Source organism: Lathyrus oleraceus, chromosome 2, assembly GCF_024323335.1.
Source record: "Lathyrus oleraceus cultivar Zhongwan6 chromosome 2, CAAS_Psat_ZW6_1.0, whole genome shotgun sequence".
Lineage (NCBI taxonomy): Eukaryota > Viridiplantae > Streptophyta > Magnoliopsida > Fabales > Fabaceae > Lathyrus > Lathyrus oleraceus.
The window spans coordinates 116,531,983-116,604,071 of NC_066580.1; the positions used below are offsets into that span (position 1 = coordinate 116,531,983).

The 72,089-nt window shown below is 39.2% G+C and overlaps 2 protein-coding genes and 2 pseudogenes across 3 annotated transcripts; 2 read left to right on the plus strand and 2 right to left on the minus strand.

Moving 5' to 3' along the window:
* The first annotated feature begins 9,960 nt into the window (after positions 1–9,960).
* Positions 9,961–15,023, plus strand: LOC127118396 (probable metal-nicotianamine transporter YSL11). 2 transcript variants are annotated; one of them, XM_051048585.1, is made up of 6 exons: positions 9,961–10,293; positions 11,276–11,439; positions 11,545–11,684; positions 11,834–11,966; positions 12,072–14,391; positions 14,511–15,023. In XM_051048585.1, the coding sequence occupies exons 2-5, from the start codon at positions 11,302–11,304 to the stop codon at positions 12,093–12,095; spliced, it is 435 nt and encodes a 144-aa protein (XP_050904542.1). In that variant the 5' UTR covers positions 9,961–10,293; positions 11,276–11,301; the 3' UTR covers positions 12,096–14,391; positions 14,511–15,023. The 2 variants fall into 2 exon arrangements, with proteins under 2 accessions (XP_050904542.1, XP_050904543.1); XM_051048586.1 differs by having other exon boundaries at positions 12,072–14,366.
* On the minus strand, positions 13,094–47,857 carry LOC127122169 (probable metal-nicotianamine transporter YSL7; annotated as a pseudogene).
* Positions 16,787–18,205, minus strand: LOC127118395 (dolichyl-diphosphooligosaccharide--protein glycosyltransferase subunit 2-like; annotated as a pseudogene).
* Positions 47,858–63,885: 16,028 nt separating the features above from the next.
* LOC127122170 (uncharacterized) lies at positions 63,886–65,787 on the plus strand. The gene is made up of 2 exons (XM_051052552.1): positions 63,886–64,584; positions 64,651–65,787. Exons 1-2 carry the CDS (start codon positions 63,886–63,888, stop codon positions 65,785–65,787), a joined length of 1,836 nt encoding a protein of 611 aa, XP_050908509.1.
* Positions 65,788–72,089: the final 6,302 nt, after the last annotated feature.

The following is a 72,089-nucleotide window of genomic DNA, read 5'->3' on the forward strand; positions in this document are numbered from 1 at the left end:
GGACTTTGGGGATCTAACGAGTGTTGTTTTGCCCACAAGTTTACGAAATTATTTTGTGTGTGTGGAAGGATCATGGGGAAATAATAATCTGGATGTGTTGATCATCTATGTGTATGGCCCATGGGAAGCGAATAAAAATAAAGACTTATGGGAGAAGTTGATGATTAATTTGGGACAACAAAGAGTTAAAAGATAGTGTATTATCGGTAACTTTAACTCTATTAGAAAGGAGCAAGAAAGACAATGAGATTTTCTATTTCACCACCATGGAGAAACAAGGGAGTTTGATGAATTTATAGTAGATTATGAAGCAATAGACTTGCCACTAATAGGGAGAAGATTTACTTGGTACAAAGCAGAAGGAAAATCCATGAGCCATATTGAAGACGCTTGTAAGAAAAAAGGCAAGATTTTTTTCCCAAGAAAGCCATCATGAGTTGCATTAAATGCTAGTCACGCTCTTTCTCCACTAAAATACTCAAGCTTTCACAATAGATTGACGTTTTGACATCTTGAATGTCAATCAAATGAAGTTTGGTGTCTCCCTCTAACGCTTGGTTATCCAGGAAACATATGGTAGAGAGATAGATATTCACCACTTCAGCTGAGAGACTCGCCTCTTACTAAGAGACTCACCCTAAATTGAGAGACTAGCCTCTATTTAAAAGAGGTTGCCTTCAGTTGAGAGACTCGATTCCTATTTAAAAGAGGTCACATTCAACTGAGGGACTCAGCTCAAGCTGAGGGATTTGCCTCCCATTTAAAAGAGGTTTCCTTTAGCTGAGGGACTCATCTCAAGCTGAGGGACTTTTCAGCTATTTAAGGTTTCCTTCAGCTGAGGGGCTCACCTCAATCTAAGAAAATTTCCTCCCATTCAAAAGGGTCACGCCGCAAAACAAGGACTTGTCTCATATCAAAGGACACGGTCATACCAGAGGACAAAACTGAATAAGCCTTAAAACACTTTGCCCTTTTACAAGTCCTCGTGCTTGAGGGACTATGTAGTGTTATATTGTAAAAGTCCAAAATAAAGGCGACACGGGGGTCGCCGACTCGTGAGGTTTCTCTTGGGAGATGCCTTTACGTAGCATGGGAGCTCACCCTCAAGATATACATGTTCAGAATACCACTATCTCTCCAGTAGTCATGTAGACTGAGTCATAAAAATGACTTCTTGGAAAATAGGTTTTTAACAGTCTTCAACAATCAAGGTGAAGTGGTTACTGCTTCAAGGGTTTAAACCCTAGGCCCCAAGGATCTTACAATCCATAATCAATTTATCTTTCCTCCCTTTGAATTAATTTGTTGTATTATAACAAACAATAACAACATAATGTAATGACACTACTAAGGTGAAATCAAACATAGTACAAAAAAAAAACATAAAAATAAAATAAAACTTGATAAAAGAACTAGAATTAAATATCTCTCCACCAATCGAAAGAATCACAGCCTATGAGTTTTCTCTCACCTTTTTCCTCATTCATATACCCCTACATTGTAAAAATATTCTTCAATTATCCTATTTTTGAAACATCATTAAATATTTGGTCAGAGTGAATATCAAACTCATACTATAAATTGATAGTTGGTTGTAAATCACATCATAAAAATGCATGCAGCTGGCACTATTTCTCAAAATGTGAAGTTTCTAAATAGAATCTACTATCATAAGTTGGTCAAAATAAATTGTGGTCCTATATGCACGTTACTCCCATTTGATTTGATTTGAGCCGAATAAATTATTTATTTCTATTTCATATAGTACTCATTTATCTATATACGTCGATGAGAAAATTAAATAGAATAAATTATTATGAATTTCATTTTATATCAATATGTTCACATCAATCTTTTTCAAAAATGGTATATGATTAAGAGAAAACGTGAAGATGCAGTGTTGTCCATGTGATAGATAAAATTGCAACTCTCTTTCTTCTATTTGCTACTTTATAGCACCAACAACTATAAATGTTGTTAATTATATAAACAAGTTAATGACATATTTTACTCATATTACAAAAATTTATAGTATTATAATATATTTAAAAACGAATAATAAACGTATTAACATTTTTATATACAACTAATCACATGTTAAAGAACAATCAAAATTTTCAAAATAAATACATAATTAGTAATTTAAATACTAATACAATACTAATCTGATTACTAGTACACAATAGTAACTATACGAAAAGAAATTATTATAGTTTTAAATAGTACTTTATTAAAACACAAACCAAATTTATTGTCTGATTTATTTTAGTGCTTTCATAATTAATTTAGTGAACCTATTTTACTCCGGGAATTACCTATATATATTTGATACTCTGCCAATGTAAAAATTATTGAATTGTAATTTTTTGTGTCGAAACAGGTTGCTCGATAGAACAAGAAAGTGTTGAACCACCTACTATGTTGAGTTGTGTTAGTGTCGAAGTGTCGAAGCATGTTGCTTCACATAGGATTTCGACTTATGTCTATTTTAATAGTATTAGCTATTTTGGGTTTTTATAATTTTGAGTTTTGACTTGAGGTCTAAGTTAACCTAAATCTATAAATAGAGGGAGGGAGTAACCCTTATTTTTGAAATAAAGTGAATATAACATTCATAACATTGTATTCACAGTATTTTGGAGTTGCAAAGTGAATAACAAGTTTTCCACAGTTTGTGGGCAGAGAGAAACTCTGCAGAATTTTAATTCTTCTTCTCCTTCATCGTTCTTTACACTCTTTCTTTCTCCATTGTTCTTCTCTTTTCATTACTATTGTGTGGGTAATAACAATCTTGTTCATCAAGATTTATTGAAATTCTCCATAAGTTTTGGGGGATTTCCAACAAAAATTTCAAGGAGTGAAAAATATTAATTTTCAGTTAATAAATCGATAAAAATTAGAAATAGATACTTAAAAATAATAATAATTGTATCAAAAAAATTATAAAAATGATTATATTAAAAAAGAAAACAAGTAGTTTAATTATTTTTTTAGAAATAGAGACTCAAGAGGCCTTGGAGGCCTTGCAAAGAAGAAAAGGGTTCATCATCTTATCTTGAAGTATAATCCTTATGTGTTGTGTATCCTAAAGTCTAAGATGAAATCTGTGCGTAGGACTTTGGGGGTCTAACAAGTGTTGTTTTGTTCACAAGTTCGCGATTGATCGATCTAGAGGCATAATCACCATCTTTTAAGATGATGAAATGTTGGAGAGAAATTGATGGGTATAACAAGATGGTTAAAGAATTACATGGAGGCTTAAACATTGAAGGATGGGGAGGTTATATACTTAAAGAAAAATTGAGGCCTAATCAATCATATATAGACGTGATTTCTTATTATCTTTTGTTTTGTCTTTAATGTTGAGAAGTGTTCCAATCAAGATATCACATACATTTTTTCCACATGCATCACATTAAGATAATGTCTCACACCGAGACTAAACCAATATGGAAGATCAAAGAACACTGACTATGTTTCCAAATACTTTTTTTCACGGGTCCTTTTTGTTTCTTTCCAAATATAACATTAACGTGTTGTTTTCTTTTATAAATTTCCTTCCCGGTTAAGGGCTTTAGAGCGATATCAAACTCTTGCTTCCATTAAAAGACATCTGTAATCTATGGTATGAATGATTAGGTCTTATAATTTTTTGATGTTCAAGGTAAATAACATTATTTCCATTTTGTAATTGGTGGGAGCATGTATCATCTTCACATATAGGACACACTTTATGACCTTTGACGTTGTCCCTAAACAAATTACCGTACGCAAGAAAGTCATTGATTGTGCAAAACAATATGGCAAACATCTTAAAGTTATCACTCGTATATGCATTATCAACATCAACACCTTCCCTACCACAAAAATCTCAAATCTTTAATCAATGGAGTTAAATAAACATCTATGTCGTTCCATGGTTGTTTTGGACCCCAAATCATCATTGATAACATCATATATTTGTGCTTCATGCACAACCATGGAGATAGATTGTAGATTATGAGACCATGAAGTATGGTTAGTAATGATATTACCAAACAGTTCATTTCGGCGGTTGTAAGCCCTGAGGTTCCTTGGCTAAACGGGAAAATATGGAAACAACGAATCAAATTTCTTTTATTGCAATGAATCAGATATATGGTGAATTTTTCCGTCACATAGTCTTTCATATGCATTTCATCTATTATTCTTTGTGTCATTTACATTAGCAACAATCTCTTGAACCTTTAAATTATCGGTAGGTACCACATCACCTTGGCAAGAACATCCTTTCTAGTTACATCATCATCATCTTCAACACCATTGTCCTTCTGCTTGTAGCATGACTCCCCACATCTCGGGCACTCCTTCAAATTTTCATAATATTTCCTATATAATATGAAATCATTACGACATGCATGTATTTTGATATAATTCAAACTCATTGGACACAATATCTTCTTGGCATCATAACTACTATTCGACAACGTGTTACCTTCTAGAAGCATTTCTTGCAACAATTCAAGTAATTCAGTGAAACTTATATCCGTCCACCCACCTTTTGTATTAAGATTAAATAGTTTTAACACAGTTGATCATCTTGTAAAATATTTACATCCCAGATATAACGACTCATCCATGTCTCTTTGCAAAGTATCTTCCGCATAAGCTTTCTTAAAAGTATCTACTCCAATATCACAAATCATATCTTCTAGAGTTACATTCATAAATTCATCAATTCAACTTTATGTGACACATGTCTTTTTTTTGTCACTTCACCATGCCATACCCATTTCGTGTAATTTTGAATAATTTTATCACAGCCTAAATGATTGAATATACCATCATTTGGACGTTTTTGCGTATTTCGGCATTTTTTACAAGGACAAAAAACCCCATTATTGTTAAGAAGTTTTTTTTCACGAATTCAAAAAATTGAATCACTTCATTCTCATACTTTTCACTTAATATATTACCTTTCATCCAACTATGATCCATAATCACATACAACTTCTAAAGATAAAATAAAAATCATACACAACCAACAATAATGAATATTCCATCTCAACAAAACAACAATAACAATAAACAACTATAAATACCTAAAAAACAACACAATATTATACCCTAAATCTTAAAAACCGTAATAACAACAACAACAACAATATTACTGCTACAGTCATGGAGAACATTTTATATACCAAATAACTAATGGTAGAGTCAAAGAAAAGTGTTAATTTGAGGTTAGAGTTTCCTTATTCGAGCTTCCTTCCTCCTCGGAGAAGACGAAGAATGGTGTTTTAGTTTGTTAGGTGAAGAAAATGAGGAATAATGTTGTAGTTCTTTAGGTGGAGAAAATGAAAAATGGTGTTTATTTCCTTACCTAAAATGCAAAACATTTATCAGAAATAATGAAAAGTGAATAAGACTTAACATTGTGATGTTGGAACAAAATATTATTTAGTGTTTATATCTCGGTTTTTAGAAAAAACACTATATGGAAAAGATGAGGTAAAAGTTGGGTTCCATTTAATTAAATAAAATAATAATCATCACTTCATGTCGGTTTCCTAGAATATCGGGGGATAAGATAATTTATAAAATATCATTTTGATTCTAAATAAAGAACAAAATTGCAAGAGCTGGAAATCAAAGCTTAATCTCTAAGCTACATTTTCTGTCAATTTTCTACAAAATTGAGGGATAAAATTTTATTTTTTTTAAAATAAAATAATATGGCATGTTTCAGGTCATTTGATCTCCATTTTTAATTAGATGAGGTGAAATCTTTGTCAGAAATGTATTATTTGTAGTAGTAGCATTGTTGAATATTCTTCCCCCTTTTTTTATTACTTCTCTATGTTTTACTTAATGAAAAAATTTGTTGCTCCTATTTATTTCAGTTAATGATTTGCTATCTTACCAGTGACACTATGAAAAAGCAAAAAACAGAAGGCAAGTCACCATAAAATAATGAACAAAAAGACTTTATCAACATAGAAGTTACTAAAATATTTGTGAAAAATCCGAGTCTTTTTAAGCCAACTCGTGTGTAATGTTTATATTTGTTGTTTAACCACTTTGAGCCTTAGTATTTCTTTTGGTGATGTAGCCTACTATATCACCATTTGAATTGAAATATTTAATCTCTTCACCTTCATTGGAGTTAGGTAGAATATTTGTTTTCCTTGTCTGATGCAAAAGTATAAGTTTGGTATTACTCTTGGAAGTTAGCAACATTTAAGTTTGAGGTTGGGGCACTATAAAAAGAAAATGGTCAAAATAAAGAAAAATAAAAAAGGAAAATAAGAAGTTAAAATGACTTCTTCAAAATAAACCATGAAAAATGTATGAATAAGACCAACAAGTGCATTTTTATCATCGACTGACCAAGAAAAACACTATTATGAAAGGCACATGGTAACATAAGGAACATGGTAAAATGACTTCTCCAAAGGTTTAAGCCTATTGTCCCAAAATATACTTCCCTGACATAAATCATGTTACAACCTTGAAAAGACCTCAAAAGCGTATGTTTAAATATGAATTTGAGTGACTTTGTTAGAAATTTTACAAACTTATAGTAAAGTGCTTTTGTATGATGATTGTGTGATTACCCTATCAATTCGAGTGAACAAAGGTGATATAAAAGACAGGTTCATTACTTGTGATATTTAAAGAACCATTAAAGGGAAGCAAGGATGTTATGAATCTAAAGTATCATAACTAAGCTACTAGACTCTGATGAGTCTATCCAAGTCTTCCAGATGTTGAATCTGAGCTTATCATGGAATCCAAAGATCAACAAACTCTAAAGACTAGAATCTTTTGAAGCAAGAAGTCACTGTCATAAGGAATGACCTTGCAACTTCTAAATGTGCTTTACCGACACTTCTAAAGGAGCTACTTCAAAGGACTTTGTCTATATCAAGTCATCAACTTTACAAGTGTTTATCTAGACTAGTTCTGATCAAGACTTTGATGAAGACAAGCTCAAAACCTATGAACTACTAAACTCTGAAGTCTCACTACAACCAAGTTCTAAAGACATACTTCAACTTCTGATCAAGATTTAACTAATTCTATAAAAATCCTTTGAATCAAGAAACTAAGTACAAGGATAGTAATGACTCTGAACAAGCTTCAATAAACGTCTATAAGAAGATTTCAAGTCTGAAGTTATCCAAAGAAGATCACGTGACAACAATATAATAATTTATGTCTAATCAGCATAAAGCAATGTTGTCAGGATATTCTCTCTCCAACTTCTTTTAACTCTACTATCTTCTCCTAACATATTTATGATATCTGAGTTTTGAATCACTCTATTGTCCAACAGCTAAAGACATCCAACAACTACTTGTAAGCTTTAACGACTATCTGTACTATGGTAGTTTCAATCTTCAACGGATCTATTCCAGAATCTATTTATAGATGAAGATTGAAAATATTCAAAAGTTTTATGAACTGGTGAAGTTCATGGAACAATCTCTCTGAGTTGAACCTCTACCTCTCAATAGAATGAATGCGAGTTGAAGATTCCATGACTATGTTCACATGGATGTGATACATGTTCACTAAAATGAGTTGAGAGAAACACACTTCAAAATATTTATTTAACCATAAGGGTTAAATGTGTGAGATCAGGGATGAAACATATTCACATACATTCTGAAGATAGAATATGTGAATATGTTCATCGGAACAGAAAGGCACAACAAGAAGAAAATTTGTGCAAGGAGAGAAGAAGAATGACCACTTCATTATTCACACTCAAGAAAAATCAACTCAAATGTGCTCAAGAGTGTAAACCTTTTGTGTATCTACTTATTCAAGAAGCACTCAAATGAACACGAGGTTATGTCAGATTCTTATGGTTAAGAAAATCTAAAGACTCTAGCCACTAAGCTCAGAGTAAGTCTCTTGATGGGTGCTTGAGCATTAAAGTCCTAATCTGATTAGTTAGGAAAACAAGTCTCTTACTATGTGATTGATAAAAAATCCTTAACATGAGCTTGTCGCTACGCAACAAATATAGAGTTGCCATCAGTTTTTATTTATTCCAAAGGAAAGGGAAATTATCAAGAAAACCCCAAAAGAATGGTCATCGCAACCACGAACAGGTTCGAAAGTCGGTTATGCAAGGGGAAGGTATTAACACCCTTCAAATCCATCGTACTCTATGGGAACGATCTAAGATGTTTACGCTTGAATGGTTGTCGTTATCTTAATGCTTACTTGCTAAAGATTTACGGAGTGAAAATGGATTTTTTTATTAGTGTGCTCGTCAAGGATTTGGATCCTCGTGCCTACGTATGCTCACTTGTTGAAGTAAGAAATCAGAGCCCCGTAATTCGTGGTACAACATGTTTGTCTTTTTTTTATACCTTGAAAAAGATTTTTCAGAGTGTTTCCATAAGGCTCAAACAAAAGGTTTAATGAGTTGATATTGATTTTAGGTTTTGGAGAGAGATTGTTCTTGACTTCGGATTACACTAAAGACTATGGGTAAAGGTGATTATTTCGAACTACCAAGCCAAGTGTCTTGTGTCTAAAATGTTCAGGATGAGTGTAGAAAAGCTCCATCCTCATCCCTTTTTTACCACTTAAGGCTTGTGGCATACAATCCTAATCGTATTTTATTATGTTTTGAATTTGATTTGAGAAAATACTGCTTGACGTTGGATCAAGGTTTATTTATTATTTATTTGTGAAATAGTAAGATTGAGAAAGAGATGGGAAATAATGGATGGAATGGATGAAATACTTGATGTTGGATCAATCACTCACGTTACTTTGTGTGATTTTATTTGGAAAACACTTGACGTTGGATCAAGTGTGCTTTTTGTCTTTTAAAAAGTGTTGTTTTATAGCTTCTTTTTATCTTTTTAGTTAGCATGCATGATGAACTACTAAAAAATAAACCCAAACTATTACATGTTCTGGGATATGGGGACATATGACCCACAATTGGGGGATGTAATCAATACAATGTAAGGAAATGGAAATGAAACTTATACAAGATTATAAACTATGTACCATGCCTAAAACATACAATTGGAATGGTACTCTATACAATACAAATCAATGGAATGGGTTAGAGGTATGGCTAATTAGGAGTGTGCTTGAATCTCAAAGTCACATGTGGAAATAAACAACAAACGGGGTTAGTATGAGATCAAGTCAAATGAGAATGATACAACAAATGTAAGCATATTCAAAGATTTAAATCAATTCAAATGGCAATGAATTAATCAATGACAAGTAATCAAAGATCTATCATGTGATCACAGCAAATGAAATTAAGCATACAAATCATTCATCACCTAAATTGAAATGGGATTTTCAATTTATTCAATATGATCACAAACCAAATGAATCGATTAAATGGACAATTAAAGTGAACATTAATTCTAAAGATTAAAATCTAACTAAGCATCAATTAGAATCAAAATTAATAAATGAGAAATCCACAATATGAATCACAACTTGAATTCTAATCTACATGATCATGAAAAATCATCATGCAATAGTCAAATTGAAAGAAAATCTAATAATTATAAAATCAATATCTAACTATATTATTCAATACATGACTAAAATTAACAAAGTGTATTATCAAATCCTAAGGACTAATTATTCTAATCATGGCATGGTTAAACTAATATTGAATTAATTCTAAAAAATCCTAAGATCAAACTAAATGTGATTAATCCTAATTTCTAATAAGATTACATTAACTTCTAACTATTCCTAATTAATCAAAAAAGTAATCTAACTAATCAATAAAACTAATGACAATCCTAATATTTCTAAAAATAAAACTATGAATTAACCTAATTCCTATCAAGATTAACTACCAGCATTAAGATTAATCACCAAACTAGAATTATAATTAAATTAACTAAAGATTAATCAAAATATTAATGGGGTTAAGAAACTAAATTATGAACAATGGGATAGGGGTGAGAATAAGGGATTGAGGGTGTGTGAAGCCATGGAAATCGCTTGGGCCTGGGACCAAGCTCCAATTAGCTGGATCCGGGTCTTGAACAAGCGACCAAAATTAATTAAGACTTCACTTTTCACATTCTAACCAAACACTGCTCACGTGGAAGAAACAGGTTACCGTTAGGTCAATACTTGTGAGCTTGGTTTTATCAATCTAGTTTATGTTCGGAGTTATGAAGCTTACGCTTACAACTGGCCTTACCCCTTCTCTAAATGGACCGCATTGCTCACAAAAGCTGGAATAGTTAATCAACCATTTCCGAGACAGGAGCATATCTGCGTCAACCGGCATTGCTATAACCGGTAATAAATTTATTGTATTGATGCAGAGACTCTGTGAAATGAATTTATTTGAACATTCTAGTTTACTGTAGTTGATTTTAAATTAAAATAAAATTAAGTTGATCACTTTTAAAAAAAAAATATTTTATTGTTACTTTTTGTGTAAAAAAAGGTGAAATGTTCTTAAAACTTATAGGTTGAAGATGATGTTGTTAGTTTAAGGTTGAAGATGATGACGTTAAATGTGATGTTGCTAGTTTAAGGTAGAAAATGATGTTGTTAAATGTTTAAAACTTTTTTAAAATATCCAGATTTTTAATTAAAATAAAATTAAGGTTATTACTTTTTCATAATTTGTTGTTAATTTTTGTGTCAAAAAAGTGAAATATTTTTAAGTTGTATAGGGTGAAGATGATGTTGTTTGTTTAAGTGAAATAGTCAGCTCGGTGCTTCAACCACATGAAGTTTGTAGGTTAGGGAGAATGTGTCATAACTGATTCAATCTCATATGGTGTATGTTACTGAGAATCCTGAATTATGATTCTGTTTTTGCTATAAAGTTTTAGTTCACTAGTTTTGGTGGAAATAGGTTGAAGGTGTATTGTTGATCCAATGCAGTCATTTGAAAATCCATAGGTTCAAAACATAAATACTTATAGGTGAAGCTTTCAAACAGTTCCATAACATGATATTACCACAGTTTCATATGTACTTTTTAAAGTTTATAAGTGCAACTGATTTGGAAACACCATGTCATAACATGAATGTTGTGCCCATTTTCACCATGGGATAAAGATAACTTTGTGTCAAACTGAAAATGTGTTAAAGGCTTTAAATTATGAATACTCATAAGATGGATGGTTTGTTATAAAAAAAAAGTAAGAATTTGTATTGCTTAGTTAAACATAAAACTGCAGTTCCCTGTACCATAGTGTTCACCACCTTTGTTTACTGCTTGAACTCTTAGTTTGGTAAATATTTGATATTTGATTTCCTTGTACAGGTGGATTTGGTAGTTACTTGTTTGGAATGAGTCCATCCATTGCAATACAAAATCCAGATTCAAGCCGTCCAATAGATACTAAGATTCCTGCTTTAGGATGGATGATTTCATTTCTATATGCTGTTAGTTTTCTTGGCCTCCTTTTAGCGGTTCCACTCCGAAAGGTACACTAACTAATTGCGTCAATATGAAAACTCCGTTGCTTCGATGTATGATTGATTGTTTGAATGCAGTCATTTGAAATTTTGTTTTAATGTTGCTTGTTGCAGCTTCTTATTGTTGACTTGAAATTGCCATTTTCAAGTGCTACTGCAACAACAGATCTTATCAATGGTTACCATACAACAAAGCAGCAAATACAAACACTTGGAAAATACCCAACATTTGGTCTAGAAGCATATAAAGAAATGTAAATCACTCTCTATATTTTAATATTCATAAGAAAATAACTATGTTATTAGAATAATAAACTATAGGATATGAATATTTCCTGAAACTAAAACCTCTACCTTTGCAACTTTGTTAACTTGTTTTATTTATTTATGTACATCTTAATAGGTTCTATTTTGATTTTTCTGCCACCTATGTGGGAGTTGGGATGATGAATCAATATATAATCAATATATCCCTTCTCATTGTTGGAATTCTTTCATGGGGTATCATGTGGCCTTTTATTGAAGCTAAAAGAGAAGTATAGTACCCTGCGAATCTACCTAAAAGCAGCTTAAGTGGTTTTGGAGATTACCAACTAAGTCCTCTTTCCACATTTCTAATTTATTTTTATTTTAAATTGTAGGCATATATAATTATTCAGATTTAAAGTGAAAATCAATTTTATATTATCTATCCATTAAACTTTTGTATACTATAATCTAAACTCGAATGCAATTGAATTAGAACATTAGCTATTTGGACATATTATATTATCTATCCATTTATTGATACATTCCTTTGGTTGCCTAATTGTATATTCTTTGAATCACAGATTTTCATACCCGTAGGGGTGGTTCTTGGTGATGGTTTATACCACTTTGTGAAAGTTTTAGGCCATAAAAAGGAGTACAATCTAGTGAACCAAATGCTCATCTCGCTTAGGTAGATTCCTCCGACCATAAGCAAACAACCAAAATGTTTCTCAAGTATCAAATCACCTCCTGGTTTGCAGTGTCAGGCTATGTCATCATTTCAATCATCTCAATCATCATTATCCTCCACATTTTCTATCGATTGAAGTGGTATTTATTATATAGCTGCATTTTACATCATTGCACCAACAATAGTATTTTGCAATGCATTGGTTGTGGGCTAACTGATTACTCTCTTGCATCAAACTACGGAAAATTGATTGTCTTGACTATTAGCGCTTGGGTAGGTTCTTCTAACGGTGGAGTAACTACAGGTTTAGTAGCATGTGGTGTCATGATGAGTATTGCATCCACCACTTCTGACATGATGCAAGACTTCAAAACAGGTTATATGACACTAACTTTTCCAAAATCCATGTTTATGAGTTTATAGAAATATGCTGCACCTTATTCTCAAGTTTATAGAAATATGGCAATATTAACGGTTGACGGCTTTATCCAATAACTGCCTCACTCTTTTCTATTGGTTTTTAGCTGCAGCCATAGTAATTAACCTTATTCGGGACTTAATTGGAAAGAAATTCGCCCACTTAAATCCTGTTCCTGTTGCTATGGCAATGCCATTTTATATTGTAAGCTATTACACCATTGATATGTGTGTTGGAAGTTTAATAATGTTTGTTTGCAAGATAGACTAGAGCTGAAGCATTTGGATTTGTTATTGCTTCTGGTTTCATTTTCTAGTCTTATCACGAATCTTGCAAACAAACATTATTAAATTTCCAACACACATATCAATGGTGTAATAACTTCCAATATAAAATGGTATTGCCATAGCAACAGGAACAGGAATTAAGTGGGCGAATTTCGTTCCAATTAAGTCCCGAATAAGGTTAATCACTATAGCTGCAGCTAAAAACCAATAGAAAAGATGAGACAGTTATTGGGTAAAGCCGGAACTCCGTCAACCATTAATATTGCCATATTTCTATAAACTTGATCATAAGGTGCCGGATATGTTGAAGGAAATGAGATGTAGAAAAGAAAGAAAACACATGGCGATACCAGACATCCCATAACTGTTCCAATAACTTGACTCAGAAACATGGATTTTGCAGAAGTTAGTGTCATATAACCTGTTTTGAAGTCTTGAATCATATCAGAAGCTGTGGATACAATACTCATCATGACACCACACGCTACTAAACCTGCCGTGACTCCACCGTTAGAAGAGTCTACCCAAACGCTAATAGTCAAGACGGCCAATTTTCCGTAGGTTGATGCAAGAGAGTAATCAGTTAGCCCACAACCATAGACATTGCAAAATACGCTGGTGCAATGATATAAAATGCAGCTATGTAATACCATTTCAATTGATGGAAAATGTGGAGGATAATGATGATTGAGAGGATTGAAATGATGACATAGCCTAACACTGCAAACGAGTAGGTGATTTGATACTTGAGAAACATTTTGCTTATTGTCGGAGGAACCTACCTGAGCGAGATGAGCATTTGGTTCACTAGATTGTACTCCTTTTTCTTTTTCATTCCACTCGGAGTACAAACACATAAGAGTATGGCCTAAAACTTTCGCAAAGTGGTATAAGCCATCACCAAGAACCATCCCTACGGGTATGAAAATTTGTGATTCAAAGAATATACAATTAGGCAACCAAAGGAATGTATCAATAATTGGATAGATAATATAATATGTCCAAATAGCTAATGTTCTAATCCAATTGCATTCGAGCTTAGATTATAGTATACAAAAACCATGGCATCGGTACCTTCAGGCGCGTTCAGCTTCTTCCCGAAGGCGCAGATCGATCCACGACAGTGATTTCGGCCGCGCCGGATTTCGTCACCAGCGGAGGCGATTCATTCCAACAGCCATTTGTCTCCACGTTCCTCAACCAACATGAAACGAAAAAAATGCCGACCAAAACGAAGCGAATGCGAGCGGCGAAGGCAATGGTTTCGTTGGCGACGTCGATTTCAACTCCGGTGATTCTCTTCTCCTAGCTAATCGGTATTTTCCATCTCTTTTGTTAATTTGGTTTCTGTTATCCGATTCTTCTTCCGATTGCTCTTCGCGATAGCTCCGTTCGTACACGATACGGTGATGTTACGGAATCGTTTATATTTCAGGTGAAGGAGGTTTTTGAAGATGGTTAGAGGAGTTTCAGTTGAAGAAAATGAGTGTTGTGATGGTGGTCGGTTTCCGATTCGGTTAACTATGAATATAGTTATGGAAAGTGAAGTGGTTCCGTTGAAGGTTGTACGCGGAGAGGTGAGGTTGAAGGAGTTTGTGCGCGGTGAAGGTTGTAGTTATGGTGCGATTGGTCGAGTTGCTGTGGAGTGGAAAGGGAGGTGGTTTTGACAGTTAGAAGCAGTTGGAGAAGGTGAGAGAAGTAGAAGAAAAGTGGAAGAAGTTCTGAAAAAAAAGTCCTCACTATTCCTTGTTAATCATGTATTTATAAGAGATTTTGAATATTGAATTTGATTTCCTTCACCGCGGTTTTCCGCTTTGGCTTATGTCTTTTGCATTTTGCATTTTGAGTTGTAGCTTTGGTGCGTTTTGATGTCGTCTGTGCGATTCAAATTCCATTTGCCGTTTTGGTTATAAAATATGTTATGGGAAGTTTTTCTTGTTAGATTTCATTTTTATTTTATGCAAAAAATTTGTTTTGATTATGCAGAATTTTTATTGGATTATGCAGAATTTTGTTTTGGGAATGGCTTACATAGCAGGTTTTATGCAGCTGCGTTTGGTCTTTGCTTAGTGCAGCTGTTGTTGGTTTGTATTGGCTTTTTGCAGCAGTTTGGAGTGGTTGGTTTACAATGCGGGCGTCGCCGTTGTTAGGCTTGGTTAGTGTTAGTCTGTACTGCTGACTCTGGTGTAGCAGCTTGGCTTGTGAGTTTGAATGCGGTGCAGTTGAGCGGTGCGTCTTGTGGCTTGAATTGCCGGCGTTTTGACGTTGTTAGCCGGCTTATGTTTGCAGCTATTTCCGTTTTTCCGTTATTCCTCCATTAGCAGCTTTCTTCATTTGCTTTATTTTTGTTTAATGTATATTAATAAAATGTAAAGGGGATATGTGGATAATGGTTAATGGATATGGATTTGGTTAATTCGGATTTTGGATCATGGATATTAAAATGAAATTGGATTTGGATATAAAAAGGATAGTTGGATGATGATTTGGATTATTAAGTGGATCTTCTAAATGGATTTGGATTATGGGTTAAATTGTAAAAAATAATTTGGATATTGGATATGGTAAATGGGTAAGAATGGATAAGAGTATTGGATATGGATGTGAAAATTGTAAAGTGGATTTGGCTATGGTTACACTTAAATGGTGCACTAAAAAAAACCAAGAAATCCTAATGATAAAAATACGTTACGATTAATTTGTAATTAAAATACAATATTATTTCTAAAATTAATAAGTTAAAGAAAATGATGAACGATTAATTTGAATTTTGTCCATATTCAGTTTGTGGTCCCTCTTCCCTCTACTCAATATTTCACCGTTGGTAAATGAGCTTATTTACGACAGTGTATTTTGTTTGGCTTCCAGTGTCGTTCCCTTTGAAAGTGTAATCTGAGATTCGTTCGGCATTCCAAGTCTGGGTATTTTTCTGCTTGCTTATGCAACAGCTTAAGTTCATGCCACAAGGGTTCTAATGCTGAATTGACTTGATCTTTGAAGGCAAGCTTTTGTGCAACCTTCAAGGATGATGAGTAGCCTTGTAGTGCTCGAGACTCGCCAACAACCGTCTGCTCTACGATGTCGCCAGCTTGAGAAAGAGCTTCTTGGCCCTTACTAGAGAGCTTCCCAAAATTGTGGTATGAATGTCTCTGATTACGACTATCATAGGAACTACAGCGAGAGTAACCTAAGCCAATTTCCAAACAGCTGTGAATCCGTCAACAAAACCAGAAACAAAAGTAGCCATGTAGTGAATGAAATATCTCAACTTCTCACTAATGGCATCCTGGACCATGACAGCATCAATATTGATTGCGAAAACAACGTCCGAAGTTCGAACCTCAGTGTCGAAGACTTGCATGTCTTGTTTCAATGCAGCTTCGAGATACTTGATTCTCATCTTGGTTGACTATCGCTCTCCTATAGCATTCCGTGTGCTATTCTTTGTTGCGAGCATTTGACAGTAAAACCAACAGTACGGTCCAGAAAAGAACCAGAATTGGACATAATTGTGGACTTTGGATCTCCTGTCTCTATGGGAAACTATAACATTCTATGAAAAGACTGATAGTAATTGCCCATTTCCATTTCGGAAGGCTAACAGGAGATATATACTTAGTAATTAAGTGATACTGCAGGATCAATCCAACTTCTTTGCTGCAGAAGATTGTTGGTGCAATTTGTCTGCTGAGTTTAGAGGTTCTGGATCCACATCTACATCGCTTCTTAGAGGTTTCGCACAATGATCCTTCCATATGTTAACCGAAGGGTCGGAACCAGAACTGCAATTTCTGCACTGCCAACTTTAATAACGCCGGTGACATATATTGGCACGTGAATTTGGCCTCCAGTAGCATAAACTTTGTCACTTTCAGAATCATGTAGAACAATCTCCAAAACAAAAACATATGTTCCCACATCAACATTTTCTAGGAGGGTATCCAAGAAATGAAGTCCACTTTCTTGGTCATACTGAAGCTCCTTGCTTTCAATAATAGCTGAATTTTTTGCACCAGTGCTAAAAGCTCGGACAAGCTTAACTGTCAGAGGTGGTGCATCTGAACCAAGAACTGTATTGACCTTGACCTTAAGCTGGCTTTTTTTGGGTCAATGAATGGACTGTTTCAGGAAGTGACAATATCAATGGAATGGAAATTCTGTTGCTCTCGAAAAAGGATAATGATTCAACTTGATTGAAGAAGTCCTTGGCATCTCCTGGGATTCCAATGCCGAGGAAAAACTTAGCTAAACCCTGAATTACATCCCCTGGAAGATTTATTTTCCCAGAAGTTACTGCAGCAAACGCAGCAACCCCTCGAACAACTGAAGAAGTTGTGGAAAGAGAACCTTGATGCTCAGATCCTCTAACAGATTTCTCATCAAAATAAAATGCTCCATCATCATATTTCTCGATGCTGTCAAATAGCTTCACTATACCATTTTTTACTATACTGACCTTATTCTGATCGATTTCAGAAGATGCAAATGAAATCACTCCACCAAGAGCTTCAAGAGCTAATCCAGCAGCATAGGTACTAGAATCTGGGTTGTCTGAGCTGTAGCGCCATCTTCCATCACTTTGGTTTAGAGCCTTAATTGAATGAAAAACACCATTAGCATCAGTTAGAAGAACGTCAACATTTGAAGCCTGATCCTTTATAAGAGCCAAACTTCCTACTGAGTAGTATACGTCAAGCAAAGTACTTGCATCATGGACAGTGGCTTTAAGTCTTGAGGCAATATCCTTGAAAACCGCATCATCAACTTTGCATTTTAATATGCCATTAACTTTCAACGCATAGAACACATCCTTAAGAGGGGAAGAAGATGAGCCTAGATTTTCCAACACTTTCTTAAAAGTGTCTTTGGTAACAATCGGCTTCTTCTCAATTCAAAGAATCTCAAAAACTCTCAGTGCCTCATACGCATCTTCTAAACTCGGAGAGATTTCGGTGAAGAGGTTGGAAGCGGCGGATCGGTGAGAATCGGAGATCGGTTGGGAGATAGAGATGCAGAAGGGGAGAAGTAGCAGCAGGAGAAATGCTGCGCCTACTGCAGTTGTGGCCATTCGTTGGGTGAGAGGAGATCGGAGAGAGTGGTTTGAGATCTATTGGTCATTTCTCTATCAACATTTGTCCCAAAAACATTTCTGATTTGGTTGTGGTTATCTTCAGCGTCCAAATTCTCATCATCAGCAATATCATTTGAATTGCATTTTGTTGAGGCTGAGTCAAGCTCTTGCAAATATGATCTAAGTTGTCTGTCAGACTGTGAGAAGTTAGCAAAGAAATCCACAAGGTAATTTACCAGATTTATCTGATTAAGAGGATCCGCGACATTTAAAAGGTCATCTTCATATTGATCATCTTGATCCTCATTAAATACTTTGGCCATTGCTTCAAGATGTTCATATGACGGTTTTCCCAGAGCCGACACTGAATGAAGAAATTCTTTATCACTTTCAATGCCATCTGTTTGAACTTCTTCCCAATCACTATCCTCATCTTCGCCAGCCAAAACTTGTTCTTGTATTTCAGTTAACGCATCTGCCAGTAAAGCCCACTGATCTGGAGCTGATTTAGCTTTCGATTTTGTGGTTATTCCTGTGCCAGACTTAATCAGATGACCTTGAACTTCAATTTTTTCCAGTTCACTGTGTCTGCTGTTTAGCAACAAGGCCAGGGCACTTGTAGTAACTTTTATTTGATAGGCCCCCTGTATCTCACCTTGTAAAATCCATCATTTCAGACCCGACTCCACCTCTCCCTGGAAATCCAAGTCGGCCTTTTGTCAATTTACTTAATTCTCTGTTGGTCAAAGATCCAGCCGAAAGAATACAGTGGCCTGAGCTTTGCGGTCATGCCTTTTGGAAAACCAAATTCTCTCTAGTGTCTCTTCCTTCTCAACCTGCATTTGATGATATGATAGAGCTTCATTCTAAACCATGCTTATCAGAACATAATGGAGATAAGTCTTCTCATAACAGAACCCCCTTCCAAAAATAGTCCTGCAACAAACGCAGCCGAGACACCAGTTCGCGGCTATAACCGGCAGCAATCAAACAGTTCAATGCCAATTTCAGCGTGTGAATTCCATAATCAGCAATCATAACTCGCATATAAAATGTTAACCTGTTGTACATGGCTCCTGTTAGGCCGGGTTGTGCCGCCATCGCATATAGACCATATGAGGAAGAAGTTCCAACAACCATTACTTAGGTCTTCCAGATTAGTAAGCACTCAGGAAATGAAGGTGATCCATCAAAATCAAAGGATTCTCATGCTATATGGAAATTAGGATTAACATTTTCGTTTGAGCGCCGAACTTCGCACGCGACAAACACAGCATACCACGCGACATCTGCTACCATCCAGGACAAGTGCGCAACCAAAACGAAGCAGAAGCTGCAACCACAACAAACAGCGTTCAAGCATTATCACTAATGTATCGAAACAGCAACCACCTTCATAGACTTGGCAATGCATCCTGCAGTCGTCGAAGCTATTGTAATTGTATCTCTGTGTGTCTAATATGATCACACATGGTGTATATTTATATGCAAATAGGGAATATACAATAGGAAATAATATCAATTACAGTTATGACTAATTGAATATCAATCAATACTAATTGATTGATAACATATTCTTAACACTCCCCCTCAAGCCGGATCGTATATATTGTATGATCCGAGCTTGTTACAAATATAATTCACTCGAGAACCCTTGAGAGACTTGGTAAACATATCAGCCAATTGATCTTCAGATTTGACAAATTCCGTGGTTATTTCTCCCGACAGTACCTTGTCTCTTACATAGTGACAATCTATTTCTATGTGCTTGGTCCGTTCATGGAAAACCGGATTGGACGCAATGTGGAGTGCCGCTTGATTGTCGCATATGAGTTTTGTGTTCTGAAGGTCACCGAACCTAAGTTCTGAGAGCAAATTCTTAAGCCAAGCAAATTCTTTTGAGGCTGCTGCCATAACCCGATATTCAGCTTCAGCACTAGATAATGCAACTGTGTTTTGTTTCTTGCTTCTCCATGAGATCATATTTCCTCCAATAAGAACACAATATCCAGAAGTGGATCTCCTATCCGACGGTGATCCTGCCCAATCTGCATCTGAGTAACAAGTGATTTTAGCATCACCCTTATCTTCATATAATAGGCCTTTTCCTGGTGCATTCTTTATATATCTGAGAATCCGAATAACGGCATTCCAATGAGTATCACAAGGAGCATTAAGGAATTGACTCACAATACTCACTGCAAAAGTAATATCCGGTCTGGTGACGGTAAGATAATTGAGTCTACCCACTAGACGTCGATATCTTCCCGGGTCTTTCAACAACTCCCCCTGACCCGGAAGAAGCTTGACATTGGGATCCATAGGAGTATCAATCGGACGACAGTCAAGCATACCAGTTTCAGTTAGGATGTCTAATGCATACTTACGTTGGTTAATTGCAATGCCTGATGAGGACTGTGCAACCTCAATACCTAAGAAGTATCTGAATGGACCCAAATCTTTTGTCTGAAAGTTTTTGAAAAGATGAGTTTTGAGTCGCTGAATACCGTCTGTATCGTCTCCAGTGATAACAATGTCATCAACATAAACCACAAGAAAGATGTGTTGTCCGTTGGAAGAGTGAAGGAAGAAAACAGAATGATCTGCTTCACATCTAGTCATACCAAACTATATCAAGGCAGAGCTGAAGCGACCAAACCAAGCATGTGGAGATTGTTTTAGCCCATAAAGAGATCGATTGAGCCGACAAACAAATCTTGAATTACCAGGAATAGTAAAACCTGGAGGTTGATCCATATACACTTCCTCCTCCAATTCTCCGTGTAAGAATGCATTTTTAATATCCAACTGATGAAGCGACCAATGATTAATAACAGCCAATGCAAGGAAGAGACGGACTGAACTAATCTTGGCCACTGGAGAAAAGGTGTCACCATAATCAAGGCCAAATATTTGTGTGTATCCCTTGGCTACCAAACGAGCTTTAAAACGATCAATCTGACCATCTGGTCCAATTTTCACTGTATAAACCCATCGACAGCCCACTGTAGTTTTGTCTGGAGGTAAAGGAACAATGTCCCAAGTGTTATTTGAATGCAATGCAGTCATTTCTTCCACCATCGCCTGACGCCAATTGGGATCAGTCATAGCTTCACCTGTAGACTTAGAAATAGACACAGAATCCAAAGGAGACACAAAAGAAACATAGGAAGTAGATAGACGGTCATAATTTAAAGCACAGACATATTTAGGATTTGGATTATGAGATCGAATACCTTTTCGTAATGCTATTGGAAGGTCAAGTTCAGGTGACGTAGCTGGAGGAACAATTGGAGTAGGAGATGGTGCTGGTGGATCAATATCATCTCTAACTGCCGATGGACGCGTTGTGCGTCGCTGATATACCTGCAAAGGAGGTTTAATGGGTGTGGGGATGACAGAAGGGATATCTTGATCATCTAAATTACAAATCTCCTGGGAGGACGAAGAGGCAGAGAAAAAAGGAGAACCTTCAAAAAATGTTACATCGGAAGAGACAATATACCGTTGAAGTTGAGGACAAAAACAACGATATCCCTTTTATATACGTGAGTAGCCTAGAAAAATACATTTGAGAGATTTAGCGGAAAGTTTGTCTTTACCTGGATTAAGATCATGAACAAAGCATGTGCAACCAAACACACGAAGGGGAATGGGGTAGAGATCGTGTTCCGGATTCAAGATAGAGTATGGAATCTGATCTTGAAGGACCGAGGAAGGCATTCGGTTGATAAGGTGACATGCGGTGAGGAGAGCATCACCCCAAAAACGAGAGGGTACATTGTGGTGAAGAAGAAGAGTCCGTGCAGTTTCAACTAAATGACGATTCTTCCGTTCAACAACACCGTTTTATTGTGGTGTATGAGCACATGATGATTGGTGAATAATTCCCTGTAATGTTAAAAAAGATTGAAACTGGGATGACATATATTCACGAGCATTATCTGTGCGTAAAATTTTAATGGTAGTATTAAACTGATTTTTAATTTCAGCATAAAACTCTTGGAATATACGGAAAACATCTGAACGATTTTTCATTAGAAATAACCAAGTGCATCGTGAGTAATCGTCGATGAACGTTACAAAGTAATAGTATCCTAAAGTAGACTTCACACGACTAGGACCCCAAATATCAGAGTGAACTAAAGCAAAAGGTGATGCAACACTTTTATTTACTCGTTGACAATAAGTACTACGAGTATGTTTGCCTAATTGACAGGACTGACACTCAAAAGAAGAAAGCTTAGAAAGACTAGGAACTAAAAGACGCATTTTATTTTGACTAGGGTGACCCAAACGTTGATGTGTGAGTTCTTGAGAAGCAATAGAAGCACATGCCACCGGTGGAGAAAGATGATATAATCCTCCAGCTTCACTCCCTGCTCCAATCGTCCGTCCTGTACGTCGATCCTGGATATGAACAGAATTAGCATTAAAAAGAACTGAACAATCAAGAGTACGAATAAGCTTGTGAACAGATATTAGATTAAAGGGACAACCAGGAATGTAAAGGACAGACTCTAAAGACAAGTTTGGAAGTGGATGTGCCTGACCAAGGCCTTGAACTTTGGCTTTAGAACCATCCGCCACAGTGACAGAAGGCAAAGAATCAGAATAAGACAAATGAGATAAAAGAGATTTATTACCAGTCATATGATCAGATGCACCAGAGTCAAGGACCCAAGGACCAAGTGAAGATGTAGAGACAAAAGCTACAGGATTACCCGACTGAGCAACAGCGGCAGATGATGATTGTTGATGGGCTGCTTTGTATTGGAGGAAATCATTGTAATCAGCGGCGGGAATAGTGACATCTTTAGTGATATCCGGTTGAGCAACAACAGCGATCCGTGGTTGTCGTTGTTGTTCTCTTGCCTTTGTACGACAATCGGCTTCAATGTGACCGTAACGATTGCAATAGTTACAACGAATACTTTGACGTCCACCGGTTCGTCCACCACGACCGTGATAGTGGGAAGCAAGAGCAGATGATTCAGTGGGAGAGGAAGTAGGGACCGGTCCAAAAGCATGAGGTGTAGCCAAGCGTAACAATTGTTCACTAATTGCTTCATAGTTAGGAACGTTGGTACCTGATAAAATCTGATTCCGAACGGAATCAAGTTCAGATGGCAGTCCAGCAAGTGCCATGACCATGAAATACTTACTTTGTTGTTCAGCATAAGTTGTTGCATCTTTTGTAAAGGGCATTAAGGTTGTGAAATTTGTCTTTAACGCGTCAAGCTGAGTCAGATAGCCTTGCATATCCATATTCTACAATTTCAAAGAGCGGAGTTTGGTGATGACACTGTAAAGATTATGGACATCATTTGAGAAGACTTTCTTGGCCTTTTCCCAAACCTCGTAGCAAGTGGTATAGGCTTGGTACTGTGCTTGGAGATTAGTTGCTATGGAAAACCATAACACAGTGCATAGAGAAGCATCGGTTTGTTTCCACTTATCGCGTTTGGCGGCGAGAATAGTATCGGCTTTTGTAGTTAAGTGATCCTTATATCCCTGACCGTGAAACCACATCTTGACAGCACCAGCCCATATGTTGTAGTTGGCTGTTCCGGTCAGTTTCTCACACGGAATAAGTGGAATTTTAGTGAACATGATGGAATCGGTATCTCCCATGATATTTGATGGCTCGGAATGAAAAACCGAGAGCAGATCTGGAAAAACGGCGACGGCTGGGGGCAGCGGATGCGCGGCTGATTGTCCGGCGCGTGAGATTCACGTGCGATGAAGGAGAGACGTGTGCGGACGCGTGCGGCGGCGGAAGGCAGTGAATCTGGCCGATCTGTAGGAGACGATTCCGGCGTATAGGAATCTCGCCGAAAAGTCGACAGGAGCGGCGGAGACGGCGGCGGCGCTGTGGGTGGCCGGAAAGAAAAAGAAAAAAAAATTATTTTTATTTTGTGGAAGACAGTAGGTCAACCAGCTCTAGATACCATATTGTAATTGTATCTCTGTGTGTCTAATATGATCACACATGGTGTATATTTATATGCAAATAGGGAATATACAATAGGAAATAATATCAATTACAGTTATGACTAATTGAATATCAATCAATACTAATTGATTGATAACATATTCTTAACAGAAGCCAACACAACAACCGAGAGGTAGCAGCAATTCTAATCAGTACCATGGCAACCGAACCACCGGGGAGTCTGTGCTTCTATGGATGTACAGCATAGTAGTTACTCATGGTCATAATGCTGATGAAGAATCCACTACACATGAGCTTGACTCGGTGTACAAGATTACGAGTTCCAGAGCGACAACTTATTTTGGTGCAATTACCAAGCCAGCTAATTCAACTGTTAGCAATTCGAAGTTGGGAGTCCATAACAGAAACGGAGCTGACAGTTGCGCCAACCAATCATCCAGTCACCGCAGTCATAACAGGTAAATCAAACTCGCTGCATGAGTGTTAACTTGGAAAGTGCCAAAACATTTCCAACGAAACAGCATTGACCGATACCGGTAACATCATCATGAATATGTGAAAGCCAAGACAAATAGCCAATCGGTAACACGACCTTCCCAAATATCGCATCACATTTCATTTAACTGGCTAACCAAGGCATCACATTTCCCAAATATCGCATCTCTCAAAGAGAAAACCAACAGAAATCATTTGAACCAAGGCCTTGCATCGTCATCATCGCGGCTGAATAAAAGGTCTTGAATTTGAATTGGAAGGTGTTTGCAAGTTACTGATAGCCCAAACTGATTGCTGTTTGCTGCCATCAGTAGTTGAAGGTTGCTCATTTCCAGATAACTGTCCCATATTCCGAAAACCTAGACCACTCCACTCCTCCTGGATACCCATGTCACTACTAGATGTTTCCGCTACAGCAGACTGCATAAGCGCACTCCAACTCCCACTCTGAAGGGATGGAAATCCACTAGAACTATCTGTACCATCCAGCATATTAATGTCACTTATATTTGTACCAAATCCATCCCACAGGCTATCATCTGAGCCAAACAAAATCTTCTCTTCAGTTGGATCTAGTGTAGCTACGTTCTGTGAAGGAGGAACCTGCACTATCTTGTCTTGTGATGATAGCTCTGAAGATCCAGCTAGTTCTTGTCTCCCGCTAAAATCTTGCATTGATACAATTCTTTGCTCGTAATTCATTTGCTGCAAGTTTTCCACATTGACTCTACTATTTATACCATGAGCAGCAGGTCCAAACATGCTCTTTTCTTGAATATCCTGTCTTGAAACTAAAGGTCCATCATTTGTGTTACTCTGATCTGATTTTTGGAGACATACTTGCCCTCTTTTGAATTATACACGAGAAGGTAGAGAATCTTGCTAGCCTTCCAAGCTGTAAAATAGTTGCTGAGAAACCGGAACGCAAGCCGAGCTGCAAACGCAAACAAGGCCACGAACGAAATGACGAACATTGCACCAAGCATTATTGCAGACGAACAAGTCCACGATGGTAGCTTCACATGACAATCATAACCATCAACATGAATGGAAACTGCAGAACACAATAAGCCGACACAATGGATATGTTGTAATGAATTAACCAAGCTGCGACATGAGGCAATGATGCTAGTTTGGCCTTGGTGCGGCTGATGCTCACTAACACTAACAATGATTGGTATGTACTTGCTTGCATAAGTAGGATCTAATAGACTTAAACTTCTTCCAACCCATCCCATTGTTGGGCTTGAAGCAACCATTGCAATAAGTACTGCTATCATTGCAAAACATACCGCCAGGCCACCAGAAACAACAAGTGTCACGGCTACTTTGAACATTTTTGGTGACAGTATTCCTTTAATATAGTATACAAGAGCCACCACGTGGATGAGAATGAAAACCAGAAATGATGCAAAGTGCTCGGATGTCATTACAGCATTAAATCCAACAACAGGTACCAGTGAGGCCAATAGTGTGCCCAATATAACAAAAGGTGCATATGCAGTCGAGAAGAATAGCGGCCAGTTACAACGCATAATAGTGCATGCATTGGAATAAAGTTAATGATAAAAGTGTATCCTCCCCATGAGCAAACCATGTAGAAGTATGCTATTGAGTTCAAAGTGGCATAAAAGAGGGACCATGTATTCAGCGTCTTAATATAGAGATAGAAAGTGAAGATCAAAGCAAATATAGCAACAGCTTCATTATCATAGCTTCCTGCCACAGATCGAGATATATATGATGGGACCATAGCCAAAAAAGTGCTGCTGTCAAGCCAGCTCCGGAACCCTTAACCTCCTTCGTTAATAGATAAGTTGCCCACGAGGCAAAGGCTGAGAATATAGGTGCTGTAAAAACACAAACAGTTTCAACCGAGAGAGGTATGTTCAAGGAATTCAATACCCACCACAAGGTGCCTGCTGTCAAGGTCAAACCAGGATAGACAGTCCCGCCAATGACACGGCCAAGGGGATACCAAGTTCGGTCATCAAACCAGTTCCAGAAATCATATATGCCATTCTTTGACAAAAACTGAGTGACTCTGTAGTTGAAATAAGTTGAAATAAGGATCGAATTCATGAATAACGCTCTCATACTTTATAACGGAGAAGAGACGGAGAAGAGACGGATCGAGAAAGCGAGAACACCGATCAGGATCAGGATGAAGAACACAAGAACGTTACCGAAGGCGTGGTGGAGCGAGAATTGAGCATCGGTGGCCGGAAAATGGGCAGTGGTAAATTCACAACTGGGTAGAGATTCAGGTTGAGGCAGGTGATCTTCAGGAATCATATGGAAATCAGCAAAGTGATGGTTATGAGAGTGAGTTTCTTCAGGATGGGAAAGGTGATGGTTGGAATCAATTGTGGAATGGCCAACTCATTTTCAGTCATGGCTTCAGTCATGACCACATCATTGATGGTCTGTTCCTCAGACATGACCACCTCATTGCTTTGCTGTGTTTCAAATATAACCATTCCATTGCTATGCTGAGTTTCTGGCAAAGCCACCTCATTGCTGTGCTGCATTTCAGATACTACAACCCCACCATCATTTGGAATCTCCTCGGAATTAACCTCAGCATAGAACTTCTGGTCAAGAGTAGCCTCAGAACTAACAGGCTGATTCTCAGAGGGTGTTTCAGACTCGATTGATGGATTGCTGGGTGGTGCCTCATAATTAACTTGCTGATTGTTGTCTGAGGCATCGACATTGTTCGACTGTTCATTGGCCAGTGATTCTGAATTCTCTGGCTTGTTATTAGGAGGTTCTATAGTGTTGTCCAACTCATGATTGGTTGTCCCTCCATCTGCATCACCATCAGAAGCCTGTAATTCAGAAGTAGGCACTCCAGCACCGGGCTCTACTCTGGAATCAGAGAGATCACTGTCTGGCAGACAATCAGCCCCGACTGGAGCATTTTTCAGATCAGGGGTCGCATCCACTCTGTCTTCGTCAACAGTAATCATCTTACTTCAATATGTATCCAGCGGAGAAAGATGTTCTAAATAAATAGTGTCACCCAAATAAATTTCTCAAACAAAGTACATTAAAATAAATAGTGTCACCCAAATAAATTTCTCAAAATTGATGGTGTTCTAAATAACTTGAGTATAAAAAAACTGGTACAAACTTGAAAACAATATGGCAACCACTGTTTCCTTCTAATATGTCATGTTATTACATATCTAAAAACTAGCAACCATAAAAATAAACATGTACATGACATCTCTTTCAAACAATAAACAATAGACTAGGACGAATTACAACCAAATCCAAGTAGATAGTAGGATTTCAAAAAGTCAAGTCCAATTGCATAAAAAAAGTATAAAATGAGTAATAAGCTAACAACGTATTGGCTAAAAAGATTAAATTAGGATTTCAAAAAATAGAGGAATTTAAAAACAGAATAATCATATAAAACAAGATGTGTAATAGAGGGTTTTGTTTTTTTGTTATTAGAGTGTGGTACAAAAGTTAATTATTCATGTAAATTCCAGAAGTTTCATGAGCATCTAAAATAGCTCTCTAATTAAATTGTAGATAGAAGAAACGAACATGATTTTCTCTTACTTATTCTTTTGTGTCACAATAGTGTTGCTTTGCTCATGCATATTCTTGGTCAATCTGTACTTTTTGTGACAACAAGGATAACGCAATCAATATTTTAACCATACAAATTAATGTAAAAAAGCGAAATGGTTCTTGTTTTTATTTTCCGCACATATTGCTGTATGTTACAATAGCTGGTTTATTGAAAGTGGCAACTAAATACAATTAAAAAATGCTTTCAACTTACAGTTTTTCAGAATCTAATATATCTAGCATTTTCACCTCTAGATAAAAACTTCATGCATATAGGTGGCTTCACTTTAGAAAGAGCAAGAAAAGAACTGGGAATTGACCAAATTCCATCTCCACAAATCAAACCAGAAGCAACAACAAATCCAAATGTTTCAGCTTTAGTCTTATGGCGAATCTTCCAAACAACCATTATTAAATTTCCAACACACATATCAATGGTGTAATAGCTTCCAATATAAAATGGTATTGCCAATAGAAAAGAAAGAAAACACATGGGGCGATACCAGACATCCCATTACTGTTCCAATAACTTGATTCAGAAACATGGATTTTGCAGAAGTTAATGTGATATAACCTGTTTTGAAGTCTTGAATCATATCAGAAGTTGTGGATACAATACTCATCATGACACCACACGCTACTAAACCTGCCGTGACTCCACCTTTAGAAGAAGAGCCTACCCAAGCGCTAATAGTCAAGATGGCCAATTTTCCGTAGGTTGATGCAAGAGAGTAATCAGTTAGCCCACAACCATAGGCATTGCAAAATACTATTGCTGGTGCAATGATATAAAATGCAGCTATGTAATACCATTTCAATTGATGGAAAATGTGGAGGATAATGATGATTGAGAGGATTGAAATGATGACATAGCCTAACACTGCAAACCAGTAGGTGATTTGATACTTGAGAAACATTTTGCTTGTTTGCTTATTGTCGGAGGAATCTACCTGAAGGAGATGAGCATTTGGTTCACTAGATTGTACTCCTTTTTCTTTTTCATTCCACTCGGAATACAAACACATAAGAGTATGGCCTAAAACTTTCACAAAGTGGTATAAGCCATCACCAAGAACCATTCCTACGGGTATGAAAATCTGTGATTCAAAGAATATACAATTAGGCAACCAAAGGAATGTATCAATAAAAATTTATTACATCATCATAATATGTCCAAATAGATATTGTTCTAATCCAATTGCATTCGAGCTTATATTATAGGATGCAAAAGTTTAATGGATATATAATATAAAATTGATTTTCACTTTAAATCTCAATAATTATATATGCCTACAATTCAAAATAAGAATAAATTAGAAAGGTCCAAAGATGACTTACTTGGTAACCTCCAAAACCACTTAAGTTGGTTTTAGGTAGATTCGCAGGGTACCATACTCCTCTTTTAGCTTCAATGAAAGGCCACATGATACCCCATGAAAGAATTCCACCAATGAGAAGGGATATATTATTTATATATTGATTCAACATCCCAACTCCCACGTAGGTGGCAGAAAAATCAAAATAGAACCTATTAAGATGTACATAAATAAATAACACAAGTTAACAAAGTTGCAAAGGTAGAGGTTTTAGTTTCAGGAAATATTCATATCCTTTAGTTTATTATGCTAGTAACATAGTTATTTTCTTATGAATATTAAAATATAGAGAGTGATTTACATTTCTTTATATGCTTCTAGACCAAATGTTGGGAAGTTTCCAAATCCACAACCTTCACCCGCAGTGAAAAACCATTGGAAGAATCCCCAAGCGAAGCTATAAGAGAGGTATTTTCCAAGTGTTTGTATTTTCTCATTTGTTAGTCTGGCCCCTTTTGTTGTATGGTAACCACTGATAAGATCTGCTGTTGCAGTAGCACTTGAAAATGGCAATTTCAAGTCAACAATAAGAAGCTGCAACAAGCAACATTAAAACAAAATTTCAAATGGCTGCATTCAAACAATCAATCAAACATCGAAGCAACGGAGTTTTCATATTGACACAATTAGTTAGTGTACCTTTCGGAGTGGAACCGCTAAAAAGAGGCCAAGAAAACTAACAGCAAATAGAAATGAAATCATCCATCCTAAAGCAGGAATCTTAGTATCTATTGGACTGCTTGAATCTGAATTTTGTATTGCAATGGATGGACTCATTCCAAACAAGTAACTACCAAATCCACCTGTACAAGGAAATCAAATATCAAATATTTACCAAACTAAGAATTCAAGCAGTAAACAAAGTTGGTGAACACTATGGTACAGGGAACTGCAGTTTTATGTTTAACTAAGCAATACAAATTCTTACTTTTTTTTTTATAACAAATCATCCATCTTATGACTATTCATAATTTAAAGCCTTTAACACATTTTCAGTTTGACACAAAGTTATCTTTATCCCATGGTGAAAATGGGCACAACATTCATGTTATGACATGGTGTTCCCAAATCAGTTGCACTTATAAACTTTAAAAAGTACATATGAAACTGTGGTAATATCATGTTATGGAACTGTTTGAAAGCTTCACCTATAAGTATTAATGTTTTGAACCTATGGATTTTCAAATGACTGCATTGGATCAACAATACACCTTCAACCTATTTCCACCAAAACTAGTGAACTAAAACTTTATAGCAAAAACAGAATCATAATTCAGGATTCTCAGTAACATACACCATATGAGATTGAATCAGTTATGACACATTCTCCCTAACCTACAAACTTCATGTGGTTGAAGCACCGAGCTGACTATTTCACTTAAACAAACAACATCATCTTCACCCTATATAACTTCAAAATATTTCACTTTTTTGACACAAAAATTAACAACAAATTATGAAAAAGTAATAACCTTAATTTTATTTTAATTAAAAATCTGGATATTTTAAAAAAGTTTTAAACATTTAACAACATCATTTTCTACCTTAAACTAGCAACATCACATTTAACGTCATCATCTTCAACCTTAAACTAACAACATCATCTTCAACCTATAAGTTTTAAGAATATTTCACTTTTTTTACACAAAAAGTAACAATAAAATATTTTTCTTAAAAAGTGATAAAAATAATTTTATTTTAATTTAAAATCAACAACATGTAAACTAGAGTGTTCAAATAAATTCATTTCACAGAGTCTCTGCATCAATACAATCAATTTATTACCGGTTATAGCAATGCCGGTTGACGCAGCAACACATGTTCGAATAACGATATGCTCCTGTCTCGTAAATGGTTGATTAACTATTCCAGCTTTTGTGAGCAATGTGTAATACCCCAAAATTTACCCTTCATTTTTTCCAAAAAAAAAAATAAAAAATAAAAAATAAAAAATTAAATAAATAATTAAAATATAACAAATTATTTTGGACTTGGGTCTCCCTCATTCCAAGCCCACAAGTCCACGAAAATCAGCTATAAATATAAGAGTTTCAGTAGGGTTTCAGACACTTGGAAATTCCCTGAGAAATAGACTTGGAGTTCACGTGGAGTTTCAAACCTAGGAACTACTCTGCAGCAACCTTCGGGCAGCCCTGAGAAGTTCATTCCGCCCCGCGCAAACCCTAAACGTTACTTCGCCAATCCGGCCTTGCCTTCCAATTTTAACAGGATCTGGAATCTTTAACATCGTGCAGGTACCAATGGGAAATCCAAATCCCGCAGGTGCTCGCTAGCCGCTTCGCTAGGCGAGCACGCAGCGAAGCTTCGCTAGGCTTTCGCTAGGCGAAGCAGTCGCGAATGTGACAGTATCTGCTTTTATTCCGTTTTGTTCTAACCTGTTCTTTGTGTTGCCATGGCCTTGTTATCTTTTGATTTCATCCTGCTTGCCTAACCCCTTTTGTTGAGTTTTTGTGAGGGCTCACATATTCTCGCAGGGATACCCTCCGGAGGTTTATTCCGATTTCCCGTACTGATTGGTTTTCTTTGATGGCATCAGCTTGGGAGAATCTCAGGGTCGCTTATCCTTTAATTGCTGTAACTTCGGATCTTGATCCGTGTGGTATTTTACTTCTTCCCTTTTATTTCTACTGTTTCTTAGCTGGAAGACCTCGATAGGAGGCAATGTTTGAGCCCCTTGGTGGCATTTTTTCTATTTCAAGATATATGTTTTGTGTGATGTGATTGTTTCCCCATAGGATGCGAGGCTTCGCATAGTCTCCCGTTTGCATGCCAATTTAGGTAGCACTGTTCCTCCGCCTAGGACTTCCTCTTTGCATGCGCGTTCCTACAACGCAAACAAAACCTAAAACCTAAAGCAACACGTTTACTCCTTCTACTACAGGCGAGTAAGTCTCCAAAGGTCGAGCATCCGGTAGATTGCGTAGTAACGTTGTTCACCCCGTAACATAATCCATAACCCCGTAGTTAGTCGAACTACGGCTTGCTCTGATTCTCATTCCAGATGAGATACGTAGGCATAAGACGCGATGTCTTAGCGAGCACAATTACCCCCAACCCATAGGTCAGCCGAGCTACGAAGACTCTGATTCTCATATTCAGATGAGGTACGTATGCAGTGGATGCGACATCCGCGCGAGTCATTTCTCTCAACCTTTTTAGTAAATAGCACATTAGGCAAAACCACACCCTTTAAACAGAAACCGCATAAGTGGATCCCGTAGAGTACTACGGATGCGTAGGGGTGCTAATACCTTCCCTTCGCATAACCGACTCCCGAACCCAAGATTTGGTTGCGAGACCTTGTCTTTTTCTTTCCTATTTTCAGGTTTACTTCGAGCGTTTCCTTTCCCTCCTTTGGGATAAATAACGCACGGTGGCGACTCTCCTGTCTTTTTTCTTCGCCGGTTGTTTTTTTTTCGCACTGTATTTTTTCAGGTTGCGACAGCTGGCGACTCTGCTGGGGACTTTAGAAGTTGACCTCTTGCTGGTCCATCTTCCCTAAGCGAGTCCCTCCTAGCTTGTGTGTTTTCTTGTTTATTGAGTGTTCATTCTTTTGTGCAGTTACTTATTTGCCTAATTGCATTCATGTACATATGTTTGCTGTATCTGCTGCTGTTTGTTTGTTTGTTGGGATGAGGTGTTCTACGAGAGATAAGCCCATTACCCAGGCTTGAGTGTACACACAGGTTTTAGAGTGGATGTTCATGAGGCTTGCGTGGCATGTTGCTGCGTTAAGTCGTTCGTGAAGAACCACACCCAGACGAGGTTTCTCTTGGATATACTATGTCCTACGGATGTTCCGTAACGACATAATATTCCCCTAGAAATTGTCGACTCTGGTGACCATTTCCCGAGAACTCAGTCGAGGCCTCTCCTCCGAGACGTGATTATGTTAGCTCTGGTGGGCGCATTCTCGCTGATTAATCCGAGGACCCCGAGACTGGGAACTTGCTTTAGGATGTCCTGTTGAGGGGAGTCAGTGGAGGTCTTTTATTCCGTAATAATGCCAAACCTTCAATGGTAAACGTATTATTCGCGACTGAAGGGCTGAAGTTGACGAACTTCTGTTCTTAGAACCTACCAGTGAGGGGCGGGCTAAATTCAGGAAACCTTAACCTCCAACCAACCCGGTTTTCTGGAGCAGTGCTTTGATCTCGTATTATATTCCTCAGTGGTTTTCTCTTCAGACAGTGCAACCTGACAAATGCTCAAGCAGATACAGCAATCCTGATTGACACGCCGCTGCATTGCATTCACATCATCACATCATTTGCATTCATATCATTTAACACATGTTTATCCATTTCTAGGGGGTTTACATCTTCTTCTTGATTCCGGTCGGGGTTTTTCCTGGTTCTCTTAAGATGGATATTGGCAGAAAGAGACTCGTCGCCTACAAGTTTCCGGTGGTCTGTTTGGAGCCCATCCAACAACTGATGAAGTTAATGGATCCTGGTTCTCTAGAAGGATTCCGAGAGGATTACGGTTTAATTCTAAGTTTCGTCGCGGTTCTTTCCAAAGATCAACATGATGCTCTCTTCACACTACTGCAGTTCTATGACCCTCCATTAAGGTGCTTCACATTCCCGGATTATGTTTTGGTCCCTACTTTGGAAGAGATTGTCAGTTTTCTCAGAATTCCCATCAAGTCACAGTTGCTATTCTACAGCTCGGAGTGTCTGCCCGATCTCAGCATGGTTGCTTCAACCACATATTTGAGGGAATCAGTTTTGAAGGCTAATATGTGTCAGAAGGGAGAAGTTAACGGTTTTCATCTGAGTTTCTTATTGGGAGAAGCAAAGAAGAAGCTTGAAGATGGTGACCAGAGGGGTTTCAATGCTGTGTTGGCTCTTTGTGTGTATGGGATTGTCTTGTTCCCTAATGTCGCCAAATTTATAGACGTAGATGCCATACGCCTCTTCGTGTTGGGAAATCCAGTGCCGACCTTGCTGGGAGATTTCTTTCATTCAGTGCACCACAGGAATAAGAATAGAAAAGGAGGATTGTTGAATTATTGTGCGCCTTTGTTCTATAAGTGGTTCAGTTCTCACCTACCCAAGTCAGGAGCATTCATTGATGTCAAGGACTCGTTGAGTTGGTCAAAGAGATTGATGGGGTTGAGAGCTGAAGATATTTCTTGGTGGTCTGACCGGAGTTTGCTTCGGGCAGATATTATTCACAGTTGTGGGAACTTCCCGAATGTTCCGTTGGTAGGAAGAAAAGGAGGAATCAACTATAATCCTTCTCTTGCAGTTAGACAGTTTGGATATGCCTTAAGAACTCTGCCGGTGGAAAAGGATGTGGAAGAGTCTCTGTTTTTCCATTCTTCGCCTGATTTGACGGTATCCCGTAAGGCAGCTGAGGCCTGGCTCAAGGTGATCAAGAAAGGAAGAATTGTTCTGGGGAAAGGAGATTGTAGAGCTTACCCTCAGTATGGAGAATGGCTTCAAGGAAGAATCGAAGAGTTTGGTCTACCGTTTCCTATTGAAGAACCCTTGTATTCACCTACTCTCGAGCAGTCAGCAACGGCGAGCCGAGAGGAGTATGACAAGTTGAAGAACACCACGGAAGGACTTCAAATCGAGAACTCGGAGTTAAGGGAGAAATTGCAAGACTGTATGCATCGATTCCATGAGTCAGAATATCAGAAGGAGGAAGCCGTCAAATTGCAAGAGGAAGCCGAAAGGAAATTTGCTGTGGAGGTGAATTTCTTCAGGAAGACAGACGAAGCCTTGAGATCATCCAGTTCTGAGTTGAGGCGAGTCAAGCAGCAGTTAATGGATGCTCATGGTAAATTAGCTGGGTGGCAAGAGCGATGGGATGCATTTTCAACTTCTCGGAAGACAAAGGAGGAAGAGACGGTGGCTGAACTGACTGGTCAGATAGAGAAATTGAAGACTTTGCTGAAGGGGAAGAACCATGAGCTGCTGTGTACCCGATCAACTAATGGTTATATCACAGATCAACTCAATGAGGCTCAAGGATATATCGAAGAACTCAAGACGCTGGCAAGTTTGAAGAAATCCAGACTTGAAGAGGTATTTGGAGAAGATGATGGGAATTACTACAGAGAACACATCAACGAACTGGATAGGATCATTCGCAAGAGGAATCTGCTTATCCGGCATTTGACAGAATCTCCAGAGCATCCTGACACGGTGGCGCTACTGGATGAAGTGAGGAACGGTCCTTATGGGTTGCATACAGGAGGCTGATTTCTGATTTGCTTGTTCCTCTCTTTACTTACTGCTTTGGTGTTATGTAGTGATGATCCACAGGCTTGTTGTGGAGATCCTCCTTTGATGTATTTTTGGCTAAGACCCTTTCCTTGAACTCATTTGTATGATGGTTTCCCTTTATTACATCTTGATCTCAGAAGTTTATCCATGACTCGGCCTTCTTGCACTACCCACCTGATGTGAGACTGGAATCAAGGGGGTAGAATACCTTTTGGAATTGATAAACATGTCATTACATTTACATATTCATTGTCATATCTTGCATAACAGGTACCGCTGCGGTGTTCTCATATTGTTTGGTGTTCCACTAGCAGGATAGCTGACTCAGGCATTCACCGATACGGTACCCGGAGGAATCAACAGAGAACAATGGAAGGTGTACAAGCAGAGCTCGCTGAGATGAGGGCCCGCATGACCCAATTCATGGATGTGGTTCAAGGGGTGGCTCAGGGACAACAAGAGCTCAGGCAGATAATACAGGGGAATCCCCCTGCTCAACCAGAGACAGTGACTGATCCTCCAGCTGGAGAGGTTAACGGACCCAGTGGACCAGGGCCTATCCCGATCCCGCACGCCAACCCCGGTCAACAACCCGTTCATGATGATCAGGACGATCAGTTTCCCCCACTTCAGGAAGACTTTGGCATGGGTCATGGCGTAGACCCCATGTTCAGGAGATTGGAAGAGAGGTTGAAGGCAGTGGAAGGACAGAATCCTTTGGGAGTAGACGTTGCTGACTTAGGGCTGGTCCCAGGTGTGAGAGTGCCACCGAAATTCAAAGTCCCGGTCTTTGACAAGTACAAGGGCAACTCTTGCCCCAAGACTCACGTGCAAGCCTATTTCCGTAAAATGGTTGCATACTCTGATGACGAGAAGCTACTTATGTACTTCTTCCAGGACAGCCTAGCTGGGGCATCCTTGGAATGGTATATGAGGCTGGACAGAGCCCACATCCGTTGCTGGAGGGATTTGGCGGAGGCCTTCGTGAAGCAGTATCAGTATAATGCAGACATGGCTCCGGACAGAACTCAACTTCAGAATCTGTCTCTTAAAAGCAATGAGTGCTTCAGGGAATACGCTCAACGCTGGAGGGAGACAGCTTCCCGTGTTCAGCCCCCTATGCTGGAGAAAGAAATGGCCAACATGTTCATGAATACGTTGCCTGGACCTTATCTGGAGCGTCTGGTGGGGTGCAATGCTTCCAACTTTGCTGATGTGGTCGCTACCGGAGAGAGGGTGGAGAATTACCTGAAGACCTGCAAGATCCAAAGTGGAGGAGGATCCTCATCAGGGGTAAAAAAGTCGTTCGTTGGAGGGCATAAGCAGAGAGAGGGGGGAGTGAATTCTTTGGCTTCCTATCAGAACAGAGGTGTTAGAAGGAATAATTTTCAGAATTATCATCAACAACCGTATGTTGCGGCGGTGACCATTCCAGCTGCAGCGCCACTACAACAACAACCACCGCAGCGTCAACCAGCTCAGTATCAACAGCAGCAACAACCGGGTAACAGACCCGCTTATCAACAGAGACAAAGGATGATGGATCGGCGTTTCGACACCATTCCAATGTCGTACGCCCAGTTGCTTTCTAGTCTTCAAAAACTACAGCTTGTGCAATTACGCACTCTGGCTCCTCCTGTTGGTAGACTTCCGGTGGGTTACGACGCCAACGCTAGGTGTAGTTTCCACTCTGGGGCACCTGGCCACAACATTGAGAACTGCAAAGCTTTTAAGCACGTAGTTCAAGACCTCATAGATTCAAAGGCCATCGACCTTGCACCGGCTCCGAATGTCGTTAACAATCCCATGCCGCAGCATGGTGGTGCGAATGTTAATTTGGTAGAAGGAGAAGCCAAGTCCATTAAGGATGTGTTGAAGTTGAAGACTCCATTGTTGGATATCAAAGGATGCTTGCTGAAGGCCGATGTTTTCCCCGGTTGTGGGAAGGGTTGTTTGGATTGTGCTACTCAGAGTGGAGGTTGTTTGAAGCTACAGCAGGGTATCCAGGCCTTGCTCGACAAGGGTATCCTCCAGGTTGAAGATTTGTCTGTCCGAGAGTCTATGGAAGGGGTCGAGGAAGAAGGGTTTGAAGGTGCTACTGAAGAGTTCCTAGATGTTGTTCCTGCTGATTCTGCAGTCCATGATGATGTATTTACTCTTTCCAATATGGTTGACTCTTTTGTATTTGAACTTGATTCCGATGTTTCGGATGTTTATGCTCCAACAAATGAGGTTTCTGAGTACGACTGTGACATTGCAACTATAACTATTTTCTATCCAACTAATCAGATCAGTGTGCCAGAAGCGCAACCCGCGCCACCAGTGCGACGACCTACTATGACCATCACAACCCCTGGTCCTTTACCCTTCACCAGTGAAAGGGCCATTCCGTGGCATTATGGGGGGAGCGTGTATACGCACGATCATAAGGTGGAACGGCCACTGAAAGTAGAAGAGGGTCAGAAGCCTGAACTTGAAGGTCCCGCAGTGGATAATGTTGGTGGAATCTGGCGATTCACCAGGAGTGGTAGATTGCTCTCACCACCGGTTACCCAAGCTGATAATGCTGATGCTGTGGCGAAAACCAAAGGCAAGCAAGTCGTGAATGAGGGTACCTCTGCACCCCAAGATGGTTCTGAGCCCACTTTTGCAAAGGACGTGGACGAGCTTCTGAGAATCATAAGGAAAAGCGATTACAAGGTAGTCGATCAGTTGATTCAGACTCCGTCCAAGATATCCATTCTCTCACTCCTATTGTGTTCGGAGGCACACAGGGAGGCACTTCTGAAGGTTCTTAATGCTGCATATGTACCTCAGGAGATCTCAGTGAACCAACTAGAAGGGATCGTTGCCAATGTCCATACAAGCAACGGGTTGGGTTTTACTGATTCTGACTTAACACCAGCTGGACGCAATCATAACAAGGCTCTGCACATCTCATTGGAATGCAGAGACACCATGTTATCTCATGTTCTGGTGGATACAGGTTCCTCTCTCAATGTGCTACCCAAGAGGGCCCTGTCGAGGTTAGAAGTAGAGGGTTTGGTCTTGAAACCTTCAGATCTTATGGTGAGAGCCTTCGATGGTTCTAAGAGATCGGTGTTTGGAGAGGTGGAATTGCCAATTCTGATTGGATCACAAACCTTCAACACTGTCTTCTACGTGATGGATATCAGTCCTTCCTACAGTTGCCTGCTGGGTCGGCCTTGGATCCATAATGCTGGGGCAGTCTCTTCAACTCTACATCAGAAGGTTAAGTTTCCGGTCAACGGACGAATTATCACCGTCTGTGGTGAGGAGGACATCCTGGTCAGTAACCTGTCTACATTCAAGTATGTAGAAGTAGAAGGTGAAATTCATGAGACTCTATGTCAGGCTTTTGAGTCAGTTCAAATCAAGGATGCAGCTCCGGTGGAAGAGGTTAAAGCGGGTGCCTCTATCTCATCCTTTAAGCAGGCACAGGCCGTGGTGGATTCAGGTGTTGCTCCCGGTTGGGGACGTCTGTTGGAATTACCAGTTAAGGAAGATAAGTTCGGGATTGGATACCAGCCAGCTCTGACTTCTACAACTTCAACATTTCAGGGGCCGATCACTTTCTCCAGTGCTGGCATCATTCAGTATGGTCAAGTCTCTGCTGTCAACGAAGAAGATGGGGATAGTGACTGCGACATCGACAACTGGGTGCGTCCGAGGATCCCGGGTGAAGTCATCAACAATTGGTCTTCTGAAGAGATTATTCAAGTCACTCTTCTTGAAGAGTAATTTTCTTTGTTTATTCATGCATATCCAAGTCTTACGTTCCACCCAGGGCGTAACGACTCATTGTAGGGCCCGTCTATGTGACACTTGCATTTTTTTATCATAAATAAATGACGTCTTTTCGCATTCAAATATTTCGTTCCTTGTCTTTCTATTTTTTGCAGTTTTTCAAAAAAAAAAATGGCAATGTTTTGTTTAGTTTCCACATTTTTTTTCACACTCATAAGCACATACCATCACTCATGCAGATGCACATCACCGGATCCTATTGATAACGGTTCTGCTATGGCTCGCTTCGACTTTGAAAATCCAATCTTTCAAGCTGAAGAAGAGGATGATGAAGATTGTGAACTCCCTGAAGAACTCACCAGGTTATTAAAACAAGAGGAAAGGGTCATTCAACCGCATCAAGAGTCTGTTGAAGTGATTAATCTCGGCACCGAGGACGCCAAGAGAGAAATCAAGATAGGGGCTGCTTTAGAAGACAATGTGAAGAAAGGGCTGATTGAATTGTTGCAAGAATACGTTGACATCTTCGCCTGGTCTTATCAGGACATGCCTGGGCTGGACACAGACATCGTGGTACACCGCTTGCCTCTCAAAGAAGGTTGTCCTCCGGTCAAGCAGAAGCTCAGAAGAACAAGACCAGAGATGGCTGTCAAGATAAAGGAAGAAGTGCAAAAGCAGTTGGATGCAGGGTTTCTAGCAGTCGCCAATTATCCGCCATGGGTTGCAAACATCGTCCCAGTATCTAAGAAGGATGGAAAGGTACGGATGTGTGTCGACTATCGGGATCTGAACAGAGCTAGCCCTAAAGATGATTTCCCATTACCTTACATCGACGTTTTGGTGGATAATACAGCTCAGTTCTCGGTATTCTCCTTCATGGATGGCTTTTCTGGCTATAACCAAATCAAGATGGCACCAGAAGACATGGAAAAGACAACTTTCATAACCCCATGGGGCACCTTCTGCTACAAGGTGATGCCGTTTGGTCTGAAAAATGCCGGAGCAACATATCAACGAGCTATGGTAACTCTGTTCCATGATATGATTCATCATGAAATCGAGGTTTATGTTGATGATATGATTGCCAAATCTCAGACAGAAGAAGAACATTTGGTGAATTTGCAGAAACTGTTTGAGCGTTTGAGGAAATTCAAACTGAGACTTAATCCGAACAAGTGCACTTTCGGGGTGAGATCGGGAAAATTGCTGGGTTTTATTGTTAGCGGAAAAGGGATTGAGGTGGATCCCGACAAAGTAAAAGCGATACAGGAAATGCCTGAGCCAAGAACAGAGAAGCAAGTCCGTAGTTTCTTAGGGAGGTTGAACTACATTGCAAGGTTCATCTCTCACCTAACAACCACGTGTGAGCCAATTTTCAAATTGCTGAGGAAAGATCAGGATATCAGGTGGAATGAAGATTGTCAAAGGGCTTTCGAGAAGATAAAAGAGTATCTACAGAAACCTCCGATCCTTATACCTCCAGTTCCTGGGAGACCTCTGATAATGTACCTATCAGTGACTGAGAACTCGATGGGGTGTGTATTGGGACAGCATGACGAGTCTGGTCGAAAAGAGCATGCCATATACTACCTTAGCAAAAAGTTTACCGACTGTGAAATCAAATATTCGCAGCTTGAGAAAACTTGCTGTGCTTTGGCCTGGGCTGCTCGCCGACTGAGGCAGTATATGTTGAACCATACTACCTTGTTGATTTCTAAGATGGATCCAGTGAAATACATATTCGAGAAGCCAGCTCTCACCGGAAGGGTCGCTCGTTGGCAAATGATTTTAACAGAGTATGATATTCAGTACACGTCGCAAAAGGCCATCAAAGGTAGTATTCTATCAGACTACCTTGCCGAGCAGCCGATTGATGATTATGAGCCGATGAAGTTTGAATTCCCTGATGAAGACATCATGTTCCTCAAGATGAAAGACTGTGAAGAGCCAGTTGTTGGGGAGGGACCTGATCCGAACGAAAAGTGGACTTTGTTGTTTGATGGGGCTGTCAATGCTAGAGGAAGTGGAATTGGTGCTGTCATTACAACTCCGAAAGGTGCCCACATACCTTTCACCGCTCGTTTGACTTTTGAGTGCACAAATAATGAAGCTGAGTACGAGGCATGTATCTTGGGCATTGAGCAAGCCATTGATCTGAGAATCAAGACTCTGGACATCTTCGGAGATTCAGCTCTGGTGATTAATCAAGTGAATGGTGATTGGAATACTCTCCAGCCCACTCTGGTCCCCTACAGAGATTACACGAGAAGACTGTTGACTTTCTTCACAACGGTAAAATTGTATCATATACCTCGTGATGAGAACCAGATGGCAGACGCACTTGCTACTCTATCCTCCATGATCAAGGTAATTCGTTGGAACCATGCTCCCAGGATCGATGTGATGCGCCTTGACAGGGCCGCGTATGTGTTTGCTGCTGAACTGGTAGTCGATGACAAGCCCTGGTATCACGATATCAAGTGCTTTCTGAAGAATCAAGAGTACCCTGCAGGGGCATCCAACAATGACAGAAAGACTTTGAGAAGATTGGCAGGCAGTTTCTTCTTGAACAAAGACGATGTGTTGTATAAGAGGAACTTCGACATGGTTTTGCTCAGATGTGTGGACAGACACGAGGCGGACATGTTAATGCAGGAAGTTCATGAAGGTTCCTTCGGTACTCATGCCGGTGGACATGCAATGGCTAAGAAATTGTTGAGAGCGGGTTATTATTGGATGACCATGGAATCAGATTGTTTCAAGTATGCTCGGAAGTGTCATAAATGCCAGATTTATGCTGATAAGGTGCATGTACCGCCGAATCCTCTGAATGTGATGTCTTCGCCGTGGCCGTTTGCCATGTGGGATATTGACATGATTGGAAAGATTGAGCCGACTGCTTCCAATGGGCATCGCTTCATCCTTGTTGCCAATGACTATTTCACCAAATGGGTCGAAGCAGCGTCATTTGCGAATGTCACCAGACATGTGGTTGCCCGTTTCATCAAGAAAGAAATTATTTGTCGCTATGGGATTCCCGAAAGAATCATTACTGATAATGGTTCTAATCTCAACAACAAAATGATGAAGGAGTTGTGTCAGAACTTCAACATTCAGCATCACAATTCTTCCCCTTACCGCCCTAAGATGAACAGCGCTGTTGAGGCGGCAAATAAGAACATAAAGAAGATTGTGCAGAAGATGGTCGTTACGTACAGAGATTGGCATGAGATGCTACCCTTCGCCTTGCATGGGTACCGCACTTCAGTACGTACATCGACAGGGGCAACCCCTTACTCCCTTGTGTATGGTATGGAAGCCGTCCTACCTGTTGAAGTGGAGATTCCTTCTCTAAGAGTCCTGTTGGATGTCAAGTTAGATGAAGCTGAATGGATTCGGACAAGGTTCAATGAGTTGAGTCTTATCGAAGAGAAGCGAATGGCAGCCATTTGTCATGGGCAGTTGTATCAGAGTCAGATGAAGAGAGCTTTTGATCAGAAGGTGCGTCCTCGTTGTTTCCAAGTCGGAGATTTAGTGTTGAAAAGGATCCTTCCTCCTCAGACAGATCACAGGGGCAAGTGGACTCCTAACTATGATGGACCGTATATTGTCACCAAGGTTTTTGGTGGTGGGGCCTTAATGCTTGCAACTATGGAGGGTGAAGACTTCGCTTCCCCTGTGAACTCAGACGCAGTTAAAAAATACTTCGCATAAAATAGACCCGCTGGACAGTAAAAAGAATAGTCCAGGCAAAAATGGGCATCCCGGCGAACCAAGAAAATGGAAAGGTTCGGGCAAAAATTAGGGATCAAAAAAATAAAAAAAAGATTGTACACCCGGTAAGTTGAAAACCTGAAAAGGCAACTTAGGCAAAAATGGGTATCCCGGTGGATCGAAAACCCAAAAAGGGCGATCCAGGCAAAAGTTAGGGATTAAGCGAATGACTGCGTTCTGAGTAGCTCTGAATCTCATCTCGTGCCAATGACTGGAAATTTTTGAAGGATAGGAAACAGTCCAATCACTCTTTCAGAAAGCTGATCATCTGGAGGATCTTGAAGACGGGCAAGTCATAGCAGAATTGGAGCCCAATAGAAATCCACTTCACATTGCCATTAGATTAATTTTTGTTTTATCTATTGTGCGATTACCTCTTTCCAGGGATTGCTTCTTAATGTAAATGCCTATTCAGAGGCCATTCAATCAATAAAATCATGTTATTCAGTATATCTCTGTTTTCGTTTTCATTTTACTGTTTTGTTTGCGAAAATGACGTCCGAATTTTTGATAAACATTGCATCATGACACATAAGGGCTTTACAGGTACATGCTCAGTAAACATTTAAAATTGCTGTAAATTTTGAGTGCCTTGGATCGTCTATTTAGAACAGATACCCTCGGGGCATTTCTTTAAAATCCCTTTGCAGATGATCGTGAATATCTTCCCCAGAAGTCACCAACAGACTTCGGCGTCTTATCCCTGTAGAGCTAATTAGAGCGTTGGATTCTTCAATCCCCAGCAGGTTTTCACCACTGTACTTCCCCAAGCGTTTGTTTCAGGACATACACTCCCCAGTAGAGTTGACAGTGCCAGACTATATATCCCCAGCGGAGTTGACAGTGCCAGACTGTATCTTTCCAGCAGAAGTGGCTGCTCCTTAGAGTTCGATGCCAAATCGATAGTCCCAATGCCAGATCCATGGTTTCTTTCCTTGAAGCAGAACCTCGGTACCGTATCAGTGTTTGCTCCCCCTGCTGAGTCATCTCTCGCAAATCGTGGTTGCCAGAACCATTGTAGCTTTCCTCAGCAGCAGGCTTCCAATGCCATTCCTTCCCCGATCAGAGTCTCGGTATGGCCAGAACACCGCATGGCTAGTCATCTCCCCACAGAGTTCATTGTGGTGTGTATCTCCAGCAGCCTGGCCAGAGCCCAGAGGATGGTAATCATTTCCCCAGCAGATCCCCTTGCCTCGGCTTGGCATTCTACCCAGCATTTCGCATCCCTGCATGTAGAATCATATTGCATTGCATCCTTCCAAATCGCGTAGCATTTCCATTTTCATGGAGCATTACGCCATTGAAAAATTCAAACATACGCATGTAAGCATAAAACATTCTCGGTATCCCAAGTGATAAGCTAGAAGTTGTTTCCACTACTCAGACTGAAGATTGTTCATGACTTAACTTTGTGTCATTGGCCCAGGCGCCGCCTCTATTATCATTCCCTATTTCTGCCGATGCTGACAGGCATGAAGTTTTCCGGTATCCAGACCGAAGTGGCATTCAGGCCAGTTTTCCGGTATCCAGACCGAAGTGGCGTTCAGGCCAGTTTTCCGGTATCCAGACCGAAGTGGCGTTCAGGCCAGTTTTCCGGTATCCAGACCGAAGTGGCGTTCAGGCCAGTTTTCCGGTATCCAGACCGAAGTGGCGTTCAGGCCAGTTTTCCGGTATCCAGACCGAAGTGGCGTTCAGGCCAATTTCCGGTATCCAGACCGAAGTGGCATTCAGGCCAGTTTTCCGGTATCCAGACCGAAGTGGCATTCAGGCCAGTTTTCCGGTATCCAGACCGAAGTGGCGTTCAGGCCAATTTCCGGTATCCAGACCGAAGTGGCATTCAGGCCAGTTTTTCGGTATCCAGACCGAAGTGGCATTCAGGCCAGTTTTCCGGTATCCAGACCGAAGTGGCATTCAGGCCAGTTTTCCGATATTCAGATCGAAGTGGCGTCCCGGCCAGTGTTCCGATGTTCAGATCGAAGTCCTTTCCAGTATTCAGACTGATGAGCGGCATTCCGGCCATGGTTATTTCTGTGTTACCATTTATTTTGGTATGCAAGTTAACATTCTTTATTCAGACTGACTCTCACCGTACCAGACGGATTCTTCTTTCAAGACCACCTCTTTGCCGATTCTGACAGACATTGTTACTTGATTTCACTTCAGTGCAAATTTTTGGGCTTTTATTGTATTCAATCCCTTGATACCTCGAAAGCACGAAAGCAGCTGTCATCTTCCTTCCGGGTCTCCAGTTGATTGAATAGGGGCAGCTGTAATACCCCAAAATTTACCCTTCATTTTTTCCAAAAAAAAAAAAAAAAAAAAAAAAATTAAATAAATAATTAAAATATAACAAATTATTTTGGACTTGGGTCTCCCTCATTCCAAGCCCACAAGTCCACGAAAATCAGCTATAAATATAAGAGTTTCAGTAGGGTTTCAGACACTTGGAAATTCCCTGAGAAATAGACTTGGAGTTCACGTGGAGTTTCAAACCTAGGAACTACTCTGCAGCAACCTTCGGGCAGCCCTGAGAAGTTCATTCCGCCCCGCGCAAACCCTAAACGTTACTTCGCCAATCCGGCCTTGCCTTCCAATTTTAACAGGTCTCTCATCAGGTATGCCTCTGTTCCTATTATTCTATGCCTCGGGTTGAATACTGAATATATGAGGTAACCTCAGGCTTGGCCCACAGGGTTATATTTGTGTATGAATATGTGATTTATGCCTTGACTGTTTAACAATTTCGTTTATGAGGTGAATGCCATAGGATCTGGAATCTTTAACATCGTGCAGGTACCAATGGGAAATCCAAATCCCGCAGGTGCTCGCTAGCCGCTTCGCTAGGCGAGCACGCAGCGAAGCTTCGCTAGGCTTTCGCTAGGCGAAGCAGTCGCGAATGTGACAGTATCTGCTTTTATTCCGTTTTGTTCTAACCTGTTCTTTGTGTTGCCATGGCCTTGTTATCTTTTGATTTCATCCTGCTTGCCTAACCCCTTTTGTTGAGTTTTTGTGAGGGCTCACATATTCTCGCAGGGATACCCTCCGGAGGTTTATTCCGATTTCCCGTACTGATTGGTTTTCTTTGATGGCATCAGCTTGGGAGAATCTCAGGGTCGCTTATCCTTTAATTGCTGTAACTTCGGATCTTGATCCGTGTGGTATTTTACTTCTTCCCTTTTATTTCTACTGTTTCTTAGCTGGAAGACCTCGATAGGAGGCAATGTTTGAGCCCCTTGGTGGCATTTTTTCTATTTCAAGATATATGTTTTGTGTGATGTGATTGTTTCCCCATAGGATGCGAGGCTTCGCATAGTCTCCCGTTTGCATGCCAATTTAGGTAGCACTGTTCCTCCGCCTAGGACTTCCTCTTTGCATGCGCGTTCCTACAACGCAAACAAAACCTAAAACCTAAAGCAACACGTTTACTCCTTCTACTACAGGCGAGTAAGTCTCCAAAGGTCGAGCATCCGGTAGATTGCGTAGTAACGTTGTTCACCCCGTAACATAATCCATAACCCCGTAGTTAGTCGAACTACGGCTTGCTCTGATTCTCATTCCAGATGAGATACGTAGGCATAAGACGCGATGTCTTAGCGAGCACAATTACCCCCAACCCATAGGTCAGCCGAGCTACGAAGACTCTGATTCTCATATTCAGATGAGGTACGTATGCAGTGGATGCGACATCCGCGCGAGTCATTTCTCTCAACCTTTTTAGTAAATAGCACATTAGGCAAAACCACACCCTTTAAACAGAAACCGCATAAGTGGATCCCGTAGAGTACTACGGATGCGTAGGGGTGCTAATACCTTCCCTTCGCATAACCGACTCCCGAACCCAAGATTTGGTTGCGAGACCTTGTCTTTTTCTTTCCTATTTTCAGGTTTACTTCGAGCGTTTCCTTTCCCTCCTTTGGGATAAATAACGCACGGTGGCGACTCTCCTGTCTTTTTTCTTCGCCGGTTGTTTTTTTTTCGCACTGTATTTTTTCAGGTTGCGACACAATGCGGTCCATGTTTTCACAATCATGACTCCCAGTAAGCCAGACGATACATTTAGAGAAGGAGTAAGGCCGGTTGCTCTTCAATCTCGGAGATGACGCGGCCGTGTGAAGCAGTAGACATTTTTATGAGAAGAGACAAGTTGAGGGGGAAAAATTGAACTCTGGTTTAATGTTGGGTTGTGATCTTTTTTGCTATGTTACTGTTTATTTATTGTTACTATTATTGGATTCTGTTTTAACGTTGGGTTCAGACTAGGTGTGTGCTATTTTTTGCTATGTTGTTTTTTATTTATTGTTACTACTATTATTGTTTTAATTAAGTTGGATTGTATATGGAATATTACACTCTTCCTGAAGCTTGGTGTTGACGCGGTAAATATTTATATGCAAAAAATAGTAATATGCTTTTTCTACTAGCTATGTTTTAAATAAAAGTCAAGGTTAGAGAGTTCTGGTGTGGCTCAACCCTCGGTAAAGCTGACGTGGCCATAATTACTGTTGCAATGTGGTCATATATATACATCCTAAACTTTAACGCCGAGGCGACAATTTGGAGTGCAGACTCTTTTTTTTAAATCTTGGTTGTGAATGGCAATTTGGCACACATTCATTCCAACAAATTTTAAGTCTATCAACATCATTTAAGACTATGAATATCATCAAAAACATAAAATCTTTGAAGATTTAAATAGATGATAATAATATAGTAACATCAATAGTATTAAGTTTGAGCTTGTTGTAAGCTATAGTCTATATACCTTTAAACTTTTTAAGTCTGTGATATAATTCAATTTATGATTGTTATAGAAGATAGTGTTAGTTGGTTTGTTATTAGTTGACTACTTCATATACAAGTAATTTATTTATTGTATATATGTTCATTAGTTTACTGTGTTATATCAACTTCAATCAATAATACATACATAACTTTCTCTCCCTCTCAATTTAAGTGCAGTCGTGCTTGAACTAATAAATCAGTATCCAGAGCTCTTTGGTTTGGTGCATAGGCGGTTGTACTTTTGGTGACTATGTGTCGCAACCTGAAAAATACAGTGCGCGAAAATACAACCGGCGAAAGAAAATGACAGAAGAGTCGCCACCGTGCGTTATTCATCCCAAAGGAGGGAAAGGAAACGCTCGAAGTAAACCTGAAAAGAGGAAAGGAAAATACAAGGTCTCGCAACCAAATCTTGGGTTCGGGAGTCGGTTATGCGAAGGGAAGGTATTAGCACCCCTACGCATCCGTAGTACTCTACGGGATCCACTTTTGTAGTTCTTGTCTAAATGGTGTGAGTTTATCTTGTGCTGTTTACCAAAAAAAAAGGGTTAAATGAAAATGACTCGCGTGGATGTCGCATCCATTGCATACGTATCTCATCTGAATATGAGAGTCAGAGTCTTCGTAGCTCGGCTGACCTATGGGTTGGGGGGATGTGTGCTCGCTAAGACATCGCGTCTTATGCCTACGTATCTCATCTGGAATGAGAATCAGAGCAAGCCGTAGTTCGGCTAACTACGGGGTTATGGATTGGGTTTTGGACGAACGACGTCACTACGCAATCTACCGGATGCTCGACCTTTGGAGACTTACTCGCCTGTAGTAGAAGGAGTAAACGTGTTGCTTTGGGTTTTAGGGTTTGGGATGCTCGAGGGCAAAAAGGCAGTCCTTGACGAAGGAACCGCGCTACCTGCAGGGATATAAATACAAAACACAAAACATGTATCTCAAAGTAAAATGCCACCAAGGGGCTCAAACATTGCCTCCTATCGAGGTCTTCCAGCTAAGAAAGCGATAAAGTATGAGAAAGGGAAAAAATTACCACACGGATAAAGATCCGAAGCTATAGCAGTTAAAGGGGCAAGAAACCCTGAAATGTCTCCAGCTGGACCGTAAAAGGAAATCAGTCAACACGAATAATCAGAATAAAACTCCAGGGGTATCCCACAAATAAAGTGGGAAACCACGCGAGTGTCTCTGCGAAAGCCATGTGAGCCCTCACAAAACTCGACAAAGGGTTAGAGTAGTAGGATGAAATCAAGAGAAAACCATGCCATGGAAACACAAGACAGGTTAGAATAAACAAAATAGGGTAACCCAGAGTTGCCCATAAATCAAAATGTAACCACATGAATAATTCCATCAAAATTCACAAAAGGCTCACAAAAAGGTATCAAATTCACCCATAATACCTCATACATTTAGAGCATTCAAATAAAAGGCATAAAGATGATGGATATAGGGCAAACCTGATTGGAGAGCTTGATTGAGTTGCGCCCGTGAGGTTTACAAGTTGAGTTCCTTTCAGGGTTTGGAGGTTGCTCTGAACTCTGTTGGCTTTTCTCTCACTATCTTTTCCTCAGGGTTTTGCTTCTCTTCCTTCTTTCTCCAGTGAATCTCCCAGTGTAACTCCAAGTGTGTTTTCCTCTACTGAAACTTCAGTATTTATAGACTGATTTTCGTGGGTAATGGGCTCAAATGAGGGAGACCCAAGTCCAAAATAATTTGTTATATTTTATTTATTTATTTTATTTATTTAATTAATTAATTAATTAATTAATTAAATTATTATTTTTTTTTTTTTTTTTTTTTTTTTTTTTTTTTTTTCGTGAAAAAATGAAGGGTAAATTTTGGGGTATTACAGCTGCCCCTATTCAATCAACTGGAGACCCGGAAAGAAGATGACAGCTGCTTTCATGCTTTCGAGGTATCAAGGGATTGAATACAATAAAAGCCCAAAAATTTGCACTGAAGTGAAGTGAAGTCACAATGCCTGTCAGAATCGGCAAAGAGGTGGTCTTGAAAGAAGAATCCGTCTGGTACGGTGAGAGTCAGTCTGAATATCGAAAAAGAATTATAAACTGGATACCAAAATAAATGGTAACACAGAAATAACCATGGCCTGAATGCCGCTCATCAGTCTGAATACTGGAAAGAACTTCGATCTGAACATCGGAAAATTGGCCTGAATGCCACAAGTCGCATCGACCTGAACGTCGGAAACTTCTTCGATCTGAACATCGGAAAGACTTGGCCTGAATGCCACTTCGATCTGAATATCGGGAAAACTGGCCTGAATGCCACTTCGGTCTGGATACCGGGAAAACTGGCCTGAATGCCACAAGTTGCATCGACCTGAACGTCGGAACCTTCTTCGATCTGAACATCGGAAAATTGGCCTGAATGCCACTTCGATCTGAATATCGGAAAATTGGCCTGAATGCCACTTCGATCTGAATACCGGAAAACTGGCCTGAATGCCACAAGTTGCATCGACCTGAACGTCGGAACCTTCTTCGATCTGAACATCGGAAAATTGGCCTGAATGCCACTTCGATCTGAATACTGGAAAACTGGCCTGAATGCCACAAGTTGCATCGACCTGAACGTCGGAAACTTCTTCGATCTGAACATCGGAAAACTGGCCTGAATGCCACTTCGGTCTGGATACCGGAAAACTGGCCTGAATGCCACTTCGGTCTGGATACCGGAAAACTGGCCTGAATGCCACTTCAGTCTGGATACCGAAAAACTTCATGCCTGTCAGCATTGGCAGAAATAGGGAATGATAATAGAGGCGGCGCATGGGCCAATGACACTTGCTGGGGATAACAAAGGTAAGTCATGAACAATCTTAAGTCTGAGTACTGGAAACAACTTCTAGCTTATCACTTGGGATACCGAGAATGTTTTATGCTTACATGCGTATGTTTGAATTTTTCAATGGCGTAATGCTCCATGAAAATGGAAATGCTGCGCGATTTGGAATGATGCAATGCAATATGATTCTACATGCAGGGATGCGAAATGCTGAGTAGAATGCCAAGTCGAGGCAAGGGGATCTGCTGGGGAAATGATTACCATCCTCTGGGCTCTGGCCAGGCTGCTGGAGATACACACCACAATGAACTCTATGGGGAGATGACTAGCCATGCGGTGTTCTGGCCATACCGAGACTCTGATCGGGGAAAGAATGGCATTGGAAGCCTGCTGCTGAGGAGAGCTACACTGATTCTGGCAACCACAGTTTGCGAGAGATGACTCAGCAGGGGGAGCAAACACTGATACGGTACCGAGGTTCTGCTTCAAGAAAAGAAACCATGGATCTGGCATTGGGATTATCGATCTGGCATCGAACTCTAAGGAGCAGCCACTTCTGCTGGGAAGATACAGTCTGGCACTGTCAACTCCGCTGGGGAGTGTATGTCCTGAAACAACCGCTTGGGGAAGTACGGTGGTGAGAAACTGCGGGGGATTGAAGAATCCAACGCTCTGATCAGCTCTGCAGGGATAAGACACCGAATTTGTCTGTTGGTGACTTCACTGGGGAAGATATTCACGATCATCTGCAGGGAATTTTAAGGAAATGCCCCGAGGGTATCTGTTCTGAATAGACGATCCAAAGCACTTAAAATTTACAGTAATTTTAAATGTTTATTAAGCATGTACCTGTAAAGCCCTTATGTGTCATGATGCAATGTTTATCAAAAATTCGGACGTCATTTTTGCAAACAAAACAGTAAAATGAAAATGAAAACAGAGATATACTGAATAACATGATTTTATTGATTGAACGGCCTCTGAATAGGCATTTACATCAGGAAGCAATCCCTAGAAAGAGGTAATCGCACAAAAGATAAAAACAGAAATTAATCTAATGGCAATGTGAAATGGATTTCTATTGGGTTCCAATTCTGCTATGACTTGCTCGTCTTCAAGATCCTCCAGATGATCAGCCTTCTGAAAAGGTGATTGGACTGTTTCCTACCTTTCGAAAATTTCCAGTCATTGGCACGAGATGAGATTCAGAACTACTCAGAACGCAGTCATTCGCTTAATCCCTAACTTTTGCCTGGATCGCCCTTTTCGGGTTTTCAATCCATCGGGATACCCATTTTTGCCTAAGTTGCCTTTTCAGGTTTTCAACTTACCGGGTGTACGCTCTTTTCATTTTTAATCCCTAATTTTTGCCCGAACCTTTTCATTTTCTTGGTTCGTCGGGATGCCCATTTTTGCCTGGACTACTCTTTTTACTGTCCAGCGGGTCTATTTTATGCGAAGTATTTTTTAACTGCGTCTGAGTTCACAGGGGAAGTGAAGTTTTCACCATCCATAGTTGCAAGCATTAAAGCCCCACCATCAAAAACCTTGGTGACAATATACGGTCCATCATAGTTAGGAGTCCACTTGCCCCTGTGATCTGTCTGAGGAGAAAGGATCCTTTTCAACACTAAATCTCCGACTTGGAAACAACGAGGACGCACCTTCTGATCAAAAGCTCTCTTCATCCGACTCTGATACAACTGCCCATGACAAATGGCTGCCATTCGCTTCTCTTCGATAAGACTCAACTCATTGAACCTTGTCCGAATCCATTCAGCTTCGTCTAACTTGACATCCAACAGGACTCTTAGAGAAGGAATCTCCGCTTCAACATGTAGGACTACTTCCATACCATACACAAGGGAGTAAGGGGTTGCCCCGGTCGATGTACGTACCGAAGTGCGGTACCCATGCAAGGCGAAGGGTAGCATCTCATGCCAATCTCTGTACGTGACGACCATCTTCTGCACAATCTTCTTTATGTTCTTATTTGCCGCCTCAACAGCGCCGTTCATCTTAGGGCGGTAAGGGGAAGAATTGTGATGTTGAATGTTGAAGTTCTGACACAACTCCTTCATCATTTTGTTGTTGAGATTAGAACCATTATCAGTAATGATTCTTTCGGGAATCCCGTAGCGACAAATGATTTCTTTCTTGATGAAACGGGCAACCACATGTCTGGTGACATTTGCGAACGACGTTGCCTCGACCCACTTGGTGAAATAGTCGATGGCAACAAGGATGAAGCGATGCCCATTGGAAGCAGTCGGCTCAATCTTTCCAATCATGTCAATACCCCACATAGCAAACGGCCACGGCGAAGACATCACATTCAGAGGATTCGGCGGTACATGCACCTTATCAGCATAAATCTGGCATTTATGACACTTCCGAGCATACTTGTAGCAATCTGACTCCATGGTCATCCAATAATAACCCGCCCTCAACAATTTCTTAGCCATTGCATGTCCGCCGGCATGAGTACCGAAGGAACCTTCATGAACTTCCTGCATTAACATGTCCGCCTCGTGTTTGTCCACGCATCTGAGCAAAACCATGTCGAAGCACATCGTCTTTGTTCAAGAAGAAACTGCCTGCCAATCTTCTCAAAGTCTTTCTGTCATTGTTGGATGCCCCTGCAGGGTACTCTTGATTCTTCAGAAAGCACTTGATATCGTGATACCAGGGCTTGTCATCGACTACCAGTTCAGCAGCAAACACATACGCGGCCCTGTCAAGGCGCATCACATCGATCCTGGGAGCATGGTTCCAACGAATTACCTTGATCCTGGAGGATAGAGTAGCAAGTGCGTCTACCATCTGGTTCTCATCACGAGGTATATGATACAATTTTACTGTTGTGAAGAAAGTCAACAGTCTTCTCGTGTAATCTCTGTAGGGGACCAGAGTGGGCTGGAGAGTATTCCAATCACCATTCACTTGATTGATCACCAGAGCTGAATCTCCGAAGATGTCCAAAGTCTTGATTCTCAAATCAATGGCTTGCTCAATACCCAAAATACAGGCCTCGTACTCAGCTTCATTATTTGTGCACTCAAAAGTCAAACGAGCGGTGAAAGGCATGTGGGCACCCTTCGGAGTAGTAATGACAGCACCAATTCCACTTCCTCTAGCATTGACAGCCCCATCAAACAACAAAGTCCACTTTTCGTTTGGATCAGGTCCCTCCTCAACAACTGGCTCTTCACAGTCTTTCATCTTGAGGAACATGATGTCTTCATCAGGGAATTCAAACTTCATTGGCTCATAATCATCAATCGGTTGCTGAGCAAGATAGTCTGACAGAATACTCCCTTTGATGGCCTTCTGTGACGTATACTGAATATCATACTCTGTTAAAATCATTTGCCAACGAGCGACCCTTCCGGTGAGAGCTGACTTCTCGAATATGTATTTGACTGGATCCATCTTAGAAATCAACAAGGTAGTATGGTTCAGCATATACTGCCTTAGTCGGCGAGCAGCCCAGGCCAAAGCACAGCAAGTTTTCTCAAGCTGCGAATATTTGACTTCACAGTCGGTAAACTTTTTGCTAAGGTAGTATATGGCATGCTCTTTTCGACCAGACTCGTCATGCTGTCCCAATACACACCCCATCGAGTTCTCCGTCACTGACAGGTACATTATCAGAGGTCTCCCATGGACTGGAGGTATAAGGATTGGAGGTTTCTGTAGATACTCTTTTATCTTCTCGAAAGCCCTTTGACAATCTTCATTCCACCTGATAGCCTGATCCTTCCTCAGCAATTTGAAAATTGGCTCACACGTGGTTGTTAGGTGAGAGATGAACCTTGCAATGTAGTTCAACCTACCTAAGAAACTACGGACTTGCTTCTCCGTTCTTGGCTCAGGCATTTCCTGTATTGCTTTCACTTTATCAGGATCCACCTCAATCCCTTTTTCACTAACAATAAAACCCAACAATTTTCCAGATCTCACCCCGAAAGTACACTTGTTCGGATTAAGTCTCAGTTTGAATTTCCTCAAACGCTCAAACAGTTTCTGCAAATTCACCAAATGTTCTTCTTCTGTCTGAGATTTGGCAATCATATCGTCCACATAAACCTCGATTTCATGATGAATCATATCATGGAACAGAGTTACCATAGCTCGTTGATATGTTGCTCCGGCATTTTTCAGACCAAACGGCATCACCTTGTAGCAGAAGGTGCCCCATGGGGTTATGAAAGTTGTCTTTTCCATGTCTTCTGGTGCCATCTTGATTTGGTTATATCCAGAAAAACCATCCATGAAGGAGAATACCGAGAACTGAGCTGTATTATCCACCAAAACATCGATGTGAGGTAATGGGAAATCATCTTTAGGGCTAGCTCTGTTCAGATCCCGGTAGTCGACACACATCCGTACCTTTCCATCCTTCTTAGGTACTGGGACGATGTTTGCAAGCCATGGCGGATAATTGGTGACTGCTAGAAACCCTGCATCCAACTGCTTTTGCACTTCTTCCTTTATCTTGACAGCCATCTCTGGTCTTGTTCTTCTGAGCTTCTGCTTGACCGGGGGACAACCTTCTTTGAGAGGCAAGCGGTGTACCACGATGTCTGTGTCCAGCCCAGGCATGTCCTGATAAGACCAGGCGAAGATATCAACGTATTCTTGCAGCAATTCAATCAGCCCTTTTTTCACATTGTCTTCTAAAGCAGCCCCTATCTTGATTTCTCTTTTGGCGTCCTCGGTGCCGAGATTAATCACTTCAACAGACTCTTGATGCGGTTGAATAACCCTTTCCTCTTGTTTTAATAACCTGGTAAGCTCTTCAGGGAGTTCACAGTCTTCATCACCCTCTTCTTCAGCTTGAAAGATTGGATTTTCAAAGTCGAAGCGAGCCGTAGCAGAACCGTTATCAATAGGATCCGGTGACGTGCATCTGCATGAGTGATGGTATGTGCTTATGAGTGTGAACAAGAAGTGAAGACTCAACAAAACATTGCCATTTTTTTTTATTTTTGAAAAAAATAGAAAGACAGGGAACGAAACATTTGAATACAAAGAGACGTCCTTTATTTATGATAAAAATGCAATTGTCACATAGATGGGCCCTACAATGAGTCATTACGCCCTGGGCGGAACGTAAGACTTGGATATGCATGAATAAACAAAGAAAATTACTCTTCAAGAAGAGTGACTTGGACAATCTCCTCAGAAGACCAATGGTTGATGACTTCACCCGGGATCTTCGGACGCACCCAGTTGTCGATGTCACAATCACTATCCCCATCTTCTTTGTTGACTGCAGAGACTTGACCATACTGAATGACGCCAGCACTGGAGAAAGTGATCGGCCCCTGACGAGTCTGAAGTGTTAAAGTTGTAGAAGTCAAAACTGGCTGATACCCAATACCGAACTTATCTTCTTTCACTGGTAATTCCAACAGACGCCCCCAACCGGGAGCAATACCTGAATCCACCACGGCTCGTGCCTGCTTAAAGGATGAGATAGAGGTACCCGCTTTAACCTCTTCCACAGACTCTTGGACAGACAAATCTTCAACCTGGAGGATACCTTTGTCGAGCAAGGCCTGAATACCCTGCTGTAGTTTCAAACAACCTCCACTTTGAGTAGCACAATCCAAACAACCCTTCCCACAACCGGGGAAAACATCGGCCTTTAGCAAGCATCCTTTGATATCCAACAATGGAGTCTTCAGCTTCAACACATCCTTAATGGACTTGGCTTCTCCCTCTACCAAATTAACGTTCGCACCACCATGCTGGGGCATGGGATTGTTGACGACATTCGGAGCTGGTGCAAGGTCGATGGCCTTTGAATCTATGAGATCCTAAACTACGTACTTAAAAGCTTTGCAGTTCTCAATATTGTGGCCAGGTGCCCCAGAGTGGAAGCTACACCTAGCGTTGGCGTCGTAACCCACCGGAAGTCTACCAACAGGAGGAGCCAGAGTGCGCAGTTGCACAAGCTGTAGTTGTTGAAGACTAGAAAGCATCTGAGCGTACGACATTGGAAGGGTGTCGAAACGCCGGTCCATCATCCTTTGCCTCTGTTGATAAGCGGGTCTGTTACCCGGTTGTTGCTACTGTTGATACTGAGCTGGTTGACGTTGTGATTGTTGTTGTTGTAGTGGTGCTGCAGCTGGAATGGTCACCCCTGCGGCAGTACCTGTTATGCAAGACATGCTAATGAATATGCAAATGCAATGACATGTTTATCAATTCCAAAGGTATTCTACCCCCTTGATTCCAGTCTCACATTTGATAAACAGTGTAAAAAAAAGACTAAGCCGTTGATGAGAACCAAGAAAATTCCAACTAGAATCAAGTGGAAGATATAAACCCCACAGAAATGGATAAACATGTGTGAATGATTATGAATGCAAAATGATGTGATGCAAAATGATGTGAATGCAGTGCAGTGGCATGGGAATCAGGATTGCTGTATCTGCTTGAACATCTGTCAGGTTGCACTGTCTGAAGAGAGAACCACTGAGGAATATAGTACAAGATCAAAGCTCTGCTCCAGAAAACCGGGTTGGTTGGAGGTTAAGGTTTCCTGAATTTAGCCCGCCCCTCACTGGTAGGTTCTAAGAACAGAAGTTCGTCAACTTCAGCCCTTCAGTCGCGAATAATACGTTTACCACTGAAGGTTTGGCATTATTACGGGATAAAAGACCTCCACTGACTCCCCTCAACAGGACATCCTAAAGCAAGTTCCCAGTCTCGGGGTCCTCGGGTTGATCGGCAAGAATGCGCCCACCAGAGCTAACATAATCACGTCTCGGAGGAGAGGCCTCGACTGAGTTCTCGGGAAATGGTCACCAGAGTCGACAATTTCTAAAGGAACATCATGTCGTTACGGAACATCCGTAGGACATAATATATCCCAGAGAAACCTCGTCTGGGTGTGGTTCTTCACGAACGACTTAACGTAGCAACATGCCACGCAAGCCTCATGATCATCCACTCTAAAACCTGTGTGTGCACTCAAGCCTGGGTAATGGGCTTATCTCTCGTAGAACATCCCATCCCAACAAACAAACAACAACTCCAACAGATACAGCAGATGAATGCAAGCAAGTAAGTAAATAAAATATACAAAAGCATGAACACCCACTAAACAAGAAAATCACAAAAGCTAGGAGGGACTCGCTTAGGGAAGATGGACCAGCAAGAGGTCAACTTCTTAAGTCCCCAGCAGAGTCGCCAGCTGTCGCAACCTGAAAAATACAGTGCGCGAAAAAACAACCGGCGAAAGAAAATGACAGAAGAGTCGCCACCGTGCGTTATTCATCCCAAAGGAGGGAAAGGAAACGCTCGAAGTAAACCTGAAAAGAGGAAAGGAAAAGACAAGGTCTCGCAACCAAATCTTGGGTTCGGGAGTCGGTTATGCGAAGGGAAGGTATTAGCACCCCTACGCATCCGTAGTACTCTACGGGATCCACTTTTGTAGTTCTTGTCTAAATGGTGTGAGTTTATCTTGTGCTGTTTACCAAAAAAAAAGGGTTAAATGAAAATGACTCGCGTGGATGTCGCATCCATTGCATACGTATCTCATCTGAATATGAGAATCAGAGTCTTCGTAGCTCGGCTGACCTATGGGTTGGGGGGATGTGTGCTCGCTAAGACATCGCGTCTTATGCCTACGTATCTCATCTGGAATGAGAATCAGAGCAAGCCGTAGTTCGGCTAACTACGGGGTTATGGATTGGGTTTTGGACGAACGACGTCACTACGCAATCTACCGGATGCTCGACCTTTGGAGACTTACTCGCCTGTAGTAGAAGGAGTAAACGTGTTGCTTTGGGTTTTAGGGTTTGGGATGCTCGAGGGCAAAAAGGCAGTCCTTGACGAAGGAACCGCGCTACCTGCAGGGATATGAATACAAAACACAAAACATGTATCTCAAAGTAAAATGCCACCAAGGGGCTCAAACATTGCCTCCTATCGAGGTCTTCCAGCTAAGAAAGCGATAAAGTATGAGAAAGGGAAAAAATTACCACACGGATAAAGATCCGAAGCTATAGCAGTTAAAGGGGCAAGAAACCCTGAAATGTCTCCAGCTGGACCGTCAAAGGAAATCAGTCAACACGAATAATCAGAATAAAACTCCAGGGGGTATCCCACAAATAAAGTGGGAAACCACGCGAGTGTCTCTGCGAAAGCCATGTGAGCCCTCACAAAACTCGACAAAGGGTTAGAGTAGTAGGATGAAATCAAGAGAAAACCATGCCATGGAAACACAAGACAGGTTAGAATAAACAAAATAGGGTAACCCAGAGTTGCCCATAAATCAAAATGTAACCACATGAATAATTCCATCAAAATTCACAAAAGGCTCACAAAAAGGTATCAAATTCACCCATAATACCTCATACATTTAGAGCATTCAAATAAAAGGCATAAAGATGATGGATATAGGGCAAACCTGATTGGAGAGCTTGATTGAGTTGCGCCCGTGAGGTTTACAAGTTGAGTTCCTTTCAGGGTTTGGAGGTTGCTCTGAACTCTGTTGGCTTTTCTCTCACTATCTTTTCCTCAGGGTTTTGCTTCTCTTCCTTCTTTCTCCAGTGAATCTCCCAGTGTAACTCCAAGTGTGTTTTCCTCTACTGAAACTTCAGTATTTATAGACTGATTTTCGTGGGTAATGGGCTCAAATGAGGGAGACCCAAGTCCAAAATAATTTGTTATATTTTATTTATTTATTTTATTTATTTATTTAATTAATTAATTAATTAATTAATTAATTAATTAAATTATTATTATTTTTTTTTCGTTTTTTTTTTTCGTTTTTTTTCTTTTTTTTTCGTTTTTTTTTTCGTGAAAAAATGAAGGGTAATCTTTGGGGTATTACACTATGATTCGCATATGCTACAATGATGAATGTTGGCAATGGAATTACCAATTCTCTTTCAGTTCTTGATGGTAAGAATTGGGATCGATAAGGTAAACAAATGAAGTCCTTGTTTTGATTTCAAAATACTCTTGATGTCATCCTCAATGGTACTCCAGAGCTTGCAACAAGTGCGACCGAAGCTCAGCGGACAACTCACAAAGATGCGAAGAAGAAAGAGGATAAGGTGTCGTATTGCATCCAAGATGTTGTTGATGTTGCAAACTTTGATCAAGCCTCTCATGCTAAATCAGCGAAGGAAGCATGAGATATTCTTGTCAAATATTACGAAGGAGATGAGAAGGTTAAAGGTGTCAAGCTACAAGCTTTAAGATGGCATTATGAGTTACTGTAGATGGTTGAATATTGCAAACTATATGTCCAAGGTCTGAAATTTTGTTCATTTTATAAAGGGTTGTGGTGAAACTATGACTAACAAGACGATCTTTAAAAAAGGTATTGAGAACTCTAACTTCTCATTTTGATCATGTCATCGTTCTCATTCAAGAAGCAAGCAATATGGAAACCTTGAAGTTGGAAAACCTAGTCGGTTCCTTGAAAGCTCGTGAATTGAAGATTGTTGAGAGAAGAATTGTTCAAGAAATAATCTTAAGTGTTGGACACCTAATTGAGAATGAGTTCTCAGTAATCATGAGGAATAAAGCCTTTGAACCGATTAATTCCAGAACAAATTAATCTTGAGATCTCATCTCTCTAAGAATAGTACATTCAAGACCATGATCAATTCCACAGAAGTTCAATGTTTGCAAGTAGTGGTGGATCGCAAACAAAGTTGGTTGTGGCATCTGAGCTTTGACCATTTAAACTTTATATCCCTAAATTAACTTGATACACAAGAAATGGTGATTGGTATGTCAAGTCTTGCAATGCTTACAAAACTATGTCAAGGATGATTTGTGGGAAAGCAATTTAGAAATGTCTTCAAAATTCATCTTCCCATTAGATCATCTTGCATATTAGAAATGGTTCACTCGGATGTATATGGTCCTCTTGAGGAATACACTATTGGTGGAAATAGATACTTTGTCACCTTTGTTGATGAGCATAGTAGGAATTTCTAGGTGTATATGATCATACATAAGGATGAGGTATTTGAAATATTCAAGAGATTCAAAATATCGATTGAAAATCAATGTGAGAAGAAAATTAAGATACTCTGAACTGATGGAGGTGGAGAATACACATCCAAGCAGTTTGAGGAGTTTTGTGCAAAGTGTAACACTCTCTAATTTAAATAATTAAGTAGAACTCCATATTTCTAATCTAATTATTTTCTGGCTATTTTAGTGAGTTTTATGATAAATAAATAAATAAAATAATAATAATAATAATAATAATAATAATTTAAGAAAAAATAAATAATCTTAAACTTAAGTGGTTGAAACATTTAATTTAAGTTTGAATGGACATATTTTCTATAGAATATAAATACATGTGTCGTTATTACATAATTAAGTTGAGTGAGCAGAGTTAATTAAACTAGAATAAAATATATAGGTTGATAATATTATTATTACTAAGTTTAAGTATGGCTAGATGAACATACGTGGAATAAACCTTAATTTCTCCTATACCCATTCATGCCATAAATTATGGAGTTAAGCTACCTCTCCTATTATAAAGATTTGTTCCACAAATTTAGCTTGTTTTTAGCATTTCAATATCAATCCATATTCCCTACATTGAAAATTTACGGTTATTCCTAAAAAATTTCCCTACTATTGTTTCAATCAGTGTCACTTTTGTTCCTATTTTTTTTCTCAATTTCCAACCTAATAAAAATACAGTATATTAATTTAAGGCTCACACGTAAACATATTTTTAGTCTACAATCTTTTCGCCTCACAAAAAGATACACACAAAAAAACAGTCATCTTCTCTTAACTACCACATGTTCATGCATTTCAATACTACAGAAACTATAACCTTAAAGGTACCATACTTCCATTTATTCTATTTATTTTCTTTATAGTTCATACTCTTTCTAATAATAAGAAAACAATTATTATCCTTTTAAAAAGACTAAGCACTCGATCAGTCAATCGTAGGATATCAAAATTCAGTGTTGCTAAAGAAAGCGTCAAAGGTAAGGGCTTTCCCCATACACTCATACTACATAAAGATTGTGTTGTGAAATATTTTTAAATCTGTACCTATTAAAATAAAAATATAAAGTTATTAAAATATAATTAAATGGAAAATAACAAGTTAGAAATAATTCTGGATTTGATTTCTATGTGTATCTTTTATTGATAATTACGTTTAATCTCATTATCTTTTTAATATATATTAATGCATTGTTATTAATATGTATAAATTTGTTACTGATGGTGTTACAAACGTATTGTTATTAATATCTAAAAATTGGTTACTGATGGTGTTACAAATGTATTGCTATTAATATCTAAAAATTGGTGACTGATGGTGTTACAAATGTATTGATATTAATATCTATAAATTTGTTACCGATGGTGTTTGTAACATTTCTATTATGATCATAAATTTTAGCTATGGCAATATTTTCCTTTCCATGATATACATGTAACCCTCACTTTCGGTTTCCTTATTTCTTGCCGCACCCGAAATAGGATAACAATGAAACAATTTGTAATTATAATAAGGATATTGTTTAAAATACAAAGTTGATAGCTGTGAAAGAAATAGAATAAATATTGTGCAGAAAATATATAAGAGTTATGTCTAAATTAAATATAATTTAACTATTGTATTCATTTTTCTATATTAATATTTACATATATTATTACTGTTGAGTTCCGACATTGAATTTGTGAAGTAGCTGTATATATTTGTGAATAATTAGTTATTGATAGTTTCTAGTGACTTGTATCTCTAACAAATAACTTTAATATATTATTGAGACATTCATCATATAGAATGTATAGAAAAGTCATTGTGTTATGCCTTTGTGGCCAGCGTGATGTTTTCGGCCTTTGTGACAAGTTTAACGCTTTTTGGGCCTTTGTGGCAGGAGCCTTTGTGGCAGTTTTTCCCATTGGAATGGGTTCACTTATCCGGGTCATTTGTGTTTCATATAGTATTTTAGTCACATTGCATTTCATATAATATAAGTGATTATAAAATATATATATATATATATATATATATATATATATATATATATATATATATATATATATATATATATATATATATATATATATATATATATATATATATATAACGATATTTTAATTGGTGGAGTCTTTCTATATTATTTTATGACATTTTCTTATGGTGAGTATGATTCAATTTGGATATGGAATTTGACCCTTACAATTAATATTTTAGGTACTCAAGGAGAAAGGCATGATTGAATGTGTTGCTTGAATCGCGTGCGGGGAAGAAAACATGGTTTTGCAAAATTAGCATTTTATTTAATAAGAGAAGAACGCCATTTTATTTCACTTATTGCTAGCATCCGAACTCGTTTAGAAATACTGATATTGATTTTATCCTATTAGAGATTTTCCAACTATTTCTAAATTTTATTAATTCTATTATTCTCTAAATTTTATTTCAGTTATCGTTATAATTATTTTACTTTATGTAGATATAAAAAAAAATAGCTGCACTTTAATAGCACTCAATAAATAATATCTTGGAAAAAAAATCTGGGATGTTACATTTGGTATCAGAGCAATAATCCTTGGACACACATTTTTGGGTGGGACGATCTTGTATGGCGTATGAGTATGAAAATTTTGTGATGCCTGAGTTATTTAGTCTTCTAATATTTTATGTAAACATTGTGACTATTTATGGATTTAATTACTTATGTCATGTACTAACAAGTGTGAAAAATTATGCGTAGCAAATTTCTTTGGATACCACTTGCTTATAGTCCAAGTGTTAGGATGAGATCTTAAAAATCCTTCTAATGCAAGTGTAATTGTAGGAAGTTACAATGAGTTGATGAAGAACTTCTACCGATCCACAAAATACTCAGCCAATTGCTGACATGACAGACGTCATTCAAGCAATTCACGCAATGGCTACTGCTATTGCAAAACAATCTGCCACTACTATTCAACAAGCGGAAACTTCTGCCCAACAAGCTGCAATCCGAGCTCAACGTGAGGCGCTAAGGGATCAGAGAGAAGAAGTTGTTGCTGCTGCGAGAGAACTGACAGATTTTAATCGTCAAAACCCACCAAAATTCAAAGGGGAACATGACTCAGACAAGGCTGATCTTTGGATACAAGAAATTGAGAAAATTTTCGAAATGTTGCATTGCACAGATGCTAAGAAGGTGGAATATGCAACCTTTTTGCTTAGGGCAGAGGCTGAGTCCTGGTGGCGGGGTGCGAAGCAGCTAATAGAGAGTAACAATGAAGCACTGAATTGGGCAACATTTAAACAGAAATTTTTGGACAAGTATTTCCCATCAAGTGCTAGATCTGAGAAAGAAGCTCAATTCCTTAGACTGTACCAAGGTAATATGACTATCTCTGAGTATGCTGACAAATTTGACTCACTAGCCAAATATTTCCGCTATTTTCGTGACCATGTGGATGAGAACTATACGTGTGAGAGGTTTGAGCAAGGACTCAGATATGAGATTAAGGAATCTGTGGAGCCCTTGGAGATCTGTCAGTTCCAAGTGCTAGTGGAGAAATGTAAGAAGGTGGAATGGATGAAGCAAGGACGTCCGAATAAATGGGTTGCTGGAGGACCGTCTAGACACCAGGTAGAATCTGAGAAATTCTCTTTAAATTTGTTTAAAACTTTATATCACTAAGCCTTTTTAAAACAGGGACATCAAGACCGCAATAATAAGGGCAAACAACAACAACCATACATCCGACCTCAACGGGGTGGAAGAGGCCAACCTCAAACACAGTTCAAGGGAGGTCAGAAGCCACAAAATTCAAGTATTATTCGCTGCTACAACTGCAATAAGGAGGGACATGTGAGTACTCAGTGCCCAGAAAGAGCGAGAGTCTGTTATCTTTGCCAGCGACCGGGACATTTTGCTAGGGATTGCCGAGCACCAAGGAGAGATCATGGTCCATCTACCAACAACAACAATGATGTTATCCGGCCTACTACTAAGGGACGTGCCTATCACATTGGGGGAGAGGAAGCTTCGAATGCCTCAGGATTAATTCAGGGTGAGTGTGAAATTGCAGACAAACTATTCCCAATATTATTTGATTCTAGTGCTACTCATTCTTTCATCTCTGTGGAGTGTGCAAATTATGTACAACTACTTGTTACTTCACTGCCTTTTGATTTGGTGGTCACAATACCATCTTCTGAACCTGTAATACTTAATGAAGCTTGCTTACAATGCCCCTTAACTATCTTGGGCATGAAATTCAAAGTCGACTTGATTTGTATTCCCCTAAAACATCTGGGAGTGATCCTTGGGATGGACTGGTTATCTAGTCATCATGTTCTTTTGGATTATGCTCGAAAGTCTGTAATCTTTCCAGACCCCAATGTTTCTCAATTTCTAAATAGAAACCGAATGAAAATATCTTTGAAGGGAGGCATCCAGAAGTATGTGTTCTTAAATTCTGTCAGCATGAAGCCAGAAGTAACGATTAATGAGATACGAGTGGTAAGAGAGTTTCCAGAAGTATTTCCATTAGACGTGTCGGGGTTACCTCCAGTACGTGAGGTTGAATTTGCTATCGATGTGATCTCAGGAACTGCACCTATTCATATTGCTCCCTACAGAATGGCTCCATCTGAGATGTTAGAACTAAAAAGACAACTTGAAGACCTGCTATCAAAGAATTTTATCCGACCAAGTGTCTCACCATGGGGAGCTCCTGTATTATTGGTGAGAAGAAGGATGGGAAGTCGAGATTGTGTGTTGACTATCGACAACTTAATAAAGTCACTATCAAGAATAGATACCCTTTACCACGCATTGATGACTTGATGGACCAACTTAGAGGCGCTGTGATATTCTCGAAGATTGATCTGAAGTCCGGATACCACCAGATTCGAGTGAAGGAACAAGATATATCCAAGACAGCATTCAGAATGCGTTATGGGCATTATGAGTATTTGGTGATTCCTTTTGGAGTGACCAATGCACCAGCGATTTTCATGGACTATATGAATCGTATCTTCCATCCTTTCTTAGACAAGTTCGTGGTGGTTTTCATTGATGACATCCTTATATACTCCAGGAGTAGAGAAGAACATGAGGAGCATTTATGCCTAGTCTTGCAAGTGTTAAAGGAGAAGCAGTTGTACGCTAACCTGGGGAAGTGTGAATTTTGGTTGGAGGAGGTGAAATTCTTAGGCCATGTAATCTCAAAGGAAGGTATTGCAGTTGACCCCTCCAAGGTTGAAGTCGTAGTTTCTTGGGAACAACCAAAAACAGCCACCGAAATTAGAATTTTTGTGGGATTGGCAGGATATTACAGAAGATTCATTGGAGGATTCACCAAGATTGTAGCCCCATTGACACAACTCACTCGAAAGAATCAAATTTTTGGATGGACGGAGGAGTGTGAGAAGAGTTTCCAAATAACGAAGGAGAAAATGACTACATCACCGGTGTTAGTACTACCACAACCCGAAGAACCTTATAAAGTTTATTGTGATGCTTCATATCAAGGTTTGGGTTGTGTGCTTATGCAGCATAAACAAGTTGTGGCTTTTGCTTCGAGGCAACTGAAAGTTCATGAGAAGAATTACCCCACTCATGATTTCGAGCTCGCTGCTATAGTATTTGCACTTAAGATCTGGAGGCATTACTTATACGGTTGTAGCTTTGAAGTGTTCAACGACCATAAGAGCTTAAAATATTTATTTGATCAAAAAGAGCTTAACGCTAGACAAAGGCGATGGATGGAATTCATCAATGATTATGACTTCACTTTGCAATATCATCCAGGAAAAGCAAATGTCGTGGCAGATCCATTGAGTAGAAAGCGAGTTCATCTCTCGACTATTTCATTGAAGGGGTTGGAACTGTTAGAGAAGTTTCGAGACCTGAACTTAGATTTAGATTCTTCAAATGAGAGAGTGCATTATGGAATGATCACTATCGAGAATGAATTGATGATTAAGATTGCGACCCTTCAGGGAGACGATGGAGAAATTCAGGAGAAGAGGAAGTTGATGGAGACCGAAAGAACACTAGAGTTTAAATTAGGACCAGACAACATTTTGCGTTGTAATGGGCGTGTGTGCGTTCCTAATAATGCATAGTTGAGAAAGACTATTTTGGATGAGGCCCATAAAAGTAAGCCGAGTATTCACCCCGGGACGACAAAAATGTATCAAGACTTAAAGCAGAGATTTTGGTGGTCAGGAATGAAAAAGCAGGTGGCCGAGTATGTGGCTTCTTGTTTGACATGTCAGAAAGCTAAGGTAGAACATCAGAAGCCAGCTGGATTATTACATTCTCTGGATGTTCCACAGTGGAAGTGGGATAGCATTTTTATGGACTTTGTAGGGGCGTTACCGAAGACTCAGAGCAAGTTTGATTCCATTTGGGTGATCGTGGATAGGTTGACGAAATCAGCTCACTTCATACCCATGCAAACCAATTATAATGTAGCCAAGCTTGCAGAGATATATATTGCTGAGATTGTGAGACTACATGGGGTACCTTCTAGCATTGTCTCAGATAGAGATCCAAAGTTTACTTCCCACTTTTGGGGAGAATTATAGGAGGCCTTAGGGACGAAGCTAAGGCTAAGTTCTGCTTATCATCCTCAGACAGATGGACAAATCGAGAGGACTATTCAGACCTTGGAAGACATGTTAAGGGCTTGTGTCTTGGATAACGGAGGTAGTTGGGACAATTTATTACCACTTATTGAATTTACTTACAATAACAGTTACCATTCAAGCATTGGTATGGCACCGTATGAGGCTTTATATGGACGCAAATGCCAGACCCCATTATGTTGGTATAAGGATGGTGAGAGCATGTTAAGAGACCCTGAATTAGTCTTGCAAACAACTGAGAAGGTCAGGTTAATCCAAGAACGAATGAAAACAGCCCAGAGCAGACATAAGAGTTATGCAGATCAACGAAGGAGACCTCTAGAGTTTCAGGAAGGTGATCATATATTTTTGAGGGTGACGCCTACAACTGGGGTAGGTAGAGTGCTGAAATCCAAGAAGCTTGCCCCTAAGTTTATTGGGCCATACCAGATTCTTAAGCGTGTAGGTCCGGTGGCGTGTGAGATTGCTTTGCCTCCAAACTTGGCCAACCTTCACAGTGTATTCCATGTGTCCCAGTTGAGGAAGTATATGGCTGATGCTTCACATGTTATCACACCAGACGACATTAAGCTGAAAGATAATCTTTCGTTTGAAGTTCTTCCAATGAGTATTGGTGGTCAATCAAGTAGACTTTTGAGAGGCAAGGAAATCCCATTGGTCAAGATAATTTGGAACCAGAAGACTGGCGACGCTACATGGGAGCGAGAAGATCAAATGCGAGAACTTTATCCTGAACTTTTTGCATCTGTCTAGTTTCGAGGACGAAACTATTTTAAGGGGGTAAGTATTGTAACACTCTCTAATTTAAATAATTAAATAGAACTCCATATTTCTATCTTAATTATTTTGTGGCTATTTTAGTGAATTTTATGATAAATAAATAATAATAATAATAATAATAATAATAATAATAATTTAAGGAAAAATAAATAATCTTAAATTTAAGTGGTTGATACATTTAATTTAAGTTTGAATGGACATATTTTCTATAGAATATAAGTACACGTGTCGTTATTACATAATTAAGTTGAGTGAGCAGAGTTAATTAAACTACAATAAAATATATAGGTTGATAATATTACTATTACTAAGTTTAAGCATGGCTAGATGAACATACGTGGAATAAACCTTAATTTCTCCTATACCCATTCATGTCATAAATTATGGAGTCAAACTACCTCTCCTATTATAAAGATTTGTTCCACAAATTTAGCTTGTTTTTAGCATTTCAATATCAACCCATATTCCCTACATTGAAAACTTACGGTTATTCCTAAAAAATTTCCCTACTATTGTTTCAATCAGTGCCACTTTTGTTCCTAATTTTTCTCAATTTCCAACCTAATAAAAATACAGTATATTAATTTAAGGCTCACACGTAAACATATTTTTAGTCTACAATCTTCCAGCCTCACAAAAAGATACACACAAAAAAATAGTCATATTCTCTTAACTACCACATTTTCATGCATTTCAACACTACAAAAACTATAACCTTAAAGGTACCATACTTCCATTTATTCTATTTATTTTCTTTATAGTTCATACTCTTTATCCTTTTAGAAAGACTAAGCACTCGATCAGTCAACCGTAGGATATCAAAATTCAGTGTTGCTAAAGAAAGCGTCAAAGGTAAGGGTTTTCCCCATACACTCATACTATATAAAGATTGTGTTGTGAAATATTTTTAAATCTGTACCTATTAAAATAAAAATATAAAGTTATTAAAATATAATTAAATGGAAAATAACAAGTTAGAAATAATTCTGGATTTGATTTCTATGTGTATCTTTTTATTGATAATTACGTTTAATCTTATTATCCTTTTAATATATATTAATGCATTGTTATTAATATGTATAAATTTGTTACTGATGGTGTTACAAATGTATTGTTATTAATATCTAAAAATTGGTTACCGATGGTGTTACAAATGTATTGATATTAATATCTAAAAATTTGTTTCTGATGTTGTTTGTAATATTTCTATTATAATCATAAATTCTAGCTATGATAATATTTTTCTTTCCATGATATACATGTAACCCTCACTTTCGGTTTCATTATTTCTTGCCGCACCCGGAATAGGATAACAATGAAACAATTTGTAATTATAATAAGGATATTATTTAAAATACAAAGTTGATAGCTGTGAAAGAAATAAATAAATACTGTGCAGAAAATATATAAGAGTTATGTCTAAATTAAATATAATTTAACTATTGTATTCATTTTTCTATATTAATATTTACATATATTATTATTGTTGAGTTCCGACATTGAATTTGTGAAGTAGCTGTATATATTTGTGAATAATTAGTTATTGATAGTTTCTAGTGACTTGTATCTCTAACAAATAACTTTAATATATTATTGAGACAATCATCATATAGAATGTATAGAAAAGTCATTGTGTTATGCCTTTGTGGCCAGCGTGATGTTTTCGGCCTTTGTGGTAAGTTTGACGCTTTTCGGGCCTTTGTGGCAGTTTTTCCCATGAGAATGGGTTCACTTATCCGGATCATTTGTGTTTCATATAGTATTTTAGTCACATTGCATTTCATATAATATAAGCGATTATATAAAAAAATATATATTAACAATATTTTAATTGGTGGAGTCTTTCTATATTATTTTATGACATTTTCTTATGGTGAGTATGATTCAATTTGGATATGGAATTTGACCCTTACAATTAATATTTTAGGTACTCAAGGAGAAAGACATGATTGAATGTGTTGCTTGAATCGCGTGCGGGGGAGAAAACAGGGTTTTGCAAAATTAGCATTTTATTTAATAAGAGAAGAACGCCACTTTATTTCACTTATTGCTAGCATCTGAACTCGTTTAGAAATACTGATATTGATTTTATCCTATTAGACATTTTCCAACTATTTCTAAATTTTATTAATTCTATTATTCTCTAAATTTTATTTCAGTTATCGTTATAATTATTCTACTTTATGTAGATATAAAAAAAAATAGCTGCACTTTAATAGCACTCATTAAATAATATCTTGGAAAAAAAATATGGGATGTTACACAAAGCGTGGGATTGCTCATGAGGTTACAACTCCATATACTCCTCAAAACAATGGTATAGCTGAAAGAAGGAATATAAGTATATTGGATATGGCTAAGTGCATGTTGAAACAAAAAGGCATGCCTAACTCACTATGGGTGAAGTAGTCACCACAACTTCTTATGTGTTAAACATGTTCCCAACCAGGAGATCAAGGAATAAATTTCCATGAGAAATATGGAGTGGTAAGAAACCATTGGTGAACCATTTGAAGGTGCTTGGCTCAATTTGCTACAAACATGTACTTGATTCTAGAAGGAGGAAGCTAATGAAAAGAGTGAACCTATGATACTAGTTGACTATCACAAAATTAGAGCTTCTAGGTTGTTTAATCCAATCAACGGAAGGCTTATGGTTAGTAGAGATATTGTTGTTAATGAGAATTTTGTTTAGAATCGAGACTCTAACAATACAACCAAAAGGCTTATGTTGAGCTCAAGTTGGGAAGAGGTAAGTGGTGAGCTAGATGAGGCTCCAACTATTAAACTAGCTGAGCATGGTCATGATGAGGTAGAAAATAATGACTTGGAGTATGCCATGGTTCAAAAATCTCAAAGAACGTGAATAGCTCCAACAAGACTTTAAGATTGTGAAGTCATATGTGGTAATGAAGCCACGACAGATGGAGATTTGGTTCACTTTGCATTACTAGCATATGCAGAGCCTATAAACCATAATGAAGCCTTAAGGAACAAGGCATGTAAGGCTGCAATGATTGAAGAGTTAGAGGCAATTGAAAGGAATAACACTTGGGAACTGGTCTAATTTCCAGAGAATACCAACACAATTGAGGTCAAGTGGGTGTATAAACTAAAGCACAACTCTGATGACTCTATTGATAGGCATAATGGCAGGTAGGTAGCGAGAGGTTTCGTTCAAAGAGCAGACCTTGATTACTATGAAGTTTATGCTTCAGTGATCGGACTGGAAATTGTCAGATTAGTAGTAGGCTTAACATGCAAGAAAGGTTGGTCAACATTTCATCTTGATAAGAAATTATCTTTCTTAAATGTAAAGGTGATAAAAATACACAAGATGGGGGGTTGAATTATGCATGACTAAACTGAAGGAGAATTGCGATCCAAAACATAGTGGAAATTTAAAACTTCTCCTTTAGTGATCCTTACGAATGGGCATGATCAGTGATAGAAATCGTTACCTCTTGTGGAGATTGAAACCTTTGATGCATATCTAAGGAGTGATTAGGAACGTTGAATGGTGAAAATGCCTCTACTCAATCCATACGAACGGATTCCTTCAGTCTCAGTGCTAACTGCTACGAGTGAAGGCTTTGAGTGAGTGAGTGAGAGAGAGAGAGAGAGAGAGAGAGAGAGAGAGAGAGAGAGAGAGAGAGAGAGAGAGAGAGAGAGAGAGAGAGAGAGAGACGAAATTTCATCTAGTGAAATGCTTCT

Coding starts and splice junctions, on each gene's coding strand:
- LOC127118396 (XM_051048585.1), top strand. CDS start 11,302: ATGAGTCCATCCATTGCAATACAAAATCCAGATTCAAGCCGTCCAATA. Junction 11,440..11,544: donor TAGCGGTTCCACTCCGAAAG/GTACACTAACTA, acceptor TGCTTGTTGCAG/CTTCTTATTGTTGACTTGAA. Junction 11,685..11,833: donor CTAGAAGCATATAAAGAAAT/GTAAATCACTCT, acceptor ACATCTTAATAG/GTTCTATTTTGATTTTTCTG.
- LOC127122170 (XM_051052552.1), top strand. CDS start 63,886: ATGGCTACTGCTATTGCAAAACAATCTGCCACTACTATTCAACAAGCG. Junction 64,585..64,650: donor GAGGACCGTCTAGACACCAG/GTAGAATCTGAG, acceptor TTTTTAAAACAG/GGACATCAAGACCGCAATAA.